This window comes from Herpailurus yagouaroundi, unplaced genomic scaffold (genome assembly GCF_014898765.1).
Source record: "Herpailurus yagouaroundi ecotype Mexico unplaced genomic scaffold, PumYag 28, whole genome shotgun sequence".
NCBI lineage: Eukaryota > Metazoa > Chordata > Mammalia > Carnivora > Felidae > Herpailurus > Herpailurus yagouaroundi.
Window position 1 is genome coordinate 94,010,004 of NW_024412376.1, and position 72,089 is coordinate 94,082,092.

Consider the following 72,089-nt stretch of genomic DNA (forward strand, 5'->3'; position numbering starts at 1 on the left):
ATTCAACACCCTCTCATGATAAAAGCAATCAACAAACTAGGAATAAAAGGGAACTTCCTCAACATGAAAAAGTCTCCAGTGCCTGGGATGAGCCAGGGCCCACAGTAGCCTCAGGATGGAATGCTTAATTTAGCCCAGGATTCCTGTAGGTCCATTGCTCTTCAGGCTATTGTCAGGGTATTGTCCAACTCTACCACCACCACCATAATGTATGAGGTTGACCATATAGTCATCCAAGGACCCTGGGGCCTAATTTTGGAAGGGTGACCTGGTGATAAGATAACTCTCACTAGTCAGCATTGGATTTCTTTCATGCTGTCACAAAAGATTAGGCTGTGGGAATAGCACTAAATTGCCTATATTGAGTGAATCTCACTCACAGCACACATTGAACTAGGGCTCACAGCTACTAAAGGACCACTATGATCTTTGCACTTGAGCCATATATGTAGGCCCAAGGGTTAGCTCTCACTATTCTACTTCAACTGATGTTGACCGCAGCCTCCTTCTCCAGTTTACAGCACCCAAGGACAGTGGTGGTAGCAGTAGATTTCCTTTACCAAGAGCTCCCTAATTCTGGTACCCAGGGCAGATGTCTCATCCTCTTTGCAGGCTTCTTGCCACATATCAGGCTATCCTTCAAGTTTGCCTGCCCCCATCTTTCAAGACAATTACCCTACAAGGCCAATCAACCTTCAGATTGATATCATTTCTTGCTTATAATCAATGTGGTGATATGTGCTCTCCCCAGTCAGCTTTAAGCTATACCAGAGAAAGGAAAAACATTTCTCGAGTGACAGTTCTTGTTCAATCCATAGGCCCTTTTCCTGTGTTCCCCCATTGGTGGCATAATGTGTAAGGCAGGATTGCAATCAATATTTGGAGCTATTACATTCTAGGATTGATGTGATTATTGTTCTAGAGAAGACCTGGTTCTGCATTTATGCTATAAAATTATAAACAGTAATTTTAATATGACAAGGAAACAAGTTTTTATTTACATTTTCCTTGACACCTGGGTAAGATTTGCATGTGTGCAATGAATCAATGAAGTGCAGTAACAACCTTTGAGTTGTTGAAAGCCAGTATTCACTATCAGTTCCACAGTGAGAGAAAACTTCCCTGAATTTCTCAATATTCTCGTAAAGAAACCTAGCCTCTTGATAGTTTTCGTAGGATATGAGAATTATATCTCTAGCCATCTGTCTGGTTAAATGCTCTGATACAGCCTAGAGGAGGTCCCTATATTAAGCCCCAGGGTACAAGGAAAACTGAAGGCTATCTCTCTAAGTATTTAGATTTCAAGGAGGAATGAGGCCCTGAAATATGAAAATATCCTTACATTGGAAAAGCAGAGACATAAGGACTGACTCTTGGAGAGATTTTTATTTATACACCAAAGGTTGGAGTTAGGATTCAATCCCATTTATTTTTGGAGGAATAGTAGAAGGGGGAGAGGGAGGGGAGACGGGGGGAGGAAATTTTCTTACCTCATAAGCAGAGAAATATTTTTTCCTGATTTCTCACCTATGGAGTATCCAGCTCCTCATGCAGGACAGGGTGATCTAGCTCTCATGTCACCCCAGGGGTCAGCCCTGGGACAGAGGACCAAGAGGCTTGCTAAGTGAATGGTTAAGAGAAAAGTATGCAGTAACCATAAACAGAATAAGCAATGTCGTGGGTAGATTAGAATTTTAAGTGAAATATGCAGGAAAGGACTCGCTGAGGTTGCATTTGAGTGAAGACCTGAAGGGGGTGAGAGAGCCATGCATTCTGATATCCGGAGGGAAAACATTCTCAACATAGGGAAAAATGAAAGCAAATCCTCTGAAGCTTGAGTGTATCTGGCATTTTTTTGAGGAAAAACAAGACCAATGTTGTTGGAAAAGAAAAGAAGGAGCAGGAAGTAGTAGGAGAAGGGACCAGAAAGGTATCTGGGGCTAGAACTTCCAGGGCCTGTAGGCCATGCTGTTAAGATACAGAAGAACTGGGGCGCCTGGGTGGTGCAGTCGGTTAAGCGTCCGACTTCAGCCAGGTCATGATCTCGCGGTCCGTGAGTTCGAGTCCCGCGTCGGGCTGTGGGCTGATGGCTCGGAGCCTGGAGCCTGTTTCCGATTCTGTGTCTCCCTCTCTCTCTGCCCCTCCCCCGTTCATGCTCTGTCTCTCTCTGTCCCAAAAATAAATAAACGTTGAAAAAAAAATTAAAAAAAAAAAGATACAGAAGAACTAGTATTCACCATTTATGGAAGCCATGAATAATACTGACAATTACCTTGGTAAAATTATTGCAGCCAAACACAGTAATTATATTATTACGGTGGTAATGGATTATTACAAATTAATTCATAATAAAAGTAACAGCTTAGGAAGAAATATTGAAGAGCTATTGTAGCTTTTATAAAATCTCTTAGTTATGGATATTAAATGATTCTGCTATTGATGATCATATGATATGGGGACATGCCACACACAGCCATAAAAATGACTTGCACTTTGTGAACAGAAAAAAGTACTTTCTAAAATTATCTAAAAATCATACAAAAATCATGCCAAAAATAGGGGTAAAGATCATCATGCATAAGCTATGTGCTCTATTTTCTCATGATATGAAAGAGAGAGAGGGAGAGAGATTCTAAGAATTATCTTTCCCAGAATAGTAACTACGTATGGGGGGAAAAGACGTGTTGAGAGGGGAATAGCTGTCATAGTGTGTTTTGTATCTCTCTGTACAACTTAAAAATTCTATTTCTATACTTTTGTAGCTTTTTAACAACAGCAAGTGTTATCTAATGGGAAAATGATATCTTCCTATTTCGTTTTATTCTTTGTACCTACTGTATTTTTAAGTGAATAAGTGTTAACATTATAAAAAAATTCTGCAGTCTTAGTATGAGTATTTTATGAGCAATAACACTATAAAACTTTTCAGAACGTTTTAAATAAAGGCAGACATTTCAACAAACTAGTCTTTAGGCAACCCTTCCTGATTCCCAAGAGATGGCAGAACTGACAGAGCAGATGAGGATGGATGTAGAATTAGAGTGCTATGTATGGGGCACTTGGGTGGCTTAGTGGGTTAAGTATCCAACTCTTGATTTTGGCTCAAGTCATGATTTCAGGGCTGGTGAGATCAAGCCCTGTGTTGGGTTCTGCACTACCAGCATAGAGCTTGCTTGGGAGTCTGTCTCTCCCTCTCTCTCTCTCTCTCTCTCTGTCTGCCCCCTCCCTCTCAAAATAAATAAAAAGTGCTATGTACATTTTAAAAATGAATATCTTTCCTAAAACAAATCTTCTAATAGCTCAAATTGCTGGAACATAGCATGGGCATTTTAATTTGTTATAACAATATAATAGTATTTCAAGTTCCATAGTGGTTCGTATTGCTTGTACTCATTATTGCATCAGGAAAGAAATCACTTAATGTCTGTTAGCTTCAGTTTCTCAACTGAAAAATGGGCATAATCATGCCTACCTTTCAGAACTGTACAGAGTCTCCAAAACATGTCTCTAAAGTAGCTGACATACCACCTAGCACAAGGTGCTCAACAGATTGTAAGCAAATTAATGTCAGAGTGTAGGTGATCACCTGAGTTCACAGCTTTTTAGTGACCATGCCAGAAGTGGAATTGCTAACTGAGTGTTTTCTGTTATGTCATGAGTATGAGTCTAGGCACTGAGTTCTGGACCTCTTACCTGCTCAAAATGTCTCATGCTGGTTCATGAGGGCCAACTGTGAGCAATACTTCTCAACTCTTCATTTGGTGACATTATATTGAAAATTTAAAATTGACCAAGATGGGTATATTTATGCCACAAAAACCAACAAATGCTACAAATCAAGGATTTTGTTTATAAGAGAGCCAGTTATTAAATATTCACCAGCATACCACTAGTCTAGGCTTGTAGATCTGGCACTAAGGGCACAGATAGCATCTATTGTTTGGCTCACTATGATAAATGTGATGTAGACATCTCTTTGAGAGGCTACTAAGATTTTCAAGATTTTCAGTGTGTATTTAATTACCTTGGGGCAACTTCTAAACTAGGTGATTCTTACTCTATAAGTCATTAGACATCTTTTTTAAGAATCTTAGAGTATTTGTTTTCTGAATGTTGCCTTTCCCCACATTTCCTGAAGACAGAATAAAAGGCTTAAATCAGGGCACTCATTTGTTTTCTTCCATCTCTTTTCTGTTGCCAGTTCAGTGAAGCTTCCTCCCCAGGCAGAATTAATCGTTCAGGCTTCTGTGCTCCCTAGCATTTTGCTCAAACTGTTAATATTGCACTTATCACATTGTATTACTGTCAGATTTTTCCTGCTTCTTTTCTTGGCACGATCGTGAGCTGCTCAAAGATCTCTCATTCATGTTATTACCACTAGCACCTAAAATGCTACCTGGCTCACAGTAGGGCACTCAGTAACAGCATATTGAGTTCAGTTGAGCTGGCTTACAAGAAAATAGAAGGAGCCACCTTATTTTGATAGGAATCCGTCAATTAAAAGAGGGCTACAATTTTGAAAGCTAATGACAAATTATTTTTCTAGGTCACAAAATATTTAAATAGTTCCTTCTACAATGAAATTAAAATGACACAACAGATGTAATAGAGAAGGAAACGATAGAACAGTGAGATTTTTATCAAAAAGGTACAGAGGCAGTGCGCCCGAGCTCTTTATGTGTTACCAAGAGCCTTAGTGTTTTAAAACTACTGGCCTGAAGAGACTCTAGCTTTTTTGTAAAATGAGGATAATCATACCAACCATACCTAAAACCCAAGGCTTTTGTGAGAATTAAATCAGAAAAATGTTTCTGAAAGTTCCTTAAAAACCATAACACCCCAAACAAATACAAGGTATTATTCTATCTGCAGAGACTTACTTTGTAGAAAATCTGGAAATTTCTATAACTCTGGGCTCTTCTCAGTTTCAGTATTGCCTTTAGAAGCTTGTCTCCCCATGCCAAGATAAACACTCACCCAGAGTTACCACTGAATGAACCTAGTTTCCTAACTTCCTTTTGGGTTTTGCTATTTAAAAAGCATCTGAATCTGATCTGTAGTATCATACTAACTAGTTGGGACTGCCATCTAGTGACTTCCATAAACCAATCAGCTAACTCCAAAGAAATTTAGCTATCCAGATATTTAAACAAATCAATGCATAAATATCCCATTTTTCCAAAAGTGACATTTGTCTCTCATTTACATGAATTTTGTGTGTGTGAGAGAAAGTTACTATTGAAAATAGTTTTAAAAATAACATACTACTAATACCTTGTTGCCTAGCTGCTTTGCAGCATTATAGCATTATTTTATTATTAATATTATTATTAATTTTGCACTGTCTTAACTATTTCTGGCAGGTACTTAAATCTTGATATCCATATTAGTAGCATTTCTTTTTCTGCCTCAAGAGAGAAATTATTGTGGATCACGGGTAGAATTATTCTGGATTTATTCACACATTGCCAGTATCTCTTGACCCCCAATGACAGTGATCAAGCAGCTGGAATCTGAACAAACAGCGCTGCATCCTGATTTCTCTGACACGTCCTCCTCTTGCCTGAGGAGCCCTGACCTAAGAAATGGAGTGGGGCTTTGTACCATGTCATGTGAAGTGCCATCTAAGGTCAATGTGTCATCAATGGCTTATATAATTATACCAGGATTCAGCCTGTGATGTGGGGCTTGCAGCCTACATGTTACTTAAGGCATGTGGCTTAGGAAAAGATTCCTGAGAGAGCTACTAATGAGAAAAGCAAACATCTGTTTGCCTCATCTGGAGTCTACTTTTTTTTTTTTCAATATATGAAGTTTATTGTCAAATTGGTTTCCATACAACACCCAGTGCTCATCCCAAAAGGTGCCCTCCTCAATACCCATCATCCAACCCCCCCTCCCTCCCACCCCCTATCAAACCTCAGTTTATTCTCAGTTTTTAAGAGTCTCTTATGCTTTGGCTCTCTTCCACTCTAACCTCTTTTTTTATTTTCCTTCCCCTCCCCCATGGGTTTCTGTTAAGTTTCTCAGGATCCACATAAGAGTGAAACCATATGGTATCTGTCTTTCTCTATATGGCTTATTTCACTTAGCATTACACTCTCCAGTTCCATCCATGTTGCTACAAAGGGCCATATTTCATTCTTTCTCATTGCCATGTAGTACTTCATTGTGTATATAAACCACAATTTCTTTATCCATTCATCAGTTGATGGACATTTCGGCTCTTTCCATAATTTGGCTATTGTTGAGAGTGCTGCTATAAACATTGGGGTACAAGTGCCCCTATGCATCAGTACTCCTGTATCCCTTGGGTAAATTCCTAGCAGTGCTATTGCTGGGTCATAGGGTAGGTCTATTTTTAATTTTTTGAGGAACCTCCACACTGTTTTCCAGAGTGGCTGCACCAATTTGCATTCCCACCAACAGTGCCAAGAGGGTTCCCGTTTCTCCACATCCTCTCTAGCATCTATAGTCTCCTGATTTGTTCATTTTGGCCACTCTGACTGGCGTGAGGTGATATCTGAGTGTGGTTTTGATTTGTATTTCCCTGATAAGGAGCGACGCTGAGCATCTTTTCATGTGCCTGTTGGCCATCCAGATGTCTTCTTTAGAGAAGTGTCTATTCATGTTTTCTGCCCATTTCTTCACTGGGTTATTTGTTTTTCGGGTGTGGAGTTTGGTGAGGAGTCTACTTTTTTTTCAAATGTTTATTTATTTTTGAGAGAAAGAGAGAGAGAGAGAGAGAGAGGCAGAGAGACAGAGAGAGAGAGAGACAGAGACAGAGAGCATGAATGGGGGTTTGGGGACAGAGAGAGTTGGAGACACAGAATACCCAAACAAGCTTCAGGCTCTGAGCTGTCAGCACAGAGTCTGACATGGGGCTCAAACTAATGAGTCATGAGATCATGACCTGAGCTGAAGTTGGATACTTAAACAACTGAGCCACCCAGGTGCCCCAATCTGGACTTTTAATCTCACTTTTCTTATATCATGTTTTTACCCAGTGATCACTTTATTGCATGATTTTTTCATTACCACCAATGTTTCTAAATGTAGCATTGTATCATTTCCTATGTTTTAAAAGAATAAGTTAAAAAAATTAAAAAGAAAACCTGGATTACCAAAATGCTTAAGGGATTGTGCTTTGGTTTTTTTTTTTTTGTTTTGTTTTTTGTTTTTTCTACTCTGATTTGCCCAAGAAAATCAGATCCCTCTCTCTTGTGGGCTAGTAGCACTGTGTCTTACTGTCTGGAAGTATTTATTACAATAGTAATTAATTTTGGCCAAACATTTGAAACATCTGCAACCCTGCTAGAATGAAGGCAATTTACGAACAGGGATGCATGGCATCTGCCTTGGCCGCAGTGTCTCCCTGTGTAAGTAGGCACTCTCAGAGAAATTTATTGAATGTAAAATAAATGACCCCATGTCTAAAGATTAGTCTTAAAATTATGTCTTCTGCACCTTATCTCTGTAGATTATAAACCATGCACAAAAAGTCTATCTCTACCACTTTTCTAAACCTTAGCTCTATTATCTTAGCTTTTTCATTAATGAGCTATTAAACCTTGGTCTTGTCAATTGATCCCTTTGTGCTCAATTCCCTCATTTGTGAAATCAGAACGTTTCAGAAAACAGTGATAATTTTTTTAATTTCTTTCTTCATTTAATTATGTTTTATTTCCTTTTTAGAGCATATTTCCTTGGCCAGAACTAAAAGAACAATGTTAAACAACAGTGAGGGTGGAAGGAGGAGACGCTGGATTTTTAAAGGCCTATGTGAAAGGCCATTTGAAGTACACCAGTGTTTCCGAAGATGTGTTGTTCGAGTTCTTTTTGAGGAGTGTCTTCCAGAATACTCCAAACTCTTAAAGTCTAAGATCAAAATGAACAAAACTGGGTAGAGAAAAAGCATAGCTCCTTTTAAACAAGTTGCTATTTTAATACTTTAAAATTGAATCTTGAATTATAATGCAGCAATAAAATCATCTGAGTGCAGGCAATTAGTTGAAAAGGAGAGATGATCACATAGCCTTCTGAGGTAATAATTTGCAGGAAAGCCCATAGATTCAATGTTTTAAGTACTCTTTTCATATTTGATCAATGTAATCTTCTTGTTCATTTTAATGATGATGTTAACATTAGGCTGTCTGAATCCTTTGATTTACTGCTAATTGTCAATTTCCAAGCCGTGCTCAGCAGATGCTCATGCCTGCATTCATAGATATAATTATGTGAACCATCTTTTTAGCAGTCAAGGCCATAGATTTAAAATGTAGGTAAAATAGTAGCTTTGGGAAATAATTATTTTCAAATTCCAGGGTTTCTTTTTATGATTAACAAAAATCTATCTAACAATGTATAGATGAATGCTTTGCCTTTCTAGAACCACTCTTAATTTGTTTCTTCCATATGCTTTTTGGTATTTTCCAAATGTTCTACAAAGGGCTCATAAACTTTAAAGAATGTTCTCTTTGTAAACTGCTTCACAAGGGAGGCCATTTCTCCTCAGCAACCCCTCCAATCACTCACCACTTCCAGGAAATTAATGAGACTCAAATTCCTTCATAGAACAACCACCCTGGTCATTGCTTAATGGGCACATATACAAAGTGGCTATGGCTCAAAGGGAGAAGCCAAACTGCCAACAGCAAAGATTAAAATTGAGCCTCTGATGTAGAACCTTTACCAAGGTTACCAGAAGGGTGAGATTGGCTCTTTCAATCAGGGAGGAAGCAACCATTTTTGTCACAGGAATGGAAATATATTCCTCATACAAATTTATTTTCTGTGCTCAAAATGTCTCTGCTACAACTGGAATTTGTGGCATTCCTTATTCATCATTACAGCTTCTCATATAATAGAACTTCTGACCAAGGAAATAATTTTATGGTGAAGGATGTACAGCAATGTGTCTTGCCCGTAGGATTACCGGCTATAGACAAAAAAGAGGCAGAGCAAGATAGCCAACTAGGAGGTCCCAGACCTTGTTCTCCACTAAAAACTATGACCTAACCACTTCTAGAATAAAAAGAACTCTGGAAAAGTTTCACAGTCCAGGTTAGAAATTGCAACAAACCAGTGGGGCAAAAGAACTAAGGATAACTGTATACAAGAGAGTGGGAAAAAATAGTTTCACGTTATCCCCTCCCCCAGGCACAGCTCAGTAGTAAGAAGAATGCTTTCAGCTTTGATTTCCCCCTTGGGGAAAAGCAGTATAGGAAGACACCAACAGTCCTCCCACTGCCAGGGACCAGATTCTTTGCTGCTAAGGAACCCCACAGTCTTCACCAGTAAGAGCCCCAGCTTCTGGAGCCACTAGGAGCTCAAACTGCCACGTCTCTCCAGAGCTGCAGATATTGCATGCCCTCCCTAACTGCCACCACCGGGCACCACCTCTCAGCTGACACTGCTAAGTACCCTTAGTACCACCACATACCCCTGGACTTGGAAGCCCCAAATCCAATTGCCCACGTGCCCACATATGCTTCTGGAACCAGGTGTTACCATGCCCCACCTCCCAGAACTGGTACCCATACATTCTCCTAAATCCAGCACTCACTGGGCCTGGGTGCCTCCTGGATGGGTGCCACTGCACACCCCATCCTAGACGGCAGCCTCATGCCCACCCACAGATAAAACTCCTTCCCTACTGAATCCGGTATGTAAAGGCTATGAGGAAGTCACTGCTTCTTCTAGTGAGCAGACACCAATCAAGGCTACAAAGAACACAAAAAGTTGGGAAGAAAGACAACCCAGAAGGAAAACAATAAAATTTCACTAGCAAACTCCTGAATGTGGAAATCTATGAATTGCCTGACAAATAATTCAAAAATAATTATTTTAAAGAAGTTTAGTGAGCTTCCAAAGAATACAGACAACTCACTGAAACCTGAAAAATAATACACAAAGTTCAACATAAAGATAGAAATCCTAAAAAAAAAATATTTTCTGATAAGCGCTCTCTTTCTGACTTGAAGATAGTCACCTTCTTGTTATGTCTTAACATGGCCCTTCTTCTGTGTATGTGCTGAGAGAAAAAGAAACTCTCCCATGCCTCTTCCTCCTCTTATAAAAACATCAATCCTATAGATTAGGGCCCTACCCTTATGACCTCCTTAACATTAATGACCTCCTTAAAGGCCCTCTTTCCAAATAGAGTCAGACAGGAGGTTAAAACTTTAACGTATAAATTTTAGGGGAACATAATTTCATGCCATAACATTTTTCCCCCAACCCTCCCACCACCAACAAATTCATGTACTTCTCACATGCAGAATACATTCACCATGAACCAATAGCTCCAAAAAGTCTTCATAAAACCCGGCATCAATACTAACTCAAAACATCATCTACATCTCCTCTAAATCATGTATGGGTAAGACTTAAATTGTGCTTTATCCTGAGACACAATACCTCTCCAACTGTGAACTCATGAAACCAGACATATTAGGTACTTCCAAAACACAGTGCTGGGACAAGCACAGGATAGACATCCTCATTGCAAATAAGAGAAATAGGAAATTAAAAAGGGGGGATGTGTCTCAAGAAAGCCCATAACCCAGCAAGACAAATTCCAGTAGATTTTTTTTTTCCCCAATAGATCTTAAGACTCGAGAATAATCATCTTTGGCTCAGTGGTTTGTCCTCCAGGCCCATTGGGGTGGCAGTCTCACCCACGTGGCTTTGAGACAGTGGCCCCACCTCACCTCATCTCTGCAGCACAGCCTGGCTACTGACACCAAGGAAGTGGGCCCACCCTATGAAACTAAGAAGAAAGAAGCCTTGTACACATGGGCTTGTGGATGTGAGTGTCAGCCTTGATTATCTCTGAAATGTCTTTATATACGTCATTTTCTCCCTTTCCTACAGGATATGGCATGCTCACAGCTGGATAACTCTATTGTTCCATGTGTGAAACCCCTGAAGTCTAAAAGCCTTCCTTTATTTCAACTGATCTCTGTCCCTTTCAATGCAAACTAGTAGCGTCTGTATTGGTGTAATCACATCTTTATTTCTGGCTTCTGCTGAGATTGTTGATTAAAATTATGTGGCTCAGTCAGTTAGGCATCCGACTGGCTCAGGTCATGATCTCACACTTTGTGGGTTCAAGCCCCGCGTCAGGCTCTTTGCTGACAGCTCAGAGCCTGGAGCCTGCTTTGGATTCTGTGCCTCCCTCTCTCTCTGCTTTTACCCCACTCATGTTCTGTCTCTCTCTGTCCCTCAAAAATAAAGAAATGTTAAAAAAATTTTTTTTAATTATGCATAATCTCTTTATGAGGTGATTGCCCAGGCACACTGGACAGTGATGTTCTCTCCAGAACATACTTTCTCATTTTTTGCCATATGCATAGACTGAGAATTTTCCAAATCTTCAATTCTGGTTACTTTTTACTTAGCAGTTCTTTCCATTTCTTGCTCTCCTCTCACACTTTACTATAAGCATTAAAGAGAAACCAGGCGATAAGTTCAGCAATTTGCTTACAAACCTTTTCAACTAAATATTTATCACTCATAGGGCTAAAGACAAAGGAATTGTACCCAAGCACTGTACTTGAGTTCAAATTATGTTAATAATTCTGAAATCACAGTACACATATAATGGAAATGAACACTTAAGAAAATGAATGGCAATAGTGGGAGCCAGGTTTCTCATGGCTGGAGTAGGAGGAGGCAATGGGAGAAGACTATATTGATTCACATGGTAATGAATTAAAGTTCTCAACATCAATATGAATTCATGGTTAGCTCGCTATAGATACACATTCTTACATATAACAATATTTATGAACATGTCTCCTTAAAAAGAAACAACAGGTCTAAAATGGAGTCACTTTTGCTAAGCCCCACCAAGACTTATTACCTAACCTAACTTCACTTTCAGCCTTTCTCAATAATAAAATTTTAAAACAATTAGTCTGGAATTTCTTGACCAGTACTAGTGAGGAAATCTACATGATAAAACCCCCTGCCTTTCCTTAAAGGAAGGTAACTTTCCCTGAAATAATCCACTCTTTTAACTTCCTTGTCCTATCCTCCTGCCTATAAACCTTTCCTTTTGTGCAACTCGTCTGAGCTCCTTCTATTTGCTAGATAGGATGCTGCTCAATTCATCAATTGCTGAATAAAACCAATTAGATCCTCAAACTTACTCAGTTGATTTTTTTTTAATAGTATACACACAGGTTAGTATATGCACACATATTCTGCCCTGTCAGCTAAGAGGACCTAAAAGAAATGACATCTCACTAGCAATAAGCAAATCTAGTATCCACATCTTGGTTTCTGATACTATTTTCAAATAAAGAAAATTCAAAGAAAAATTCTCCTTGGAGAAATGGCTGATTTTAAGACTGGGGCAGAAAATACACTGGGTGAGCCTTTAAGCAACTGGTAAGTAAAATTGTATTGGAATATAACCCAAAGTATAAAATAAATATCCATAAGTCCATATAGGTATAAATGATTGGCTACGTAAATGGGTGGAAACAGACAAATCACCGTGCAGAGTAATTAAAAATAATTTATATAGGTACTTTACCAGATGCTTCACTCTCAAGAAGGGGAGGAAAATTATCCACTCTTGACATTTGTGCTGTATACTTCCTTCCAAAGGCTGCAGTCTGAAAAGAGTAGAAAAGAATAACTTTACATTGGAGAAGCCTAACAAGCACTACTTCAGCCAGGTGATCAAAGTTGACATCAATCGTGATAAGTCATGTGAGTATGAGTTATCCTTGATAAGATATGATGAGAATCGTACTTGATCTGTTGTCTTCCTCACGAAAGCCTCAATACCAGTCTAGTAGTAAAAGACAAATTCCATCTGAAGAACATTCTGCAAAATATCAGACCAGTACTCCTGACAACTGTCAAGGTCATCAAAAACAAGGCAAATCACTAAAACTGTCATAGCCAAGAGGAGTCTAAGGGGACATGATGATGAAATGTAATGTGGTATCCTGGATGGGATTCTGGAATAGACAAAAAGTCAGTAAGTAAAAACTAATGAAATCTGAATAAAGTATGGACTTTAGTTAATGATAATGTATCAGTAGTGCTTTTTAATTATGACTAATGATCCAGACTAATATAAAATATTAATAATATAATTATTATGTTCTTATATTTATATTCAAATATAATATTTAAATAATATAAAATAATAATAATAGAGGAAACAGAGTATGAGGTATGCGGGAACTCTGTAGTATCTTTGAAATGTTTTTGTAACTCTAAAACAATTCCAAAATTTAAAAAGTTCATTTAAAATAATCAATTAAATCCCTTCTCTCAAAATGAAAATATGTCTACCACAGACAGTTCAGTTAAAAAAAAGCAGACTTAAAAAGATATTACAATAAACAATAATGATAGTAATAATTAAAATTTTCCATCAAATCCTTTTCAGATATTTATGAATAACCAGAAATTCCCAGAAATACCTTTGTCAGAGGCTTCCAATTCTGCAGCTGCCTTGCTGCATAAACTCAAACCTCTGTCAAGCTGGATAAGTTTTTACTCTAGATTAACATTTTACTCTAGATTAATTCACTAATGTATCCATCTTTAAGCGACTTTGTGTATCTCATTATCTATACTAATTGTAAGATTTAGGACATTTTAAAAATTTATGCTCAAAGATCATCCATAATGTGCTATAATTCACTACTTATCATTATAAATGGTGAAAATAAAAACCTGTGTGGCTTGAATTGGTGCCCATCCTCCTTTGTCATAGGAGTCATGTCTGTCTTGTTAACACATCTGTACACACATCTGTGCACCTCTTGTAAATTTTGGTTAGTACTTTGAATGTTAGCCACATGGAATGTTAACTCCACAATGAATAAGAGATCCCTAACTCCATCAGGTCAAAATTCAATGTCCCTCCAAATGCTAAATTTTTGCTAGGTGGAGGTAGACTTCCCAGTAGGACATAAAGCACTAAGTCATTTATAAAGCCATATGGTCACTTAAATCTTTTGGGAGACAGAGTAGGAAGATGAATAAATAAATTAAACATAAAAATTTCAATACTAGGCCTCCCCGAGACTGGAATAACTTGAAGACATAAAAATTTTTCCTACTCAAATTTTTACTTTTCGAATTCCAGTTTTCTCAGAAAACTATAATTTGATGAAAACGTGTTATTTGGTGACATAGCTATACATAGCATTTCATCAAATAGCAAAAGTAATCATAAATAGAAGTATAAAATTATGAAGAGATAACAATTTTTTTTTGTGATTACCAAGAAGGAAGCAAAGATTATGCACAATAAAAGAAATAATATAAGACATGTGTACAGTATAACAAACAGAATGGAGCTTACTCAACTGTAGTAATAATTTAGAAATGATATAAAAATGAACATGAACTTAATAATTACATACATTAAGATGACAATTTAAAAAACGGGCTTACATATACTTATGAGGGGCTTTTCTCATAATGCTTAGAGATGATTGATCAGCCTGCTCATTTGGGAAGGGGAAGAAGATAATTCAAAAGTGAGATAACCTATCCTCCATAGAGTCAAAGATCACAATTATGAACAAACCAGAGGGTTTTTTTCATAGGGAACAATTAGCACAGCTCTCTGAGACTTAGTCTTCACATTCAGGAATTTTAAGAATTGTTGCAATATTCAACAAGTAAACCAGAAGCTTATCTTGCGCTCAAACAATTGTTTCATTTGACAGTTTTTATTTTATTTCTGTTACTCTAAACTGGTTGTATATAAATTCATGAAAGCTAAATTTCTCAATTATGTCAAAACCATTTGGCATTATATTAGGCAATTCCTTGAGTGTTAATTTCTGCCTTTCTCAGACATTCCTTCTCCAGGTGCTGCCCTGACTGTTTTTCAACTAAGGCCAGTTAGATGAGCCATGCATAGAAGGCTTAGCTCCACTGGCTGGTGGGGTCTTGGTTAATTTTTGTTGCACTTAAACCAGTTTAAACTACCAATGGTTAGTGCCTCATTTTTAACTAAACCTCAGGGTTTCTGTTAAACCCTTTCTTCTTATGCTCAGGATTCAACTTTTGTTGATGTTTTCTGATCTGTACTCCGGTCTCCACCATTGGGATTTGATTGGTATCTCTGTCATAAGTTAATTAGAAAGCTTTATCCTGCACGTAAGAGATGCTTCCTCAGACTTGTACTACGCGTAATAACCTGTAAGAACTTGGTTATGCAGTACGTTAAAACTGCTGTGACCAGTAGAAAAGAAAACTATGGTACTAACTTAGTTTGTCTCCTAAAATAGCAGTCTGCAATCCAAGTCTTAAATGGCGTGGATGGGTCAGGTTTGGAGTATATCAGTGTCAACATCTGAAACTCTGGCAACGTGGGAAGAAAACTGGGAGTGGCCTGATTTAAAAGAGAAGAGCAAAAGAAGCAATGCTATTTGAGTCATGGCAGTGTAGCTCTACCTTATTTGAAGCAAAACCCTAGCGAGTAATAGGGATTAGAGCTACTTTGCACTTTGTTCAGAAGTGTTCCTTTGACTTCAATACCATTCTGAGACTGGACTGCATGGTTCATGACTTTAGAAGTATTGTAGTTTATTTGACAGTCAAACTTTATTTTCCCAAAGAAATTATCCTTATTTGATTCTTCAGCAATGCTACTTTAGTTCACATGGCAGACATTAAATGGTGAAGATACTTTCTGTGCACCAAAAGTTATGTTCTTTCCATAATATAGAGTTCTTGCCAGGATGCAGTGGCTAGGGATAGGGACTACAGTCTCCAACCAATCTTGTGTCCAGATATGTCCATGTGACCTATTCTTAACTAGGATAATGTCATTTTACACCCGAGACTTGATTTAAAATTCATTATATATAGCAGCCTGTGGGAACCAGACTAGGTTCACAACAGAAGAATAGAGAGGCATTTAAGCTGAACTCTCCACAACATACTCTAGGTTACCAATGAAAACAGGCCACAATAAAAATCTCTTCCAGGCAATTATTCAAGATACTCTCTCACATTTGATTCCCAAATCAGTAATCATTTTCATAGCATCAGCCTCCTAGTTCCATCTTGCTATATCTAGTTACTCTGTGGCTATTCACTCCTACTGGCTTCTTTGGTACCCCAAGATAGCATTCTCCTTTTAGGACTCAGATATTGCCCTGTTCTGAATTCTCTGTCCTATGAAAGAATGAAACCAGTATCTGTATCTTTTTCTAAGAACAGAGTAAATGTGGAGGACAGAGAATTTAAAAGCTTTGATACAAGAAAATGATATTCTAGAATATACTGGCATTACTCCCAGAGAAAAAGATCAGCATAATTTTACAAGTTAACAATTGGAATCTAGGCTTTTGAAGAAATTAGTAATTAACATCAGAAAGCCACTTCCTTTCCTAGATTGGAGAAACAAAGGGATGAGTTTGTTGATCAGATACCAAAGTGTAGGGTCAAATGACAGTAGCTGTAACCACAGCAGGCCCAAACAGTGGGAGCAGGAAACAATGAGGAGATACAGCCGCTGCTAGAGAAGCTCCTCTAGGTAGGGAGGGAAGAAAAAAATAGCCTAGTTGGTTCTTCCTTAGTTGCCCTCCAATCTCCATCAGTACTTCCCATTGGCCAAATCCAGCAGGAAGGCATCTGCTAGCATGGAGATCACTTAGTTTCCCTTCAAGTCTTTCTTCTTAATAAGCTGGAGTCATTTAACACAAGAGATTGCAGTTCTCTTTAAACCATCAAGATAATAAAATTAGTCTGTTCATATAAAGGACTAGCTGCCTGTATTGGAAAGATATCAAATTATTTTTAGTTTGAATATCAGAAATTATTGGGTAAACAGATATACAGTGAGAGTAATTGAGGAGTAGACTTCAAGGAGTCTAGAAGTTCTTTTGTTTTATTCTAAAAATTTCATGAAGGAAAAAATTATATTTTTCTTTCCTAAAGTACAGTAAGAAATAGTACTTATGCAGCACTTATAAATGCATTCTTTAAAATTTTTCTTAAGTTACTGTACCTCATCTAAAACTAGCTATGTGACATTTAAATTGTATTTATTCTGATGAAAAGATTTGCAATAATTTAGTTAAAGATCATTATTATGTAGAAAAAACAATAATCATACTGAATTTCATTTAAAGTGATCTTTCAATAATCCCCTTAATTCTGAGAGGTGAGGACACAACTCTGTAGGAAGACGCTAATGAGTAGAGCCCTTAGGCAATTGGTAGAAAGAGGAAACCACGGCCCTTTAAAATTCCGCCTCAAATGCCAGTCTTAAGGAATAGAGATAGAGTTGCAACATACAAGAGGTCAGAGTTGAAAAAAGAAAATCACAGAACATAAAGGAAACAAGCCACCATATATAAGAGTCAGCAGAAAATTATAAACAACAAACCTAAAACCACAAAGACATCTGATATTGTTATGTTTCGATACTGAATACAAAATAAGTGTGTTTACTATGTGAGAAGCAAGTTTAAAAAAACTGAAATCATTAGAAGAAAGAAAATTAGATATTGAATCTACACTCCATCTTAACCTAGAAGCTTTGACGTTATCGGTTGAAAGCTTAGAAATAATTCCATCTGCACTGCAAAAAACTCAAAAAGTTCAGAACTAATAATATCAGGAAATAAAGTCACAGAGAAACAAAGAGATGGGAAATAATAAGAGATTATGAGACACAGAGAATTATAGTAGAAGGTCCAATCAACCTTTAAGTGGAATTTTAAAAGAACATATTGGAAACAATGTAAAAGGATAAATATGGAAGAAATAATGCTAAAAAATTATTATTAAAAAATCTTCATATAGAGGTATAAAATCCCAAGCAGGATAAGAAAAATCTAAATCTTGATACACTGTTCTGCAGCCATATAAAATGTAAAAAATAAAATATTAAAACCATTGAGAGGAAAAGTTACATTACCTACAGGGAAACAGCAGTTAATCAAAACTGATTCCTCAACATCAGCAAAACAATCAGAGAACAAATAAATCCATATATCAACAATCATAACAGACATAGGTACGATGACTTTCCAGTTAAAAGACTAGATATAAGTTAAATAAATAAACAAACATAAATTCAGCTATGTGTTTATAAAAAATATGTACAACATAAGAACACAGGTAGTTTGAAATTAAAACTACAAGTGAAAATAGTTGATATGCCTATATTACTGTATTAGGGTTCTCCATAGAAACAGAACCAATAGGATATATAGAGAAGTAGATAGATATATGAAATCCATTATAGGAATGATTTGTGCAGTTATGGAGGTCAAGAAGTCCTACAATCTGCTGTCTGCAAGCCAGAGAACCAGGAAAACTCATAGCATAATTCAGTCTGAGTACAAAGGCCTGAGAAGCAGGAGTAGATGGGTTTCCCAGCTCAAGAAGAAAGAATAAGAATTTATCTTTCCTTTGCCATTTGGTTCCATTCTAGCTTCCCATGGATTGAATGATGCCCATTTACATTATGAGGGTAGAACTTGTTACTGGTCTATTGAATCAAATGCTAATCTCTTCCAGAAACACCCATACAGACATAGCCAGAAATAGAGAAACACTCATACAGACATAGCCAGAAATAATGTTTTAGCAGCTATCTGAACCTCCTTTATCCTAGTCTAGTTGATATATAAAGTTAACCATCATAATTACTATTAAAACACTCACAAAGATATAAGAGAAAATAGACATTAATATTGAAAGCAGTGCCAAAGAATGAATCACTGTAACAGAATTTCCAGTTCATCAGGCAAAAATAAAAAAAAAGAAAGAAAGAAAAACTAAAGTCATTATGTACCTAATAACCTAGATTCAAAAACTGAAAAATCAACCAATCCATTGTCATATTTGTACATTTTACCATCCTCATTCTTGACATATACAGATATAGAACTCTGTACACAATAACTATGGATTCCCACAGTATCTTCAAATTTACTTTTGAAACATTTATAAAAACCAAGCAGATATGAGAATAACAACAGCAACAAAAAAGGCTTAAAATTTTTCAAATAACATATATAATATAAAACATGGGGGGAGAGGATTTTTATAATCTGTATGTTATAATCTATACAAATCATATGAGAGAGTGGTAGAAATATAACTTTGTAAAAGTACTTTGAAAGTAATTTGATCAATTTGAAGATAAACATGTTTCATGACCCAACAATTCCTCTCCTAGGTATACTTTTATTTATATGTAGCAGAAAACTTGTATAGAAATGTTTATAGTATTATCTGTAATATCAAGAAAACTAGAAAGAACCCAAATATCAATTGGCAAATGAATGGAGTGCAGTATAGTTACACAATGGGATACTATATAGCAGTGAAATAAATAACTCATAATCATAAAAATCCAAATGTATGAATATCAGAAACATGTTGAGTGAATAAAGAAATATCAGAAAAATACATAGAGTATGACAGAGTTCATAAGAAGCAAAATAAAGCATTAAATTATTTTAGGAGATACATATATGGAATAGAGATAGAAAAAGTTAGAATAATAAATATAAATTCCAGGTAAGAAATTTCTGGACTGGGGTTCACGGGGGTTGTGATCTAGGAAGTAAGTACAAGGACCTAGATCAGTATGGTGAATGCTCTATTTCTTAAGTTGAGTGTTGGCTTTTCTAGGGTTTAATTATTAATCTTTAAATTTCATACTTGTCAAACATAAATTTTTATATACAAAATATTTCATAATTTTGACCAGAATGCAATATATGCAACTGCCACTTAGCACATAAAAAGATGCTCAATATCCTTAGTCCTCAAGGAAATGCCAGCCCAAACCACAATGGGATACCACTTCATAACTATTTAGATGACTATGATTAAAAAAAGAAAGAAAGAAAAGAGAAAAAAAGGAAAGAAAGGAAGGGGAAACAGCTAGTGTTGGTGAGGATGTGGAGACATTGGTACTTTCATGTATAGCTGGTGGGAATGTAAAATGTTGCAGTCCCTATGGAAAATAGTTTGGCAGTTCTTTAAAAAGTTAAACATAGAATTACCATATAATTTAGCAATTTTACTCCTAGGTATAGGTATACCTAAAAGAATTGAAAGCAGAGACTCAAACATAAAGTTGTATACCAATGTTCATAGCAGCTTTATTTACAATAGCCCAAAGGTGGAAACAACCTAAGTGTTCATGAACAGAAGTATGAATAAACAAAATGTGATATATACAATGGGATATTATTCAGTCCTAAAAAGGAATAAACTTCCAATATATGTTATAACATAGATGAACTTGGAAACATGGTAAGTGAAACAAGCCAGACAAAGAAGGACAAATATTACATGGATTCAACTTATATGAGTACCTAGAATAGGCAAATTCACAGAGACAGAAAGTAAATAAGTAAACAGGAACTAAGGGAAGGAGGAAATGGGGCATTATTGTTTAATGGGTACAGAGTTTCTGGGTTAATGAAAAAGTTGTCGACATGGATGGCACTTATGGTTGCACGACATAGTAAATGTACTAAACACCACTGAATTGTACACTTAAAATTAGTTTAAATGGTAAATTTTAGGGGTGTCTGGGTGGCTCAGTTGGTTGAATGTCCAACTTCAGCTCAGGTCATGATCTCACAGTCTGTGAGTTCGAGCCCCGCGTCGGGCTCTGTGCTGACAGCTCAGAGCCCGGGCCTGTTTCAGATTCTGTGTCTCCCTCTCTCTCTGACCCTCCCCCATTCATGCTCTGTCTCTCTCTGTCTCAAAAATAAATAAACGTTAAAAAAATTTTTTAAAAAATGGTAAATTTTATGTTATATATATTTAAACACAATGAAAGATTCTTCATTAAAAAAAAGAATTATTCAGATCCAAAATATTGACAAGGAACAATCTCTCAGACATATTAAGTTAAAAAAAAAGCAACATGTGGAATGGTGTATATAGACAATTGTACCACTCTTAGAGAAAAAATTGGGAGCTTCCTACACACATCTGCACATACATGCACACAAAGATATGTATACAGAGAGATTTTCTGGAAAGACACCCAAGAAACTGATAACTATGGTTTTCTATGAAGTGACAGATAGGGTGGAAGAATGATTTACATTAGATTTTTAATTTACTTACCACATATGCATCATCCTTTTAAAAATAAAATAGATTTGAAAATAGAGACTTTTAGTCAATAGAATAGTAGGTATTTTGGAAAAATTAAACTTTTAGAAATGCACATGATTGATTGGATAGGTAAAAACCAGAGTTACAATACTATTTCATTATTTTACTATTGTAAACATGTGACAGTTGGCATCTAAACAAAAACTCTGTCATTGGAAAGGAAATTGAGAAATGTCGTAAATATTGATTTAATAGGTATAAAGGATAAAGAATAAATGAAAATACAGAGATAAATTTCGGGGTCTGGTTGACTAAGAAATTGATTGACAATCCCTTAATTATGATGAATAAATAATAAAGAAAATTCTCTGCATGTATAGATAACATTCCTCAAACATTTATCAAGCACCTATGTTGTGCTTCCAGACATCGGGCCAGCACTGGAACACAGAGTTGAGCAAACACATCTCCTACTATGGAGACACAGTTTTGTAGGGAAGACAAATGTAACTAGAAAATTACAGTGTAATAAAATAAATGCTGTGATGTCTTACCAATCAATGTAGAGAGAACACAGAGTAAGGGGGAATGATAAGAGCTTTCAAAGAGGGGTTACAATCTGAACACCAATCTGAGGGAGGATCTAGAACCACCCTAGACAAGGACAGAACTATCAAGTATACGAAATGGGTTTGGCATTTTTCAGAAGTGATGAGAACTTCACGGGTCTGGAGAGCAGAGTGTCATGTGGATAAGAGTGTAGGGAAGTGTTAAGTCTCCCAGATCCCCAAAACCAACACATGCAAAATGATAGTCCATGAGTTATCCACAAAAACCTGCTGCTCTTGCTGACTCAATAATTTGGTTTTAGGCATCACAGTCCTAAGCATATTCACTTGTGATTTATAGTTTTGATTATTTTGTGTTCTATGCCTTGCCAGCTTCCTCCCTAAGTTTTATATATATATATATATATATTTATATATATATATATATATATATATATATATATATATATATATATATATATATATATATATACATACATTTTCTTCCCTGAGGCCTTAAAGTCCTACTTGTTAAGTTTGGGGAAAGGAGGAGGTGATGAGTAAGAATAATCATGATTCTGTCTTTATGCTTCCAAGCAGGCTGAGGAAGAGGGAGGTTTTAGAGAAGATGGTGGGGACTTTTCAAAAATACACCCTTGAAGACCTCAGTCTTTCATAAGTTCTTATTAAGAGCTGTTGGGGGTGCTTGTCCAGGCACCCAACTACAGTGGTGAGAATGTCTGTGGAGTTCTCAGTCTGCTACCTCGGTGACAAGGCTGCAAAATGACATTACTCAAGTAATGAAATCAATACTCAGGTGAGGCATCAGTACGTGATTGAGAGAATTAACAGAGACATAGGAAAATACACTCGGTAGATGATCGCTTTGTGCAGCAAAAGTATTTTATTGTATCTGACATGAAAATGTTAATTTCCACAATTTTCAGCCTTCTTTTTTCCCCCTCTCACCCTCTTCTTTTCTTTCTCTGTAGGGCAAACAGCATGCACTGACACACAATAGAAATCAGCAAACATATTTATGACAAAGACTTAGTTGTTATAAGTACTGTCTTATGGGTGACAACAATAAAAATAATATTGATAATGGATAATATTTGAGAATGTACGGTGTTCTAAGTGTTTATTATAGTTTGTTTGGTTTTGCTTCACTACAAACCTTCAAGGTAGGTATCATTGTTACACCTATTTTTAGAGATGAGAAAACTGAGACATGAAAAGGTTGAATAAATTGCCCACGGTCACACAGCTAATAATGACAGAGCTGGGATTTGAACTAGAACAGTCGGCTCCTGAACTGTTAAATGTGACACTATGAAACTCTTGAGTGACATCTGTTACTCTGAGCTAGCAAAGGAAACATGGATATAGCCTCAAGAACCTTATTACAGAGAATTGTAACTGGTAAACAAATTTGTAGCGATGGGATCATACAGAGTCTATTACAATGGCCAAGATATTTATCTCCTAGATTGACCATTGAGATACTAGCTTTCAATATTCTTTCATAACTTTATAAATTAATTGCCTATACACATAAAATCTCTGAAGTTAAGACTTTTTTATGAGGATCTTGGATATGCTACATTTTTATAATTAGAATTGAAATACACTAAGTATTTTTATAAAGAAACAGAAAATAAAATTTGGAAACAAATAATTCCCATGTTTTTGCTTATAAGACTCTATAAGTTACATTATGTCTTATCAAACCATAATACCATAAAACCATAGAAACCAAAATTGAAAAATCTTAGCTCTCCTTTTGCTTATCCTTTCTGCAATTGCTGTCATTATTTTGGTTAATGGTCGAAAAGCAGCAGTAATCTCAGACTTTTAAATTTGTGGAAATCTGGGAAATAACTGCATACATTTACAAATGATACATTTTAATCTTTTTACACTTTTCTTCTCAGTATTTTTTTTCTTTTCAAAAGGCCTTTATCCCTTTATGTTCGCTTGTTAGACACGAAGGTCTTTCAGTGTTTCAAAAATGCCACATGTCATGACGACATTTTATAAATGGCACATTTGCTCCCGTGACTGCATTTAGCAAAATACCCTCTTAGTGCAGTTCATGATTCTCACCAACGCTGACTGAGAAAGGGATGCTGTCATCAAAAGGTATTCATTATATTTCAAGAAGGCAATATTAAGTCAAAGGAAGGAGACCCATTTCATGACAATTTACACAAAGGAGAATGTCCTTGGAGATGGATGGCAGAGATTTGTAAAATGTATGCTATAATTAAAATTGTAACCACGGGTTCATGATTTTCTACAGATACCACAAGCTACATTAATTGGCTAGGTGGAATTTCAAATTAGCAAAGTACTATAATCAAGATGAGGAGGGTTATAATTAAATGTGCTTGCTGGTAAGGGTCACCAAGTGAGACAAAAGTAGATTCTATTGGCTGCTGCTGTCCTTCAAATGATTTAGAGCAAAAAATGATGTAGCAACTTAAGCTAAAATATTGTCTTTAGTGATTTATTAGTTCAGAATCATAAAGGCATAAGGTGTGATGAACATAGGTAAGTGTGTAACATATGAAATTTAAACCACTCTTAAAAGGAGAAACACAGTGGAGAATTTTTTATATATGTAAACACATAAAATCTAACACATAATTCCCTATATATGATATATATTTTATAAAATATGTTTGTCGTTAGTATACATATTTATATTAAAATATATATAATATTAAAAGAAAATTTTTGTTCTATATATACTTAAATCCTAACCCACTGCTCCATTGGGAATATCGATGAATGAAAAATGTCAGTGTTCATGAGGATAAGTACTCTTCCTTCTGTCACTTCATTTGTTTTTTTTTTTTCTTCCCTTTTAGTAAGAGGAGAGTATGTTGGAGAAAAGCCAAAATGTTCAGAGCTATTCTCCCTATTTAATAGCTTTAAAGCTCCAAGTTTCAAGCAAATCTTTTCAAGAGCCCTCGGCTGAACTCATAATAGATGTTGATTCAAAGGAAGTGACAAAAGCTTGCCTAGTTGCCAAAAGTGTTTTTGTGGAAAACACAAAGAAGGCAAAGGAGGTGGAGAGTAAAATAGTATTCTCTATTCCAAGGCTAAATACAGGTAACCTTTGAACAGCATGGGGGTTAGAGGCACCACGCCCCTTCCCCAGTAAAAAACCCACGTATAATTTTTGACTCTCCAAAAACTTAAAAACTAATACCCTACTGTTAACTTGAAGTCTCACCAATAGCATAAACAGTCAATTAACATATTTTGTGTGTTAGATGTATCATACACTGTGTTCTTACAATAAAGTAAGCTAGAGAAAAGAAAATGTTATTAAGAAAAGTGTAAGGAAGAGAAAATACATTTAGAGTACTGGACTATATTTATCAAAAATATCTGCATATAAGTGGACCTTCACGATTCAAACCCACATTGTTGGGTGACTGTAGTCACAATTTTAAGTCCAAGAGAAAAGACTTATGAAATGTTTTTCTTTTTTATAGCTTCCTCCTTTCCTCAAAACAACTTAAATGCATTTTAAATGTTGTCTTCGTCTTAACTCAGCACTTTTTGCAATTCCTTTATATTTTCTGCCTCTCTCATCTACTAGAAAGTAAACTACATGAAGGTTTGGATGATCTTACCTTGCTCACTGTGGAACTGGATGTAGATAGCAAGTGCTTGTATTAGAATACTGTTCCCCTTCATGTCTGTTCAGCCTCAACCTGTATTCCAGCCACAGGGGTCAATCAGCTTTCCCATCTGCAATTTGACAAGGCCTCACATTGGCCAGTACCACACACCCTCCTGACTCAGGACTTCCCTGCACCAAGAATGCAGCTGGAGGCGCTGGCCTCCATCTTGGAGGAAACTCTTGGATGAATTAGAAGAACTCTCACAAGAGGGAGGACTTGAGGTCTGCAAGGAGTGGACCTTACCCAAAACTTTTCTGTACCACTTTTTATCCATTTATCTACCTCTTGTTCCAGCCCCTGTTCCATTCAAGAACCAAAATGATGAAGGTTTAACTTGCCAGTACTCACCTAGATCAGTACTACCTATTTTGCCATTCCTACATGAAGGCCCTTCTAATGCTACAGTGTGACTTCCCCAGGTGAACCCACTCAACCTAGCAGAAGCTACTGATGCACAAGCTAGAAGTGTGAGTTATTTAAATTTTTTTTAATTTATAAATTTTTATTTATTTTTGAGAGAGAGACAGAATGAGTGGGGGAGGGGGCAGAGAGAGAGAGGGAGACACAGAAGTAGGCTCCAAAGTAGGCTCCAGGCTGTGAGCGGTCAGCACAGAGCCCAGTGTGGGGCTCGAACTCATGAGCTGTGAGATCATGACCTGAGCTGAAATCGGATGCTTAACTGATTGAGCCACCCAGGCACCCCAGAAGTGTGAGTTATTTAAACCTGTGGGGTAACCGCTGGCCAATGGAAGGCAGAATTCCATAGATAAATGTGTCTTCCTTTCATCCCTGGAGTGTAGAGTCCTGAGAAATATACATAAGTTTCCTCAAATTATCCCAGAGGGTTAAGCATTGGTTACCAGCAATGAGAGCCACCTTGATAATGCTCTCTTATTTTACTCCACTAATTCCTCATTTCTGCCTTCTAGCTGGGCTCACTTCTAAATAAATTACTGAATGCATACTTTCATCTCAAGATTCTGACTTGGGGCCAACCCAGGTTAGGAAAGAGATCAACATATATTCTTTGAATGAACAAACAAATAAGTAAATATTGGTAATTCGGCACCTTCCCCATTCAGTTCTTTTTCTTTCTTTTTTTTTTTTTTACTTTCTCTTCTCAACCTTAAATGTTGGTACTATCCAGACATTGAACTTTCATTCTCTTTCCTTTTATGCAAATAAAATTCCCCTGAGCAGTCCCAATACACATCAAGGCTATGGCTAATCTCCATTCTGACAATTAGCTCTTGCCAGGTTCAGAAACTCCAGAACTGTGCATGTGTCAGTGCGCACATCAGCATATAGTGAATGCTGTAACTCTGTAGAGTATTCCCTACTGTTTTTCCACTTGAATACCCCATAACCATTTTAAACTCAATATATCCAAAGAAGAAATCATTGTCTTTCTCGTAAAATCTACCCCTTTTCTGGGTTTCCATACACTCAAACCCACAAGTCAGAAGTTGGAATCTTTTTTTGATTCTGATCCATCACTACAATAATCAATTAGATACAAAATCCTATATACTAAGATATTTAAGAAGTCCATTCTATCTCTTAAATATAATGTAAATTTCTCCCCAATTAACATTTCACTACTTCCTTAAATTGAATGCTTATACTGCTACAACAACATCATAACCAGTTTCTCCAATTTCATTCTCACACCTGTATTTTGAAGATGTAGTGATTTTCCTAAAATTCTTATGATTTCCTTGTTTTAACTTCTTAGCAGTATCTCATGGCCTTTAGCTTAAAGGTGAAATTTCTTAACAAAGGTCCTTTATCATATAGGTCTTCCCTATTTCTCTCATTCTTTATCTTGTCCCTACACATACATTTTGTATCAATCATACAGAGCTCCCGAACAAGGCATGTTCTTTTCTACCTCTGTGTCTTTATACATCAGGGGTGCTTTTTCTAGAACAACTTTTTTTCTCTTGTCCACCCATCTTATTATCTGTCATCATTCAAAAAGCAACTCCAGTCTTACTTCCTCTTAAAAATAAAATAAAATCTTTAAAAATAAAATCTTTCACCAATTTACCTCACATCTTCTCAATACCAAGGCTTAATTAAATATTATTCCTTTAAAAAAATTTTTGTTTATTTATTTATTTTTAGAGAGAGAGAGAAACAGTGCAAGTGGGCAAGGGGCAGAGAGATTGGGAGAGAAAAAGACTCCCAAGCGGGCTCCTCACTGCCAGCGCAGAGCCCAATGCAGGGCTCAAATTCATGAAGCTGCGAGGTCATGACCTGAGTGGAAACCAAGAGTTGGATGCTTAACCAACTGAGCCACCCAGGCACCCCTGGATATTACTCCTTATCACACTCTTTTTTTAGTTCTTTACCATTCAATGTCTTCTTCTCTGATAGCATTATTTTAAGTATATTAGCTATTGGTTTTCTTAATTTTCTTTTACACAATATGCATCTTTAGGTTAGGAACTTAACAACTTTATATTTTTGAGATACATTGGAGTGTCTGAATATAACTTCTCAATTAATGCTGCCAAATAATATAATCAATATCAATAGAGACTATTCATTGTGTAATAATATTTTCAAAAGTATACTCTAAGAAAGGCATTCTTTCCCACCATTTTTTGGAAAAGAAAAATGAAATTTAGAGAAAGTGAGTGACTCCTTCAAGGACACAGCTAGGCAATAGAAAATAGCAAAATTTTGCAAACCTTTGTCCCTATCATTATAAGGCCCATATCCTTACTCTATGCCACATCATCCTCCAAGGCCCAAATCAATTGTGTATGGAGAAGAAAGAGTCAGTATTATGAGAGGTAACTGAAGAAAAAACAAAATCCAAGTCAAGCTACCACAAATATCTTTTTATTTCTACTCATATTTTTGTTGTTACTTCCCTGCTAGTTTATATTCTTTAGACGAGAAAATAGATTCCTACTTCTTTTAACAAGCCACCTTAAGAGCAGAATCTTCTACTGACAAAACCAAAAATTCATCAAGTCCTACTTTGCCTTAGTTATTTTCTTCCAAACTTTGGATGATCAATAAATGACTTGACTTGAAAACCAACTATTTCCTTTTCATATCCACTAGTCTTCATATTTGACAAATCAAAAAGAAATGAATCAAACAATTTGTTAAACATCAAAGAAAACAGGATCTTATACAAATAAAAACAAAGACACATTTTTAACATTAGAATAGATCTTCTTTGTCAAACTGGTTAATGTAAGAAGAATAGCTATTTTTTTCCTATTATTTTATTTTAGAGCAAGAGTTTTGTTTTAGGCCAGAAGTGCTATTTGTTTTTGACACTCTTTTGTCTCCTCTTGTTTTCCAGATATATAGACATTTAAAGCCCTTTATCAGGCAATGCAAACAGTGGAGACATTCACCAAAACAAAATGAAAAGGAATAATGTGACATTTATTTCCCTACTCTATAGATTTGCTTAGAATTATACTGTGGGAGGGGCGCCTGGGTGGCGCAGTCGGTTGAGCGTCCGACTTCGGCCAGGTCACGATCTCACGGTCCGTGAGTTCGAGCCCCGCGTCGGGCTCTGGGCTGATGGCTCAGAGCCTGGAGCCTGTTTCCGATTCTGTGTCTCCCTCTCTCTCTCTGCCCCTCCCCCGTTCATGCTCTGTCTCTCTCTGTCCCCCCAAAAATAAATAAACGTTGAAAAAAAAAAAAAAGAATTATACTGTGGGGAAAAAATTCTTCACATATATATTATATTCTAGATGAAGATATGAATTCTGAAATGTTTAAGGATGAAGTGTACTGATAAAGTGAATTGCCTTAAAAGCATAAAAAATTATTTAATATATTTATGGAAGATGAATAAGATGACTGGATATTTGATAAATAATTATAGCAAACTGAATAATCCTTTCAGTTTTTTTTCTGTATTTTGGATAAAATTTATTTAAAAATGTGAAAAAAATCAATGGAAAAATATAATTGATCCTATGCACAATCTCTGGACTTAAAGTCAGTTTTCAGAGCCAGAACTCATTGGCTGAAAGAAAATTCTGGGATTCTGTGAGAAAATATCATATTTAAAAACATTTAAAACATTTTTAACATATTTAAAAACATTTTTTTTTAATGTTTATTTTTGAGAGAGAGTGAAAGCAGGGGAAAGGAAGGCAGGGAGGGAGACACAGAATCCAAAGCAGGCTCCGGGCTCTGAGCTGTCAGCACAGAGCCTGATGTGGAGCTAGAACCCACAAACTGTGAGATCATGACCTGAGCCCAAGTCAGACGCCAAACCAACTGAGCCACCCAGGCACCCCAGGAAACATCATATTAAACTACGACAAGTATGTTCACTAGTAATTTCCCCATCCTTCTCTAAATGGAACTACGGTCATTTTCTTCATTAACCACCTATTGGTAGAAGAGAATTTCTCCAAATGTTGAAAGTTAGGTATATATCGATATATTGTCATTGATATATGGAGGTCTAGGGTGCCATCTTCATCTCTCTAATAGAATATGTAAAGATGCTATCTAGGTAATAAATGTTCTCTTAGAGTAGGTTCAACTCACAGTTGTGGTCACACCCAATAGTTATTTCTCATTCTCTAAATGTGTAATTGTATTAGACATAGTTGGTAATTGGTAGAAGCCCCATATTAGTTCCTTGAACTGTGGTATAAGAGAAATAATAAGGAAAAGACCAAGTGGAAGCTACCGAAACTGCCCCTTTACCTCTGGCCAAGATAGTAAATATAATAAATCACGAGCAATAACATATTATCAAATGAATCAAAGAGAGTAGTGCCACACTAAAGGCATAAACTATGATGGGGTATTGGTCTTCATCATATTCAACTCAATTCAAAAGTCTGGCCCCTACAAAAATTAAATAAATACAGAAAACTAGCTGACTAGGAGCCCACATTTCAGCTTCTGTGTCAGATATGGCATCTATGCTAGAGCAAATTAACACAGCTCCAGTATGTATTATGTAGCCACTGATCTGCTGAATGCCTTCTTGTCCATCCTTACCAGTAAGGAGGATCAGAAACAGTTTATACTTATATAAGATAGACAACAGTATGCATGTATTATCTTACCCTTAAATTTTCCTGTTCTTCCCCAAAGTATAGTCCACAGTGACTTGAGCCATATCAACATTCCACAGCTACTATATCTATGACATTATGTTAATTTGGTTAAAATGTAAATTGGCAGCTTAGGTAAGATAAATGTGCTCCAAAGGTTGAATAGCACAACCTACAAAGACTCAAGGTCATGCCTCATCAGTGAAGTTTTCAATCATCCAGTAGTCTGTGACATGCTGTGTTATTCCTCCAAGGTAAAGGAGGAATTTTTGTAAGTATTTTTTAAATGTTTATTTATTTATTTTGAGGGGGGGGGAGAAAGGGGAAAGGTGGAGAGAGAGAGAGAGAGAGAGAGAGAGAGAGAGAGAGAATCCAAAGTAGGCCCCACACTGTCAGAGCACAACACAGCACTGGGCTTGAACTAACAAACCATGAGATCATGACCTGAACAGAAATCAAGAGTCAGATGCTTAACTGACTGAGTCACCCAGGTGCCCCGGGAGGAATTTTTTTGTATCTCAGATTTTCCAGCACAAAGAGAGACATATAATATCTGGTTTACATTTTCAGACTTTGAAAATAGCAGCTTCTGAAAACAGAGGAACAGTACTCTGACCTATTTATTGAATGACAAAGAAGCCTAGCTTCGACTGGAGCCCAGAAGAGGTAAGATCCCTCAGTAGTTTCAGGGTGTGATTCAAGTAGGTCTGTCCCTTGAAATAACCAGGATAAGAAAAGAATACATGTGGTGTTTATAGTAAGACCAAGTATCAGAAGATTTGAGGGTTCTGAAGAAGTACTATGTTATCTAGAGCACAGAAAGGATAGAGTCTTCAAAAAAAATGGTATTGGAAAAACTGGATAGTTGTAAAATAATGAAATTGGGCCTCTGACCCACACCATAGATAAAAATCAATTCAAAATAAACTAAAGACTTAAAATGTACAACATGAAATCATGAAACTACTATAAGAAACATGAGCAAAAAGCTTCATGACATAGGTCCCAGTCATGGTTTCATGGATGTGACATGAAAAGCACTGGCAAAAAGAGCAAAAGTAGATGAGCTGGACCAACTCAAACTAAAAATATTCTGCTCAGTAAAGGAAACAATTGACAAAATGAAAAAGCAACCTGTAGATTGGGAGAAAATATCTTCAAACTACATATCTGATAAAAGAGTAGTATCTATAATATATAAAGAATTTCTACAACCCAACAGCAAAAAGGAACCCAATTTAAAAATGGGCAAAGGATTTTAATAGACATTTCTTCAAAGAAGACATACAAATGGCCAACATGTATATGAAAGGATGCTCAACATCACTAATTATCACAGAAATACAAATCAAAACGACAATGAACTATTACTTCACACCTGTGAGGATGACTATTATAAACACACACACACACACACACACACACACACACACACACACACACACAATCAATTTTGAGAGGATGTGGAGAAATTGGAACCATTGTACACTGTTGGTAGTCATTCAGGCATTATGGAAAAAACTAGCGATGTTTCTCAAAAAATTAAAAATAGAACTACCAGATGATCCTGCAATCCCACTTTGGAGTATTTGTCCAAAAGAATTGAAATCAGGACCTCAAAGCTATATTAGCATTCATATGTTCGTTGCTGCAACATAATAGCCAAGATATGAAAACTTAAATGTCGTTCAACAGATGAATGGATAAAAAAAATTGTGGTATATACGTACAATGGCATACTATACTACTCAGGCTTTAAAAAAGAAGGAAATTCTGCAATATCTGACAATATGGATGAACCTTAAGGACATTATGCTAAGTGATATAAGTCACAGAAAGACAAATACTGCACAATATCACTTAATACCAAGTATCTAAAATAGTCAAATTCATAGAATCACGAGTAGAATGGTGGCTGTGAGGGGCTGGGAGGGAAGCGGAGGAGAAATTAGTAGTTCTAATCAATGAGCACTACTTTCAGTTAAGCAAGATGAACAAGATCTAGAGATCTACTTTACAACAGTATACTTATAGTCAACAATAATGTATACTGAAAAATTTGTAAAGAGGTTAGATTCATGTTGTGTTTTTATTATAGTAAAATAAAATTTAAAAAAAAATATCCGATAGGGGTGCCTGGGTGGCTCAGTCAGTTGAGCATCTGACTTCAGCTCAGGCCATGATCTCACTGCTTGTGAGTTCGAGCCCTGTGTCAGGCTCTGGGCTGACAGCTCAGAGCCTGGAGCCTGTTTCCAATTCTGTGTCTCCTCTCTTTCTGACCCTCTCCTGTTCATGCTCTATCTCTTTCTCTCAAAAATAAACTTTAAAAAAATTTTTTAAAAATTATCAGATAAATGGCTGTTAAATGGGTTTAATCCCACATTTGCCTAATTTTAAATTCTATGCCCTTTCCATTAAAAATACTCCTCCCCTGAAAATTATTTTGATTGCAGAAGAGTCTTACCAAAATCTGATCTGCATGGGGATATGTGAATTGTAGAAAATGTTGAAAGAGATAACATGAGTTTGGCCATGTATTTATCTCACTATCTTCAACATATGAAAATATATCCAGTGTACAAGAGCTTCACATTCCCTAGGGAAGATTTATTGTTGTTACTGTTTTGCTTTGTGTTTTAATTTTATGATATAGAAGTATTTTGTCAAGTCTTAATTCCTGGACATTTTTTTCCTTTAAAACTACCAAATTTCATAATTTTTTATTTGCTATGAAATCATTAAGGCCTATAATTTTGTTTACTCAGCAGGAAGGGGTACCCTAGACAAAGGAAATGCATGCTTTAGTCATTAATCATTACATATTTTACTATAAATGAAGAATTAGGATTCTATGTTAGTCATTGTTGTCTCATAAATTTATTTTATGAATGAGATTTTGAAGGCCTTTTTAATAATTTCTCAACCTATAACACAGAGGACCAGCAACTGAGTGACAGAGGTACCATATAAACCAAACCTCCCTGCAGGTGTTTGCTATGAATTCTTTAACTTTCACTAATTCAAGTTGAATCTTATTTCATTGATGATCCACTTAATTACCGCAATTGATAGGCATATAATTCTTCCCCCCAAGAATCAGTGTTTGGTAACTGGAGGTAATCAAGTATAATTCATGACTCTATTAAAGTGGGAGTGACTAAAATGAGACAAATCAGAAACATTAATCAATAAGGCTAATGTATTTCAGACCACCAACTAAGACTTTCAATATGTATCCAAATCAATGGAAAAGTAGTATAAAGAGTTTTGTTATAAAATTCTTTACTATTGAAATACTGTGATTAGTAAAATCAAAGAAGATAGAGTGAATGGGACTGAAAAGTCACAGTCTGTTGGCAAACCCACTAAAAAAAATTCAAGTTTAAGGCTAATATTTACTCTTAATTGATGTGAAAGCACAGATAAAATCATGGGCAGGGTCAGACTCATCAAAATGACTGGTGTTCTGAAATTTCCAGTACCCCAAATGACAGGGAAAATCACAGGACATCTGGAGTGCCACATAATCATTAGCTTTATGATCTTGGTTGTAGCTCTACCTCTCTGAGGGTCAGTTTTTAAATCTCTAAATGGGGATAGAGTACTTATCTCTCAGGGATTTTTAAGGATTAAAGACGATCATCCGTATGTCTATTGTGACAGAGTTACATTTCGCCCTAGCACACAGCTAAATTCTATTTTCCAGCCTCCCCTACAGTTAGGTAGGGCCAAAGGATTAAATTCGGAGCAATGGGGTGTTGGTGGAAATGATGTGTGCCATTTCCAATAGCAGCTCCTAAAATGTCCTCTACAATTCAAATTCTGTCTCCCATGTGCTGGCTAGATGACCTCAGGACATTAAAGAGAATGGAGTATTTATCAGACTTGACCCCTAAATTAATGGACTTCCAGAAGACCCTCATTAGACAATGAAGTGAACATAAATTAAATATGATTATGGCTATGGTTGTACAGAAATTAGTTAAGACTGACAAATACTACAGAGATGCTGCATTGTTGTTTTTTCTTTTTCCATTATTAACTAGTCACATAAAGTTAAAGGGAAATCTATCTGATAAGACAAATGCCATTTGATCTGGTTTAATTAATTTATCTATTTAGCAAGATTAATTGAATCCATATGTGCCCAAAACGGCTCTAGAAATTAGGAAAAGAATGGTAAATTCAACATAGTCCACACTCTTATATAGCAAATATTCTATTGAGTGAAACAATAAACAGGCAAATTTACACACACACACACACACACACACACACACACACACACATTATATACATAATATGTATTATTTAGAAGTTATATGAAGAAAAATATAATTGTATAAGAGAATATAGTATGATAGGGGACTATTTTAACAAGGCATTCTGGAGTTTCTTTGGGATATGAACTGAAGTATGAATGTAGAGAATAAACCACTCCAAAAAGAAGAAATTGCAGACGCAAAGGCCTGGATGGAAATATGCTTGGCAAGTTTGAAAATCTCAGGGAAGTAAAACTAGAGGCCAGAGGGTAAGAGCTAGAGTGGTAGGAAGTGAAGTCACAGACTTATCATTTATATGTATCATAACATGTATATTGATAATATATATAATGTATATATTTATACCATATAATATATATAGTTATAATATATACAGATAATAATATATACAGATAGATCCATTTGTAATATATATGTCCAATATCCTATATATGTACGTATGTATGTGTGTGTGTATCCAGATCACGTAACAACAAGGTCATAACAGGGGTTTGGGTTTTTTTTATTTTTATTTGTTTTGAGAGAGAGAGCACAAGCATGGGAGAGACAGAGAGAGAGGGAGAAAGAGAGAATCCCAAGCAGACTCCACATTGTCAGCCCAGAGCCTAATGCGGGGCTCGAACTCACAAACTGTGAGGTCATGACCTGAGCCGAAACCAAGAATCAGACGCTTAACCAACTGAGCCACTCAGGTACCCCGGGTTTTTGTGTGAAACCTGATGGAACTATGTAAGAGTTAAGACAGGAGATAATATGGCTTACCATTTTAAAAAGTAACTAGCAACTTTGACTACTGTGCAGAGAACAGACTGCAGAGTGCAATAGTGGAACCATGAAGAACTGGCAGGAGGCCACTGAGACAATGCACATGAGAAGGGATGCTGCCCGTGAATAGTGTGTTGGTGGTATAGGTGGTGTGAAGTGAAGGGCTTGTAATTCATTGCAAAGGTGCAGATTGCTGGGGTGTTGAAAAGATGTCAAGTGTGGCTCCAAGGTGCGATGCGTGAAACGGAGTCAAAACTGGTGCCATTTGTTGAGAAGGAATATACCATGAAAAAGATGATTTTGGAGTGGTCACAGGGAAGAATCAAGGGTTTGGTACATATTAAGTTTTACCAGTAAAATGTCTATTGTTTACTCTTATACCCCAATTGTCTTAAGAAAATAAAGGAAGTTTGAAAAAATTAGGCTGCTCCAAAGATCTTTCCCCAGTGGCACTATGGGCATCCAGGAGAAGGCCTACTTTTATCACTATAGCAGCTTTGAAGGAGGCCAGGATGTGAGTTCCTGTATTGGATACCTCCTATACCTTACCTCACCTCCTCTCAGCCCAATTTATATTCCAACCTTTGCTTCTGCAACTAGCTTTGTGTACTGTGACCTGATGGTTATCAGCACCTCTCTCATGCCCAGCTGTATTGCTCTGGGTTTCCCTGAGGTTTCAGTGAGGGACTGATAAGAATGGATCTGGATGTATAAAGAAGCTAACACTCCATGGGACAACGCAAAAACAAAAAAGGATGAGAACTGGTAGATAAATGTTTCCTCCTTCATCCAGGTGGGAAATTCTGAGGCTCTTTCCAGCAGTTCCCTAGAACTTTGTGGCAGGACCAAACTCCAAGAACCAGTATCAGTAACCTATTTATACACGTGGCCTTTTTTCTTTCTCTATTGTACTATCTCCAGTCCCTTAGTCGATCTCCCTGGGATCATTTTCCAAATAAACCATCTCATGTGGAAAAAAAAAAAAAAAGCATATCTTCTGTATGGGATGCTGGAATGAGATCACTCACTCATCACATAAAAGAGCAAGGTTTCAGGATGTAACAATTTGTTTCATTAACTGCCTGCTATTGTGTCTTTTTCAGGAATTGTTGTCAGATACCACCCTAAAAGCTTTGTGATGGACTGAACTCAAGTGTAACCTCGTGGTGCTAACTATGAACAGAATCAAGAGACTCTTATACCTTCCCTCACATCTTTCTGGCTGCCCTGCTTTCATTCCAGCCATTCTGGGGCAACCAGCACAGAGCAGATACAACCTGACAGCGCCTTGACCCAGCTACACCTCCTGCCTCTTGCTTTCTCACTCAGACCTCTCTAAGTAAACCTTGAAGGACTCCATGCAGTAGTGGTCTGAGACTTCAGATGATCAGATCTGCCAGATTCTGTATAAAATAGAATCAGGAAGAGCTAAATGGTGTCCTGAGGCTCGTTCCTGGTTAATTGAGTAATTGATTTTGAAATGCAATTTGATGTTGGTACACAATAATTTCAGCACCCAGGTGCTTTTTCAGCAACAATTTTAGCTAATCAGAAACTATTTTAGTTAAAACTAATGTTTTCCATATTTTGAGCCAACGATGGAGTGGGAAGTGTTAAAGGAATATAGCTTAACTAAAGACCATTATGCTTTGCATATATAGATGCTACTAGTTTAAAAAATTTTTTTAAATGTTTATTTATTTTTGAGAGACACAGAGCACAAGTGGGGGAGGGGGAGAGAGAGAGGGAGACACAGAATCCAAAGTAGGCTCGAGGTTCCAAGCTTTCAGCACAGAGCCTGACGCGGGGTTCAACCCCACAAACTGCGAGATCATGACCTGCACCATAGTTGGATGCTTAATCAACCAACCCCCAAAAGCCCCAATACTATGAGTTTTAAATAGATATAGATGTCTAGAGTAATGAAATGCAAACTGATCTAAAAGAGTATCTGAATTCATAGTAGTGTTTGATTAGTATATATTTTCTCAATAAATGGGTACTAAATATACAACTACTATCACGGAGAAATGGTGCATAATTTTTTCTTAATGTTAAGAATGACTCATAATGCTCAGAAATATCAAGAGCTATTGTGCCAGAGGATGGAGTTTGCCAGAAATGTTACTCATGAATAATGTAAGGAGAAGTACAAATTGAAGATAACAGGCTAATTCTCCCTATTAAAAATAATGTAACAGACTTATCTTCACTTCTTAGAGCATTTACTTTAGATAACTTGTAATTGTATTTACTTCCCCCTCTCTTAAATTGTGTAAGTCTCTTTGAAAAATAGGACTTTTGACTGCTTTAGGACACAAGGCTGTGTTACTCAAGGATCTGAGAACAGTCTCTTTGAAATATAAACATCAAAGGAGATAATACTCCCATCTCCCAGTTTCTGTGGGAGGGTAGGAGTGTAATTTCAGTGCCCTTGCTTCGAGTTGCAAAACTAACTCCTACCATAAAGACATGAGAAGTTTATTTTTCTTCTGGATAAAGTCAATTTGTTACCATAAGATGGTCACCCCAATTATGAGATGAATCTAGAATTAACTGTGTGACAAATGGTGCTGTTCATGTCCTCTTACCTGAGCATTAGGTGTCATTTATCTTGAGAATGTAATGGGTCCTATCTGCTTAACTCTATAAAAGGGAGAGATTTCTGTCTTTGTAATATCTCAGTGAGTTGTTGCCTGTGATGTGCATCATATTCTCATGTTTATTCAATCATAAAACTGTTTTCTTGGCTGCCTTTGTGGAAAGGTTTTAAAGGTTGGGAGATCTTGTTTTTAATTATATTTTCCCAATAGTAAAGAAGAAAATTACTCTTTCAATGGACCCAACATTTATCAGGCCAACACGGAAATGAGCAATACAGCAGATTCCATTACAGAATATCTACCCTTTCTCCCTCATCCCTGAGGTATCTTAAACAAACCTGAACCCTATAATCACTGCTCACATGTGTAATGGTAGCTCTGTGTTACCCATGGACCTTCCACCTCCTTTTCTGAATATAATGAGGCTGCTAAAAACATTTCCTCACATGATTACTCTTTAATTTTTCCTTCTTCAGACCTTTTTTGGTCATTGTCAGTTCTTCAGATTTCCCCCACTGAAAGCTGGCTTCAATCTGAGCATTCATCCTAAGCAGCTATGCTCAGCACCTGCTTGTCCCTTCTCATTATCTTTTACTGCAGTCCCAAATTACAGCCACTGTTCAGAAATTCTCACCCTCATGCTTCAGAAATAACATCATTTCAGAGTTTTTCCTTTACTCCATTTTCAGATTAAGAATAATTTATACATTGAAAGAGATGCTATATGCTTGTAGTAGCATTTTTCTTTCAAGGATGGTAGAAGGTCCAAGGTAATTCCACTATGCCTGGGGCAATCTTTTTGTATCAACAAGCCAGGACTACATTTCAGTTGGCAATTATCAGTGTGCCTACTGACTTAGTCTCTTGAGTTCTAGCCACCCTGTTTCCAAACTGTCACCAGTACTGTGGTATCCCAGGCGCAAAATGTCAGTAACACTGATAGAAGGATCTTACACAGCACACAATATGGTAGGTGATGTTCATTAGCGATGACCCTGTACTTATTTCCCAAATGTGATTCTCAGACTAAAGTAACACCCAGAACATCAGCTTGTTTAATTGGACTGTTCTGTTAGGCAGTGACTCAATCACAAAAGGAAGAAATAACATGTGCTCTTTCAGAATTCACTGACATCTCAGTCACACCATTCCACAGTGATTTAAATGGAGCTTACAGCTGTTTTGTGCTCAAAAAATATCTCTTAATTTTGATGGAAGTCCCTGTTGACAGTCTCAGCAGGAACACTGCATACCCTTTTCTGCTATTAGCAACAATTTTAACAGACTTACCCATCACATATGTCTTTTCACTTTGAGACAATACATCTAAAGTTATGGTTCCTCTTTTGCCTTTCCATAATACAGGAAAAAAATCCATACACAGATTACTACAACATTTTGAACTTTTTTATCAGTGATTCTTTGACTAGTGATAACAACTCCATGGCTCCTTATAATATACTCTGGTACAGAGCAAAGGAAAGCCATCATTTTCTTTACCTGGAGATTTTTAGGGCAGCCATACACCAGGATAGATGGTCAGGCTCTTAGCAATGATGCTACCCAATAAATATCTGGATTCACTGAACCGATTTGAAGTCAACACAACAAAACAAAACTGTTGTAAGAAATCATCCCTTGTGGAGAAATCAGAACTCTTGTGCAGTGTTGGTGGGAATGTAAAATGGTACAGCTGCCATGGAAAACATTATAGAAGTTGCTCAAAATATTAAAAACAGAACCACCACGTGATCCAACAATTCCACTTCTTGTTATTTATACAGAAAAACTGAAGAAAAAATATTGGGATCTGCACTGCCATGTTTATTGCAGTGTTGTTCACAATAGCCAAGTTGTGGAAGTAACCTAAGTGTCCAGCTATAAATGAATGGATAAACAACATGTGGTGTATACATACAATGGGATATTGTTCAGCCATAAAGTAGGGAAATCCTGTCATATGCTATAAGATGAATGAATCTTGAGGATGTTTTGTTAAGTGAAATAAGCCAGTTATAGCGGGACAAGTACTCTGTGATTGTACTTATATGAGGTGTCTAAAGGGGTCAAATTCATTGAAGCAGAAGGTAGAATGGTGTTGCCAAGAGCTGAGATGGAGGAGAAATGGGGGGTTGCTATTCAATGTGTATAAAGTTTCAGTTATGGAAGATGAAAAAGTTCTAGAGATCTGTTTTGCAACATTGTTATTATAATTAACAATACGGTGATGTACACTTTAAATTTTTGGTAAGAGCGTAGAGCTCAAGTCATGTGTTTTTTACCACAATAGAAAGAGAGGGAGGGGTGAAAAAGGAAGGGAGGGAGGAAGGAAAGAGAGGGATAGAGAGAGAAAGGAAGGAACAAATGAATGAACAAAGGGAAAGACAGACTGGCTCATCTTTGTGGCCACTATAGTCAAAGCATAATTGTCAAAATGATGAGGTCTGAGTTATGACCCCTAATCTCACACACAATACTGTAGCTACCAATGATAGCATATTTCTCACCACTGTTCATGTTCTATGACCATCAGAGTGGTCATAAATGGCAACTCTCACACTAAATAAATATATTTAATGGTATACTTTAGTTGGTAAGTTTGTATGATCAACCCTGATATGTCTACATTTAATTGGACTTTGGTGTAACGTGATGACTCAATCATAAAGGGAAAAATAACATGGGGATTTTCATAGTGAACATAGACAGCAGTTTCTATTAGCTGTTCCCAAGTCAGTTAAAATACATTCCTGTTAACTGGTACTAAGTTGGGGGTTTTTGTTTGTTTGTTTTTAATTTATAGGTTGATTTTTTGGGAAAAAAATCACTGATCTTTTCAAATGCTGTTGTGCATAGGTTGTACCAAAGTTTGGATTCTGGAATGGGTACTAGCCAGATATGGTGTTACTGTGGCTTCAGCTGAATATGAACTCATGTATGATCAACGGATATGTGATTATGTAGGAAACCTTCATTCACAGTCATTTTAATGTCATTAATGATATGAATAAGATGCAATGGACACTGTGGTACATCACTGAGGCATTCATTCTTCCTGAAGCCAGGAGAACGGACTGATGAGGTTCATCACTGAGTCCTTCCCCATGAGTTGGCCTCCCACTGAAGGAAACTGCCTTATCCAAGCTTTTACCCCCTCCCTGATCCTTCCCCAGAGATCCTGGTCTATGATGTGCGTTATGTTGTTTTAGAATTATTATTTTTCCTATTTATGAACATTTTTAAACATGTAGAAAGATTTAAAAAAACATTACAGTAACACTGTATGTAACACTATGTACCTATCACCTAGCTTCTACCATTTACATTTTACTATACTTCTTTATTGGATATGTATCTATCCATCTTGGATTTATTATGAAAATCTGAATATTTAATTTAAAATATTGGTAATCAACGTGAAGTGTAAGGTTGCAATGAAAACCTACCTCACCAAAACCAGGCTACATGTTATTAAGATATTTTAAACTACCTTATCTTGCACTTATTTAAGATGTTCAACTTAGATAGAATTAAAACCATCACATGTTCAAAGGCTACTTGAGCAAAGAAAGCAAGTTCATTACATACTTTGCAGATATAGCAAAAACTAATGGTTGCTTGCAAAGTTCTCTTCTGCTGAAACCTGGGGAAGAAATCAAACCAATACATCATGAGATGTATTTCTTACATGCTACCTGATGGACAGACCCTCCTATCACTCCAGCATTCCTCTCCAGGAGTACTTGTCAGTGAGAGACAGAAACTTGAGTGGCAGATAGAAATTCAAGAACAATTTCACTATCCTGAAAGCCAGTCATATTTTTCTATTGCCAAAATTTTCATCCCAGGTTTAAGGACACATTTTTCTCAAGAGGTTTTGTGAAGCAGACAATGACTGTAAAAATATTAGATATAAAAATATAAGTGAGATTCACAATTGCAAGACTGTTTCTGAAAATATTCAGGAAGTATCTTGTTCAGTGTTGATACAGAGCTTCAGTTTGTGGGGTCACATCATCAACATCGCTTTATCATCACCCTCCAGTCCAGAAGCCAAAGAGGTGGGAAACTTAGTTACAGTTTGGCAGGGGCATTGGGGGGTGGGTATTAATAACTTGGTCACATTATTACATCAGCTGTACCCTAGATTGTAGGAGTTAAACAAAGGAAGTTGCTCCTCCACTAATCTCAGCTGAAAATGAAAGTCTATTTAGTCTAACATGCAATATAATTACCGTAGGAGAAAATATACCAGCCACCAATGCTGAAAAATACTTCTGTGCTATAATGTCAAGCTTCCAAATGCAATTACTAAAATTATAAAGAAAATCTCAAGATCTAAACTTTATTTAGTAACATTTCAGATTTGTTTTGCATTTGACATGTTTTTCTATATTATGATACCCATCTTGGCCAACTGTTGATTTTAACATTTGAACATTCAACATTCAGTCAAAATGTGTATTCACTACATCTCCAGTGAACTTGATAGACTGTTTTTCCTTTGTTAAGGGGCCAGATTTTTATGTTGTTGAAAAAAAAATATGTCCTATACTTTTATATTTTAAAATTATATAATGCTCCTAGAGAATTCTTTCCATTTCAGAATCTTCAAGTACCTTTAAAAAGCAGTATTAAATTCATTCTCACAATTATCTCCTTTGGAATTAGTGTAAGCTCCCATAAAATTAGAAAGAAAAAACCCAGATTTTGTTTTATTATTTAGAATATATACATGGATTTCAGAGCTTGTATAGAGTGATTTTTGGTTTCAAAATTTTTACTAAAATAATGTGGTTCTACTTTTTGTGGACTGCATTATCTTATATAAAGTTCCATTTTTGTATTTTCTTAGTACGACAAAAAGTCAAAAGTTAAATTTTGAATGTATGGCTTTACTAATTAAATATCTGATACTCATTAAGGGTGGTCAGAAGACAAGGAGTGAAATGCAGAGCCTGTGTGAAAGAAATGGAGCATCTATGCAGTGGGAAGGATGATGTGAGAGCTGGGTGCACAATGAGCCCAGACTCACTCCCATATTAGGAGCAGGTGCACATTTGAGCAGTAGCTTATGTCCATTTTTAAGGCTGTTATTAGAAACAGCTGGACAAATATTTCACGAATCTCAGGAAATAAACTGCAAGAGAATGGTTGATAGGAATAAATAATACAGAGGGCAAAGGGTATTTGACTCAAGTATGGACATAAGGAAATTTGCCAGTTTAAACAGGAAACAGAAAGGAAAGGTCAAGCTTCCTGACATGAAGCAAGACTCTGTTTAACAAAATGAGGCTCATCTTCCAAGCGAAAATGGGATTAGTAGGTAAAGAGCTAGCAGATCTTAAGTGTAACTATTTTATTGACCCAGGGGGAGGTCACAACTTTTAACTACATTTGATAGCTGACTTTCAAAGGAGTTGTTCATACTGAAGTTTGTAAAAATGGCTTAAAGAAGCTCATACTGAACTTAAAGAAGTTCATACTGAAGCTTGTAAAAAATGGCTTAAAAATGGCTAAAGTGTTTGCAGGGTGCCTGGGTGGCTCAGTCGGTTGAGCGTTCGACTTTGGCTCAGGTCATGATCTCGCGGTTGACAAGTTGGAGCCCTGCGTCGGGCTCTGTGATGACAGCTCAGAGCCTGGAGCCTGCTTCAGATCCTCTGTCTCCCTCTCTCTCTGCCCTTCCCCCACTCATGCTCTGTCTCTCACTGTCTCAAAAATAAATATAAAACATTAAAAAAATTAAAAAATTAAAGTGTTTCATTTCATTATAATGTGGGTGCCCACACAGAGGATTCAGTATACAAAATGTTCTTTAGTTTTTAGTAGTTAATGAAAGGGAGACTACTCTTACCCTTGTGATAATGTAGATGTAACCTCTTCTCTAAGTATATTGGCTCTTTAAAAATAATAATAATATGGACTTCTTTCTACTCTGTATAAAAGAAAACTGAACTTTTAATTTCTTTTTTTTTTATTTTTTTTAACATGTATTCATTTTTGAAAGACAGAGAGAGACAGAGTGAGAATGGGGGAGGAGCAGTGAGAGGGGGAGACACGGAATTCCAAGCAGGCTCCAGGCTCCAAGCTGTCAGCACAGAGCCCGATGTGGGGCTTGAACGCACAGACCACAAGATCATGACTTGAGCTGACATCTGCCGCTTAACTGACTGAGCCACCCAGGTGCCCCACTTTTAATTTCTTATTAGGAACCAAACAAGCAAGTGGAATTCTTTGAGTTCTGTATTGTGGTACAATTACACTTTCTCTTAGTAGCTTTCTTGTAGTGAATCTTGGCTCACAATTTGTTTTAGGAGAGGTAATGATTTCAGCTGAAGTTTCACCAATAACCTTGCTTAGCTACATGACTGGAGTGTGAAAAGACAGGAGAATTTCTAAGAGCCCAGATATCAAATGTGGGTGTCACCTTGGTAGCACAAATCTCAAGGCATTGCTAAGACCCCAAGAGGAAAATCCTTCTCTGTGGGGAGTATTCACCATTGTCAGAGCAGATGTAATTAGGAATGCTAAGAGTATTTAGTCCCAGAGATTTTGGCTTGCCTGAACAAAACACGTGTTAGCTTTTGTTGGTTCCACATTTTGCCAATTTTCTCACTTCGTTACAGCTATTTTAATCTGTTCACTTTTCAAATGCTATGCCTGCCTCTGCCACCACAAGTGAAGAAAAAAAATAAATACAATTCTCTTAAACGCTGATAGATCCAAGAACTGATGCACAGTTTAGACATTGCCTGCCCAAGAGGTATAATTTTGAAGATAGTGGCAAAACCTCTCCCAAAGCCCAACTTAGATCACTGCCGTATTGTTTGAAATTATACCCATTTAAGGCTTCATTGGATGGAAGAATTCAAACAGATCTTGTAGTATATGTCTGTCTTTCAGAAAGGAAATTGTGTGAACCTTTAATGTTCAATGACAAAACCTGTTCCAAGAAAGGTCAACATTTTTGTTTCAGATAAGCTGTTTATTTCCATGTTTGGAAAGAACTGAGCCAAAAAACAGAATGGAAAATGGAATGAATCCCTAGTCCTTCTTGTGATTTGGGTTTATTCCAAGTATTTTCTTATATTGCAAAATATCGGACATAGTAATATTCAAGTATGATCACATAAACACAGCATTCAGCAAAAATATTAGAAAATTATATGCCATTACAAAGAACCTTAATCTACTTCTTCAGTTCATTAATGAAGACCTGTGAAAGCTTTTAAATTCCTTTTATATGAATGCGACATAGAAATATAGGAATAGCAGTATTTATTACCCAGTGTCTACCTCTCCTCGGATATCTGTAGGCAAACACAGAACTTACAATTAGATTTACTTGCCAGTAAATTTATTCTATATATACCGGCCCAAAGACTGTGTGCCCTCAGTGCGTCTATACGTGTGTATGTTCACATGTTCCTATGTGTACATTTGCATGCCTGTGGAAAATTCTGCATCGAGAGTGGTATATATATCTACATTTCGTTATTTACTGAGTTACGCTGATAACTCTAGATGATCTATCAGAAGTAACTTTTGCTACTTCACAATCACACTTCACATCTTCTCTGTCATCCATCTGTGAAAAACCCAAAATGACTTAACATCAACCTTGAGAAAAATTAAGAAATCATGTCATGATTAAACCAAGGATTTAAAATCTAGTTGGCATGCTCTGTTCAAACTTTTTTTTTTCTTTTTTCCTATTTAATTCACATGGGATTCTTCCCCTTAATGTGAAGTACTGTCTATGTATCTGCTGCTCAGCATAAAATAATTTGTTCTCTTACTCTGGGAATATGAGACTATGAGCAGTAAAGGAAGCCTGGATGAATGCTAGTTTGAATGTAAGCCTTGCCTCTATCAGCCATGGGAGCTTGGCCAATAACTTCTCTGTGTTTCAGTTTCCCTATCTCCAAAATGTGGAAAATAATATCTACCTCATAGTGTCGTATAAAGATGAAACGACAGAATATATGCATCTTGCTTAGCATAGTACCTGGGACACACTGGGAGGCAATATTAGCGTGGAGTGGCTAAGGGTACTCCCTTGGGAGCCAGACTCTGCCACTCCTAGCTCAGTGATTCAGGGCAAGTTACCTGATACTCTGGGCCACACTTTCTTCATCTGTAGTAGTGAGGGTATGATAATAACACCCAATATGCTGCTTGGATTAAACAAGACACTTAAAATACTTTTATAATAGTAGCTGTTAATACCATATCAGTGGTTAATATTAATATATGTTATAAAAAGTGCAATTTTATTTTTATGAGGAAAAAGTATTTTATTTTATTTATTTTTATTATTTTTTTTAACATTTATTTAGTATTGAGAGACAGACAGACAGACCATGAACATGGCAGGGGCTGAGAGAGGGGGAGACACAGAATCTGAAGCAAGCTCCAGGCTCTGAGCTGTCAGCTGACAGAGCCGGACATGGGCCTCCAACTCACGAACTGAGAGATCATGACCTGAGCTGAAGTCAGTCGATTAACCGACTGAGCTACCCAGGCCCCCCGGAAAAAGTATTTTATTTTTTTATTATTTTTTAAATTTTTTTAATGCTTATTTTTGAGAGACAGAGAGAGACAGAGTGCAAGCAGGGGAGGGGCAGAGAGAGACACACACACACAGACTCCGAAGCAGTCTCCAGGCTCCAAGCTGTCAGCACAGAGCCCGACGCGGGGCTCGAACTCACAAACTGCGAGATCATAACCTGAGCCGAAGTCAGACGCCCAACTGACTGAGCCACCCAGACGCCCCACCAGAAAAAGTATTTTAAAAAAATAGAAGCAAAAAAGCAAAATATCCATTGGAAATGGCATACGCTCCACGACTTTCACCTCACCGCCAGCCTTGCCTTCACAGATGGGGGACTGACCAAAGTTTAACCACCGTGGGAGAAAACAAGAGCTGCTGTGTGGCAGGCCCTGCTTCTCTCCCTGGTAGCTGCCTCCTAGAGATGCCTCTTTCAGAGCTTCTTCGAAGAAACAATAATGCAGACAAAAGGACTAGATTAGTTCTGCCCTGTGGGAAGGAGGGTCTTTCCTGCGTCTCAGTTTTCATCTTCGTTGTGGACCCATGTCAGCCTTTGCAGATCATTTTTAATCCAGTTCCAGGCTCGTCCTTTCTCCTGGTCTATGCCCCAAATTCCCCCAACCCAAGGCTGGCCGCCAGAATGCCTCACCTTATAGTTGTTGCTCAGCCAAAGGTTTTCTGCCAAAATGAGAAACAACTAACTGCTACAGCCAGTGAGAATGTTCCTGACCACGTAACACCCTGCAGTCGGACAACGGAGGTCAGGCAATTCAGGTTTGGAAACTAAAGTTGCAACATGAGTACAAGTGAGTAATTTACACACAAAGGCAGGAGTCCCATTTGTAGACAAAAATAAAAAATTATATAATGAAACAATTGTCTGTAATGGAAGAATTAATTTGAGATTTTTAATTCAGAAAAACCAGTTTTCTATGTACCATGTGATCAACATATGCACAGAAAATCTCCAGAAGGACATGCATATATCAACATGGTAACAGTAACTGTCTCTGGGTAGTAAAGTCATAAACTATTTCCTCTAAATCTCTGTTTCTATATTTGCGAAAATGTGTGATTCTTTTATAATATAACATTAAAATTAAATTAGTATTAGAGATAGCCAGCCTCGAAGATGGTCCCCAATGATCCCCACCTCCTGGTATTGACACCCTTGTGCTATTCCTTCCTACATTGTGCCATTGTTGGTCTGTGTGACCAATAGGATATGACAGAGGTGACGGTACATCACTCTCAAGATGAGGTTATAACAGATGCTGGCTTCTGTCTTGGGTTTTCTCTGCCCCCCTCCCCCCACCATCACTTGCTCTGAGGAAAGCCATTGCCATGTCATAAATACATGACCTACTTGGCAAGGAATGCCAACCTCCAGCTAACAGCCAGTAAGGAACTGAGGCCTGTTAACAACCCATGAATAAGCTTAGAAGTGGATCTTCCAGCCTCAGCAGAGCCAAGAGACATCTGCTGCTCCTATGGAAAGTTCCATACAACTATGGAAAGCTGTAATCTCACAAGAGACCCTGAACCAGAACCAGCCAGGTTCTTCACACTCTCAGATTCTTGAGCCTCAGAAACTAGGTGATAATGAATATTTGTTATTTTAAGCAGTTATATTTAGGGGTAATTTATTACTCAGAAACAGTTAACTAATTTTTTCTATAATATTGAAGATAAAGACAAACTGATGTAAAAAAAATGTATTTTTTCTTTAAGGTGGCTTGCACACTTTTCCAAGGAGGGGACAGGGGGTTTAAGCATTATTAACCTTTATCCATAAAGACTTCCAAAGCGAAATATCTGATTGATATGAGGACTTCAGAACTCCTTCTTCAATTTTGTTCAGATCTGTGAAGAGGGAATATTTCCTAGCACACATTATATCTGGACTGATAGAAAACCTGAGGTAAAGTGAATATAAGTGTGGGAAAGAACCCTTAAGGCTAAAGTAATTTTGTACCAACTTGGGAATTTTATAAAAATAGCCTATGGCTATAATTTTATTAAAAACTAGACTAAAGGAACAAATCCAAATGGAAAGCATTGAGTTATTACTTTCCTGCTCTGACAGCACAAAGATATCATTCTAGATCTGGAAGGGCCCTGGGGCTCTCTGCTCACTAAATTGTACCTATGAAGAGGCTGACTGAACATGGCGCTTTATGCAATACTGACACTTTACCAAAACTTGTCTGCAAGGTGAAGGCTTTGTGTTTTTGTTTTTGTTTTTTAAATGATTCTTATTCCTTGAGGAAATAATAGAAATAATCTGCCAGGTCTTTTTATGTCTCTATCCTGGATACCTTTCCAAATAGGCCCCAGCTTCCTTTTAAAGCATACAACAGATGAGATGATTTGTGTATTTCAATTTGTTCTTACTCATTTGGCTATTTCTAGCTCCTCATCTCTTGGGAAATGTAAAAATAAATAAATAAATAAATAAATAAATAAATAAATAAATAAGAACAGAAATTGAGAATGACCAAATCTTTTCATTCTATATGATTGACCATGCACAGATGTAACAAGGATGCCTGGAAGCTATTCTTGTCAGATGGTTGTATAAGCACATAAACACCCTCACAGTCACTCAGGTAGCAGCATCAGAGCCACAGTGGGCGCCCTGTCAAAATTTCACCTGTCAAGGCATTGCCTTCTTGAATTTTCCTCTTGAATGCTTAATCAAAAATTCTTTTTATTCTTTTTCCCCAATTGCTTCATCAGTATACATTTTTTTTAATTTTTTAAATGTTTAATTTATTTTTGAGGGGGGGGAAGGGCAGAGAGAGACACACACAGAATCCCAAGTAGGCTCCAGGTTCTGAGCTGTCAGCACAGAGCCCTAAGGGGGGCTCAAACTCGTCAACCGCGAGATCATGACCTGAGATGAAGTCAGACGCTCAACTGACTGAGCCACCCAGGCACCCCATCCATCATCAGTACATTTCTTACACCCTGCTTTTATTCTGCCTTTTACTAATGTTGTTTGTATATTTGTCTTTATTACACACAGATGGACTAGCAGTAATTGTTCTAGACACTGGCAATACAATGATAAGGGATGCATGGTTCCTCAGCCAGAGCTAAGAGGACTCAACAGGGATCATCACAATCCTCAAGAAAAACCCTTCTCTTTCCCTATCCCATTTTAAAATACTGCCTGTGTCACCCCATAACAGCCAAAGAGATCAGTATCTAGAAGGAGACTATAAGTAGAACCTATTATTCTTCAACATTATCTTTCCTTGCAAAAAAAAAAAAAATCACACAGACTACCCTCATATTTACAACCTTCCTCCTTAGACACGGGAACTCCTAGTCTTCCAGCCTTTCCTTCCTCATTGTCCCTTAGCCATCCAACCTCTCAGCAGGCTGCCCTTCACCTGCACTGTGTCTTCTGTGTCTTCTAGGATGACATCCACAAAAGAGCTTGCATCGTCAAGTTCTTTGAATGTCCCTGTAGCCTTCTGCGTCTTTGAAATCAGGCTATGCCTCAAGGACACTACCTTCCCTGCAGGCCTTGGATGTGGCGCATTTTGGTTCTCCCTCTTCCCACATCACACTAGGCCTAAGTGGGGCTGGCAGCATCTTTGCTTCCCATCATGGCTTCCAGATCAATGTTCTTGCCATAAAAAGAAAAAAAAAACACCACATACTTGAAGTACATGTCATCATTATACCAACTTTCATTTCCACAGGTGTCTACTACTCTCTGCCTGCTCACTCCCTATTCATTGACGATTTTAGCACTTGGCTTCAAGTGCTTATTCCTACAGAATTCCTGTCATTGCTCCTGGTAGTTTAACATCTATGTAGATGTTTCGTCTGCACTTCTAGCTCTTCAAATCCTCAATTCTTTTCATCTCTTATACCCAATGTCTTATGCTTCACTCTCAGCCACTTATGTCCATGGTTTATGTCCTTAACCAGAGGGCTGGCCTATGGCCTACAGCCATGTCTAGCCCACTAGCTGTTTTTGTCCAGCCTGCAAACTAAGGATGGATTTTATATTTGTAAGTGGAACACACCCATGTTCACTTTTTTTAATTGTCTGTGACTGTTTTCCTATTACAATGGCAGAGTGAGTTGTTGAGACAGAAACCCCACAGCCTGCAAAGCTGAAAATGTTTATCATCCGGCCCTTTGCTTAAGGTTTGCTGACCCTTGCCCTACACTTTCGTATTACTAATAACTGCAACACCTTCAAAATCTCATTTTCAAAAGTCCCCCTCTTTGACAGCTCCCTCAGCTCTTTCTGGTTTGCTTGAACAATCTTTAACCACCCAACCTACTGATGCTGTCATCACTTTTTCTCCACCTCACTTCTCTCATTTCTCGGATTGGATTCCAAATCATCAGCACACTTTCTCCCCTGCACATAGCCTCAGCTTCCATGTCCCTTTTTCTATCATTCCAGCTTCTTATGACTGTAACCAAATCGTTGGTTAAGTTCAACTATCTGCCTATTCTGTGCCTGCCCCCGAACAGGTGAATGTGGCTACAGCCATAGCAGCAGCAATGGGGCCTTGATAAACATACATCGGATATCCCCAGTGGCCATCCAGTCCCCTCTGTACTCCAGAGGAGTATCTATGAAAATAGGCGTCCTTGACACTCCAGTCAAATACCCATGAGGGATTATTCAGAGCTCTCATATATTAATGGGCGGTGCATCACCATGTTAGTCTTGCTTTCCCTTCAACTCTGTTTTATCATGGATTTACCTTGACCTCATCTTTTACAGTGCCAAAGACTTTTTGGTTCCAGCTTGCCTGCAGCTATGTTTTCATGTATGTTTTTTGTGCATATTTACTCCATATCCTTTCGACAGCATCTTCAGTTTACTTCCAAGTGGGTAGTGACCAAAATAATGATTCAAATGTATATCTGGAAATTTCCAGGATATTTGAAAAGGATATTGAAAAAGGTGCCGCCAATTTAAATTGTGAAGGAAACAGGATTATAGAAATTGTGGCATATTTAAATTTGGAGGATGAATATATTTCAATGGTATCACTGTAGCTTGGTGTGTGTTTATGTAAACTGATTTGGAGGTAATATAAAAAGCCCAAATTTGAGTCCTACATTAAATGCACTTCCTGGACCTTTATGGTAAAACTGGCTGTGTACCTGGAAGACATTTAACATTTCAGTTTTCTCCTATGTGCAGTGAGAGCATTTGCTTAGCTACTTCTAAGGGCCCTTCCTATGTTAAAATTCTATTATTCTGAGATCTACTCCTATTCTTCTCATATTCCATTGAAGTAAAAGCCTTTGGTCTGTTAGCCAACTTCATCTCTTATTGAACAAGAGTGGTCCTGTGTTCTCAAGCCTGATCTAAATAGCTCTTAAAGAGAAATCAAAAAATTTTTTGAGACTCTTGAGTCCTGATTGACTGAGACCTTTACATCCTAACAATAGCTATTTGATATAGTCACTGGATAAAGCAATGGCTCTTCCATTGATGTGTCCAAGTGTCTGCGAGTTCAGCCAACCAAAAAATCCATTTGGTTGAGTAGTCTTAGTACTGAACAAGGTTTCATCCCAAAGGAATACATCTTATTGTAAGATAAGAGAAAATGTTGGGTAATCTTTAAAAAAAAAATCTTTGTGGATCCAAATGCTTCTGCTGATAACTTGGCAGGGGGCGGGGAAGTAGTTTAAATAGATCTATGTTTTTTAAAAGTGAATTCTATAAGATCTCAAACAAAAGCAGCAGTTTGAGGGAATAAGCTACACGTCAATGGTGCAGTAAAAATAAATGCTGATATTAGTTCTGTATTTCACAAGAATCCTCATAGTCAAAGAAACATTTTAAGTGAACTTACCTGTACTTAGGCAAAACTTTTTATCTTAATAGCTATGAAAGCATAAGATAAAATCCAAGTCATTATTCTGAACTATTAGTCAAATGCCTTAGGAAAAGTTGAAACTTTATGGCAAAGGGAGTTCTATGTTTCAGGCAGGAAATGTATAAATGAGGCCAAAAAAATCCCAAACAGAATTTTTAAATATCTATATGATGAAGAGTTATATTTATAAGGCTTTTGATGTTTTCAAAGTGTCTGAATATCACTTTTTAATGGTTAGTTGATATTATTAGCATCTAGCCCCATGTCTTGCTCCAAAAGTCCAAAAGGTATATTGAGAAGATCATGAAAATTTAAACTATCCTTAATGAGCTATATAAGATGAGTTTCTACCTTTTTTTTTTTTTTTTTTTTTTTTTAGACAAACTCTTTTTTATTCTTAAACATCTCTCCTCTGAAATTTTTCTAACCCTATTTCCCCTGGCAGGTTAATCACTAGCATTCTGTTTTTATTTTAAACAGAAAACTGGTATACTTTAACATTCATGTTTTAATTATTTGCATATCTGTCTCCTTCACAATGCTCTTTTGTTCATTTCTGTGTCCCTAATACCAAGCATGGAGCCTGGCATACATAAGAACCTAATAAATCATCTTGAACTAGTGAGAAAACTGAGGCCCAGAAAGAGGCTGTTTCCACAGATCATACACCTAGTTAATGACAGTGCTTTTGCTAGAATTCCATGACCTTCACATGATAATCTTTACATGACTCATAAATATTTAAGAATTTGATGAACCAACAGGTTAATAAGGCAATGATTCCTAGGAACTTCCCATTGCACTGTTCTGATAAAAAAAAATCAATAGAGCATGTCTCATTTTTTTTTCTAACCAGTCTTCTGACTACTTGGTTTTAATGAGGAAATAAGATTAAGATACACAACAACAGGGGTGCCTGGGTGACTCAGTTATTTAAGCATCCAACTTCTGATTTCAGACCATCATGATCCAATTATCATGATCATCCAATGATGGGACATGATCATGATCAGGTCATGATTTCATGGTCGTGAGATCGAGCCCCACATCAGGCTCTGTCGTGGGCATGGACCCTGTTTGGGACCCTTCCTCTCTCTCTGCACCCCCTCTCAAAGTAAATAAACTTTAAAATATACATATATATATATACACAACATCAAAGGGACCAGATATTTCACATACATTTATTATTTTGGTTTCATAGATACAAAATCTATATCAATCATATAAACTAATTTTAATCTGTTAATAAATATCTGTTAGAGGGGCACCTGGATGACTCAGTCTGTTAAGCATCCGACCTTGGCTCAGGTCATGATCTTGTGGTTTGTGAGTTTGAGCCCCACATCGGGCTCTGTTCTGACAGCTCAGAGCCTAGAGTCTGCTTCAGATTCTTTGTCTCCTTCTCTCTCTGCCCTTCCCCTCTAAGGCTCTGTCTCTCCCTCTCTCTGTCTCTCAAAAATAAACATTAAAAATTTTTTTTAATCTGTTGGATCACTAATAGTTTAAGCCAATGATCTGAGAGACAGCTTTCTTACCAAGTTGAATATGTATCCTAGCAACACAGTTATCTAAGAGTGTTTGTTTGAAAATTAATCTTGGACATGGGTCAGTCAATGTGTCACAGATGTTTAGGGAAAATTGAATGGTTTTTTCTCTTGTTTTGAAAGCACAGGGGTAAACTTTTTACCCCTGGACAATGCAGAACTTCCCATTTTACCTCAAGAATCATAGTATGCTTTGGATATATCATTTCTCCAAAGCAAAATAAGAAACCTCTGCCCTTAGATAAACACAAGTCTTATTTTCTCATGTCAACCAGATATCTGTACTTATATCACCTTACCAAAGAGGCCTTTTCTGATATGTTTGAAAACAAGACCCCATACAATTTATTTCTGGGCTGCAGGGGTGGTACAATATTTGCAAATCAGTCAATATGATACATCACATCAATAAGAGATTATTTCAATAGATGCAGAAAAAGCATTTGACAAAGTACAACATTCATTCTTGATAAAAATCTTCAACAAAGTAGGCTTTAGAGGAACATTACTCAACATCATAAAGGCCATATATGAAAAACCCATAGCTAACTTCATAGTCAATGGGAAAAAAAAACTGAGAACTTTTCCCCTAAGGTCAGGAAAAAGACAGGGATATCCACTCTCACTCACCCCTTTTATGCAACATAGTACTAGAATACCTAGCTACAGCAATCAGACAACAACAACAACAACAACAGGCATCCAAGTTGGTACGGAAAAAGTAAGACTTTCACTATTTGCAGATGACATGATACTGTACTACATAGAGAAAACCTGAAAGTCTCAACCAAAAAACTGCTAGAACTGACAAACTAATTCAGAAAATTTTCAGGATACATAATCAGTGTACAGAAATTTGTTGCATTTCTATAGACCAATAATGAAGCAACAGAAAGAAAAATGAAGAAAACAATCCTATTTATAATTGTACCAAAAATGATAAGATACCTAGGAATAAGCCTAACCAAAGAGGTGAAAAACCTGTACTCTGAAAACTATAAGACACTGATGAAATAAACTGAAGACGACACAAAAAAATGGAAAGATATCCCATGCTCATGCACTAGAAGAACCAATATTGTTCAAATGTCTATATTACCACAAGCAATCTATACATTTAATGCAATCCCTATCAAAATACCAACAGCATTTTTCAAAGAATTAGAATAATCCTAAAAATTGTATGGAAACCACAGAAGACCCCAAATGGCCAAGGCAATCTTGGGAAAAGAAAAAAAAAAGTCAAGCTAGAGGCACCACAATTCCTGACTTCAAATTATGTTACAGAGCTGTAGTAATCAAAACAATATCATACTGGCAGAAAAATAGGCACATAGATCAATAGAACAGAGTAGAAAACCCAGAAACAAACCCACAATTATTTGTTCAATTAATCTTCGACAGAGGTAAGTATATCCAGTGGCATAAAGACAGTCTTTTCAACAAATGGTGGAGAAAAATGGACAGCAACATGTAAAAGAATGAAACTGGACCATTTTCTTACACCAAACACAAAAATAAATTCAAAATGGATCAAAGACCTAAATGTGAGATCAGAAACCATAAAAATCCTAGAAGAGAACGTAGGCAGTAACTTCTCTGACATTGGCTGTAACAATTTTTTTTTCTAAGCAGGTCTCCTGAGGCAAAGGAAAGAAAAACAAAAATGAACTATTGGGATTACATCAAAATAAAAAGCTTCTGCACAGCAAAGGAAACAATCAACAAAACTCAAAGGCAACCTACTCAATGCAAGAAGATATTTGCAAATGACATATCTGATAAAGGGTTAAGATCCAAAATATGTAAAGAATTTATACAACTCAACATCCAAAAATCAAATAATCCAATTTAAAAATGGGCAGAGGACATGAACAGACATTTCTCCAAAGACATCCAGATGGCCCACAGGCACATGAAAAGATGCTCATCATGACTCACCATCAGGAAAATGCAAATCAAAACTACAATGAGATGTCACCTCATACTTGTCAGAATGGCTAAAATCAACAACACAAACCAAAACAGATGTTAGAGGGGATGTGGAGAAAAAGGAACACTTGTGCACTGTTCATGGGAAGGCAAACTGGTGTAGTCACTATAGAAAACAGTATAGAGCTTCCTCAAAAAGTTAAAAATAAAACTACCCTATGACCTAACAATCACACTACTGGTTATTTAACCAAAGAACACTAATTCAAAGGGATACAACATGCATTTTTATAGCACTATTATTTAACCATAGCCAAGATATGGAAGCAGCCCAAGTGTCCACTTATGGATAAATGGATAAAAAAGCAGTGGTTGTGTATACACACACACACACACACACACACACACCAAAAAATATTATTTAGCCATAAAAAAGGAATGAAATCTTGTCATTTGCAATACATGGATGAAGCTAGAGAGCATAATGCTAAGTGAAATAAGTCAGTCAGAGAAAGACAAATATCATATGATTTCACTCATATGTGGAATTTAAGAAACAAAACAAATAAGCAAAGGGAAAAAAGAGAAAAACCAAGAAACACACTCTTAACTATATAGAGAACAGTCTGATAATTACCAGAAGGGAGGTTGGTGGAGAGATGGGTGAAATAGGTGATGGGGATGAAGGAGTACACTTGTGGAGATGAGCACTGAATGATGTATGAAGTGTTGAATCACTAAATTGTACACCTAAAATATAACACTGTGTATTCACTAGCTGTAATTAAAATAAAAACTTACATGATTTGTTTTGTTTTTTGTTTTTTTTGAGAAAGAGAGTGAGTGAGTGGCAGAGGGGCAGAGAGAGAAGGGGATAGAAAATCCTAAGCGGACTCTTCTTTGACAGCAGTAAGCCCGATGCAGGGTTTGAACTCACACTGTGAGATCATGACCTGCACTGAAGTCAGACACTCAACCAACTGAGCCACCCAAGTGGCTCTTAAATAAAAACTTAAAAAAGAAGAATAAATGGAACGATTTAGAATAAAATAACTAAATTAAATAGGACCCCATTCTGGTTTTCTTCCTTTGTCCCCAACCCTGCTTTTCCTGCACCTATTATCACCTGATATAGTGTATGCTTACTTTTTCCATTTCTTGTTACTTCATGTGTACTATGTATATATAATGTGTATGTGCCATCCACATTTCACACATTTAATACTTTTTTTAGTAACAAGTGATCAATATCATAGATACATCAGAGATCCTACTTTGAGTAAAATTTAAGATTTTAAGATTTAAGATTTAATAAGGCTAAAGATTTAAGATTTAATAAGGATATTGTAGGCCATATGGTATGATTTATTTCATGAGATCAATGACAATAGGTAATTAATTACACACTTCATTCTCAAGGCACTGAGTGAAATAAATACAAGCATAAACTAATGATACTTATAGCAATTCTAGAAAGTGGATCTTACTATATTTTATTGATTTAAAGATATACTTTTTACACATTTCTGCTTTTATTATCTATATGCTATCAAAAGTGAAATCAGAATAACTATCACTTCAAACATTTTAGAAGTTATGTGAGTTTGGAAAATATAAGAAGGAAAGGAATTGAAGAGAATATCTTTGTTTAAATAAAATAAAAAATTACCGTGTTTACCACTGTGTAACTTTTAACAAAAATCTCAAAAATGAAAAACTAAATTTGCCAATAACATAGTTTGTAGCACAGAGGCTGATGTGGGGCTTGACCCCACAAACTGCGGGATCATGACCTGAGCTGAAATCAAGAGTCAAATGCTCAACCAACTGAGCCACACAGGCGTCCCTTCATAGTTTGTAGTTTTTTCTTGTCTTTTCAGGAAAAAAAAGTGTTCATGATTCTCCAAAAAGAAAAACCACATTCCACACCACCTGTATCATGTATAATATGTGAAACATTATTTGTCCAGTGCTCATGTGAGACTCAGCTGTGCAGGAGAGTGACTCGAACAACTAGATCATGGATCCTGAGTGTATCATCCAAGGTGAGAAGGTCAAAACTATGGACATAGACATGGATAATTTCTAAGCAGGAGTCAAAAGTTAAATTTCTGAAATCCAAAGCGAGTAAGGGTAAAAGACAGGGAGTTGCTGTCCAAATAGCTACACAAGGCAGAGAACATGGTTAGAATCAAAGATGGAGTTCAGTGTGGGGAGAACCAGAATGGGCAAGGGGTCAAAGCAGAATCTGCCAATATACATGGTGGCCTGAATTCAGGGTTTAAATCAAACTAAAAACAGAAGAAATTAGTCGTAACTGGAGAGGAGTTTAAATTTGGGCAATAGAGGGGCGCCTGGGTGGCGCAGTCGGTTAAGCGTCCGACTTCAGCCAGGTCACGATCTCGCGGTCCGTGAGTTCGAGCCCTGCGTCAGGCTCTGGGCTGATGGCTCAGAGCCTGGAGCCTGTTTCCGATTCTGTGTCTCCCTCTCTCTCTGCCCCTCCCCCATTCATGCTCTGTCTCTCTCTGTCCCAAAAATAAATAAATGTTGAAAAAAAAAATTTTTTTTAAATAAATAAATTTGGGCAATAGAGCAAAAGCACTAAGCATGAGTAATTTTTAATTGTAGGACACAGCTGTGTGCCCCACAACTTCTGTTCTTTGGAACAGATATGCCTTTGAGATACAGTCCACTGTATGGGGAGGCGATATTGGTGATTTCACTTGGGTGGGTCCTCCTGGAGCACTAATAATTCTAAGAGCCAATATCTGCCTAATTAAACAGATAAAATTCAAGATCCACTGAGACACTCTTATGGATATTGAGCATATCTTTGGTGTGTATCTTTTTATAAAGAAATAGTCATGTTAACACATGTTAGCACAATGCACCCAAATGACAGACTACCATGTGCCCCATAATCCAAGGGGATGACATTCTGTCAAGGCTTTTCTCATAACAGCCCTGCATTTATGACACAGCACTAAAGGAAGGCCATTTGCAGCTACAACCCCCATTGCTTTGTAGGCTAGTCATTCAATTTCCAAATAGAGCTCCCTCAAAAAAAAAAAAAAAAGCCAATTTGTAAGGTTTAAGTGATAAGATTAAAATGATACACCTAGACTTATTAATTCTTGAATATGAGCACTGTCTTCTAACACAAAAATATCTTAATGGACCTAATCTACACTGGGTAACCCCTATCAGACACTTTTATTGAGCATGTACAAATGTTTATGAAAAACTGCTCAAAGTTTTTATGTGTTTTGTATTTTTTAAAAAAGAGAATTTAATGATCAATTCCTATATCTGCACAACAATGATGATTGATGCAGAAAATTCAGCCTCCAACATGAATATTTTAGCCTGACATATCTCTATTCACTAGATAGATATGGCTTATCTGCACTACTTTAAGAGGACAACACTGAGCCAGAATGAAGATTGTTGCTGCAGCATTTGCAATGTTCACTATAGTTTTAAACTGTTGTTTGGGCTATCACTAGTTACTGACTGTAGCTAACCTTTATTAAATGCTTAATATTCATCAGTGTTTTCTTTTTAAGTTTATTTATATGTTTTGAGAGAGAGAGAGAGAGAGAGAGAGAGAGAGCACCGTAATTGAGGGAGGGGCAGACAGAGGGGGAGAGAATCCCAAGCAGTTTCCATGCTATTAGCATGGAGACTGATGCCGGGATTGAACCCATGAACCATGAGATTATGACCTCAGCTGAAACCGAAAGTGGGATGCTTAACCCACTGAGCCACCCAGGTGCCCCCACCAGTGTTTTTTTTTTTTTTTTAAGAGATTGATGTATTTTGTCTTGTTTAACCCATACAACCGCCTTCTGAAGTGGTATTGCTTTTAATCATTTTACAGGTAAGGAAAAAAGGACTTATGGATGTTACATAAGTTATCCAAGGGGACACAATTACACAGGAACAACAGAAAAGTGCCTCTTTTAGGGAAAGGAGTATGGAGGGCTTGGGTAGTGGGTGGGAAGTGGAAATTTGCTTACCATAGCATTTCTTACTGTAAATGAATAAATCAGAATTAATGGCGGTGTATCCATTTCCTCAAACTTGAATAACATAAGCCCACTTGGGAAAGATGGATCAGTCCCTAGTGCACATATCAAACTCCAAATATGATAAATTCATCAAATAAATGTATTTGTATCTATGTAACAGGGCTCTTCAACCCAGTGACCTCTGCTCCATTTAACAGTAATTGTACAACTATGCTGGGAGAAGAATCAATCCAGAGATGAGTTCTTTTAAAAACCAGTTGTTGGGGGAGGGGAAGGGGGCTCCTGGGTGGTTCAGTTGGTGAAGCATGTGACTTCAGCTCCACTCATGATCTTATGGTTCATGGGTTCGAGCTCCACATCTGGCTCTGTGCTGACAGCTTAGAGCCTGGAGCCTGCTTTGAATTTTGTGTCTCCCTCTCTCTCTGCCCTTCCCCTGCTTGTGCTCTCTCTCTGCCTCTCAAATAAATAAAAGCATTTAAAAAATAATTTTAAAAAAGTTGTTTCTTGCTGCCAAGGCATACCTGCCATAATCTAATATTCCATACATCTGTTAAGAATTCAAAAGGAAATAACTGTAAACAGAACTTAAATAATACAAAACAGAAAACGCTGTTAAATATATCTAATGTATGAAATAAAACTCTTCCTTTAGCTAATACTAGGCATACAATGATATATTGGTATATTGGTATATCAGTAGCTACTGAAACTTCAGTAATTGTGCTCTTAAGAAAAGAACTATTACCTGGTGCCATGATCTTGGGTTCTGATACCATTCTCCAATAGAAAGAACCAGGGCTCTTCAGAGAAATGGCGGACTCTAGAGCTGGGGCCAGAAGCACCTTTGGGTGCCAGAAAGTAAGGCAGTGCTCAGAGAACAGAAGGATGGGGTCTGTCAAGGGAACCAAGGTGAAAGAGCTCCTAATGGCCAAAGCTGGAACAATTTAAGCAACAAAATAAATGCCTGGTATTAGATGATAATCTAAAACATAAATAGAGATCCCAAGTCTATACTGATATAAATAAATGATGTAATAAAGTAAGCAAATGAGGAAGAAGAGACAATTCTTTATTTTTTCTAAAGTTTATTTATTTATTTTGAGGGAGAGAGAGAAAATGGGGGAGGGCCAGAGAGACAGGGAGAGAGAAAATTGCAAGCAGGCTCCATGCTGTCAACAGAGAGCCTGATGCAGGGCTTGATCCCATGAACCATGAGCCAAAATCAAGAGGTGGATGCTTAATCCACTGAGTCACCCAGGTGCCCCAAGACCACCCTTTCTTACAGAAGAATCTCTTGTAATTTACATGGATTCTCACTTTTCCAGCAAGTGGAGCTCACATTGCCCCCCTGCCCTGCCCCACATTTGAGTGTGGGCTACAAGAGTGACTTGCTTCCAAAGAAGAGAGCAACTATAGCAGAGACAAGGAGGAACTTCAAAGTAGGGAAAGCTGGCAAGCATTGCCTTGGCCAGGTAACTAAGATTAACACCATATTAATAAATAATGGTGAAGGCATGTAGCCTTGCTCTGATGTGATGAGAATTCAGCTCCCTGGTCTTTTTCCCAAAACCTATAACCCCTGGCTAATCATGACAAAGACATTAGACAAACCCACATCGAGGCAACACTCTACAAAATATTCTCTCCAAACTGCCACATTCATAAAGAACTAGGAAAGATGGAGAACCTGAGGAGACTGACACGTGATGACAAAAGGTAATGCGGTGTCCTGCAGGGACATCCTGGATATAGTGGATATTAGGGGAAAAAATTAGTGAAATCCATATAAGTCTGGAGTTCAGATAATAGTAATATACCAATGTTGTTTCCTTAGTGTGACAAAGGTACCAAAGTAATATAAAACATTAACAATCAGAGAAATTGGTGGAAGGGTATATATACTAGAACTCTCTGTACTATCTTTGCAACTTCTCTGTAATCAAAAGGTATTCTAACATTAGAAGTTTATTTTGTTAATTTTTTTATTACGTTTCTTTATTTTTGAGAGGCAGAGAAAGAGCACGAGTGGGGGACGGGCATAGGGAAAGGGAGACACCAAATCCAAAGCAGGCTCCAGGCTCTGAGCTGCCAGCACAGAGCCTGACGTGGGGCTCAAACCCATGAACGGCGAGATCATGACCTGAGCCAAAGCTGGACACTCAACTGACTGAGCCACCCAGGTGCCCCCAGAAGTTTATTTTTAAAAAGAGAACTATTGCTTTCTTCACACTGTGCCATTCTTAAAAGGTGTACAATGAAAAATCTTGTATCGGATGCATTCTGACATTTCTAATTGTTCTGCCGTGGAAAGTCACCTTGAAAAGGCTGCATTCAGATTGAGCAACTTAACAATTCAATTATATGCCACAAACCATCTGTACTTGGGATGTTGTGAGACACAAGCTCTCTGGCCTCAATTATAATAGCAGGATCCTCTTTTGATCTGACTCCTTTGTTTGTAGTAAAGGCTAAAGCCTGGTAGTAAAAATAAATAAACAGTAAATGAAGAAAAACAAGATCAATAAAACAATCATGTCATTACAGGTACTCAGCTGACTCTGGAAGAAAACGAACAAGGAATGTTTTGAGAAGTTGCCTCATAAGAAGAAGGATTGGGATGGGAAGTTATTTATTCATTAAATAACCTATTCAGTAAAAGTGTATTGCTCGCCTTTGGTGAGCTAGCTAATCTAGAAACAGGGAGAAAGGACAGAGCTCCTGTGCTTCTCATGGAAGTCACAATCTGGGGAAAAGACTGACAAGGAAAGGGAAAATTTAAATGCACTGAGAAGTGCTAAAGCCTTTTCCCTCCAATGTTTGTACTTTATAAAATATGCTGGATGCTGTCTCAACATACCACCTCACTCTGCACCATCAGTGAATACAAATTCAGGGGCCATTCCAGATTGGGAGCAAAAATAATTTTCAGATTAAAAGCTACCTCAAAAAACTGTATCTTTTTTTTTTGAAAGCTATTACTTAATGGTAATTTCTCTGTCTCTTCCAAATATTCCCCTTGCTACCACCATCCAGTCTTTTGTTATTTAACCATTTCATGCCCACTTATGAATAAGTCACCATCGTGAACTACTAGTATAGGCTTATCCTTGAAAGGAGACTTCTGATTCCCAAAGATCTATAAATGCAACCTCTAAGTGTAGAATATGTTTTTACAAGTGCCATGCGGATTTCTTATCTCTTTTGCCTAGCAATCTGTGCAAAACATGTTACCTGATGACTCCTGACCTGACCACTGACCAGTAAACCATGGCACCATTTGGGATTTCTTTTGTAATCAATTTTATTGAGGAATAAAATATGCTCGCCTTAAGTGCACATTTCAACAAGTTTTGACAAATGAATATAACCACCAATGATAAAGATATCATTGAGAAAGATATTAAATTTTCTCATCACTCCAAAATTTCCTTCATCCCCCACCCTCAGCTCAACCCAGCCCAATCATTGTCTTAATTCACATAGTCCCGGACACAGGTGCCAAGATAGGATTAGCCATGAAGGAGATTTAAGGGAAATAATGTGAAGGATATAGGAGAGAGGACTCAGGGTGTGGAGAGCCTGCAGAGCAATGCAGCTCTGACACCTGTAAAAGAAAAGTGGAATGCCGGAAGAGGGGGTAAAAAGAGATTCTTAGACTGTAAAGTGCAATTCCAAGAAAGCTTTGGCCAGCCAGAGGTGTCCTCAGGCAATCTCCCATTGGAGAAGGCCTGTGTCTCTTAGGAATGGACTGAATCCAGATCTCCTCTGTGCTCAGCCATTGACTGGGGATAGTATTTCATGTACGATGTGACACAGTTTGTTTATCTACTCACCTACTCCTATATCCTGTCACTTGATGCATTATTTCTAGTTTGGGGCTATTATAAATAAAGCTGCTATGAAAATTTATGTATAATTGTTTGTGTAAACATATGCTTTCATTTTTTTCTAAATATTTATTTTATTTATTTTGAGAGAAAGAGGGAGAGAGAGAGAGAGCAGGGGAGGGGCAAGAGGGGGAGAGAGAGAATCCCAAGGAGGTTCCATGCTGTTAGCACAGAACACATTGCGGGGCTCGAACTCACGACCATGAGATCATGACCTGAGCCAAAATCGAGTCAGACCCTTAACCAACCAAGTCACCCAGGTGCCCCATATACTTTCATTTCTGTTAGGTAAACACACAAGAATAGGATTGCTGGGTCATATGGTATGTGTAGTTTAACTTTAGAAAAACTGGCCAAACTTTTTTCCCAAGTATCTGAGTCATATATTTCACAAGATTTCCAGTTTCCAGTTGCCCACACCCTCTCCAACACATGGTATTGTCAGTCTTTTCCAGTGTAGCCCTTCTAGTGGGTGTGTAAAGATGTCTCATTGTGGTTTTCATTTGCCTTTCCCTGATGACCAATGATGAGAAGCATCTGTTCATGGGTTTATTGGCCACCCCTAAGTTTCCCCAGAGTTTCATCCCATTAGAGCATCTGCTCAAAAATCATTTCAATCAGGTGCAGGTGTAACTGAGGTTACTGGGCGTAATCTATTAAGTATAGCTCCTGATGTGTCAGTGTTCCCTACTGAGGGAAGAATAGTAAAATAATCTAAAAAATATAATAACCTCAAGAAGGTTGGAAACCATGTAAGCCATTGTTTCAAAATATATATATATACAAAATACTTTTATATGTATTTACATATGTCTATATAAATATACATATATATTTTTCCTTCATTTAACTTCATGTCACCAAGCTAACACACGTTGTCAGTTTATAATTGCATTCAGTGCTAAAAACAATTCCAATAACAGGGACTTAAAATACATATTCTTCTTACAAAACAGAAGTAAACATTTAACGACATTGGTTCAAGAATATTAGTACCTGAAGATTTTTCTCACCTTTTTTTCAAGGTCCCAAGACGGATGCTCTGGCCTCAGCCATTCCATCCCATTTCCGGAAGGCAGAAAGAGGAAGTGAAGAGGAACAACAGTATGGCTCCCAGCTGGGGCAGCCCTTTAAGAGTTGTCCTGGAAGCCCCACCCACTGACTTGTGATTGTATCTTATTAGCCATCTAATTGTAGAGAGGCTTGGAAATGTGAATTTAAACTGGGCATGTTATTGTGACCAAAAATAAACAAAGGTTCTGTTACTCAGTAAGGACAGAGTGGAGACTAAGGAAGCAGCTGGGAACTTGCAGTCTTCTTCCCCTCACACTTGAGGGTCCTAAAAAAATTACCTCCGGGGTGCCTGGGTAGCTCAGTCGGTTGAGCATTGGATTTCAGCTCAGGTCATGATCTCACGGTTCGTGCGTTTGAATCCCACGGGCTCTGTGCTGACAGCTCAGAGCCTGGAGCCTGCTTCGGATTCTGTGTCTCCCTCTCTCTCTGTCCCTCCCTCGCTCATACTCTGTCTCACTTTGTCCCTCAAAAATAAATAAATATTAAAAAAATACCTTAAATTACTGTTCTCTATTTAATCACTTTTAATTCATGCTTAATACATCTAGCTTCTGTCATGTAACTTCTCTTTTTCTATATTTAATTTTTTCAGTCTATTGTATCCTTTCTGGAGTATTTATCTATAATTAAATCCCTTCTTTTAAAAATGTCTTCCTTGCTTTATAGAAAATTATGCTGATGACCCACCCATTGTCAGGCTACTCCTCAGCTTCCTATCTTAACTCTTTGCCCCTCTTCTCTTCTTATTTCTATACATTCTCACTGGCAATTATCATTCACACCTGTGGCATCAATTTTAACATAATCTGTATCCCCCCACCGCCATTGGTTCTTCTTAGCCTCAGATTTGAATTACAAATCACCTACGAGATATCTCCTTGAACTGCTGACAATTTGCTAGATTCTTCTATCTGGATATCTTACAAGAAAATCAGATTCTAGATTTTCAAATTGAACTTGTCCCCTTTCCTTTCTTTCACCCCAAATCTCCCATAGCTTCTATCCCAGCCGATGTTACAGAATGAATAAAGATAAGGAGCAAAAGACACATCCAAAAAATTATAAGTCCCCTATTATGACTCAGAATCAACACTAAAATATTTTTATGCCCCATCTCATTTAATTTTCACCATAACCCTGTAAGAAAGGTACTTTAATATGCATTTTATAGTTGCAGAAACTGAGACTTAGAAAAGAATGATTAAAACCAGAGAGCTAATAAATGATATTCTTTCTTAGTCTTGAGTCCAAAATCATTACACTAGGCTGTTTCTCTCTCTTCCCACCCCCCCCATTAAGATATTTAATATAACTTTCCTATGTATCTAACTGCCTAGGGAAAGTGGCTCCTACCTCAACCTTCACAAAATTCAGCAAAGTGTACCTTATAAATAAGTTTAAATACTCATATCCCACAGCCATTGATTTTAAAGCAGGATCTTAGCATTTCTTGTCCACACTAATACAGATACTTCTAAAAGTCTTCTTACCAGTGTTACCAGATTTTCCTTTCTTCATTCTCACGAAAAAAAAAATACTTGCAAAACTGAATTCTGACCATGTCAGTACTTTGATCATATTCCTCCAGTGACATTTTATTATACATAAAATAAAGGCCAGGTCCTCAATGTGATAAATAGCCTGTCATAGCTGAGCCAATGTCTCCTTCTCCCTGTCACCTCACATTTGTCCTATGCTTCAGCCATGAGGTAATACTTGATGATTCACTATCTTTGCATATCCTTCCCTTCAGTCTGTCTTGACAACTCCTTTTCCTTCTTTGGCATTTGGATCTCACATCATACTCTCTTGGAGACTTCTGGCTCTTCCACACAAATGTACTTCTCTCTCTGTATCTCTGTCTCTCTCTGTCTCTCATAAACCATGGTACTCTACTATATATCCCAATACCTAAACAAGAATGAGACAATCAACTCTGACCTCTCTGAGGTCAACAACTGTGTCTCTCTAAATGTCTATGAATTTAGTGCCTGAAATAGTACCTGTTGCTAGAAGCTCACAGTCAAGTATGAGACATGTTAAAAAATATGTAACAGAGTAAACTATGTCCTACCACAGGATGGACTCAAAATATCATATTAACATAGATATTTTTTATCTATACCTTGTGTTATGCTATTTCTTCTCCTTCCTCACAATAAGCAAGAAGAATGCAATAGGTTAACTTAGGTTTTGTAAGATGTTAGTGACATGAGAAAGAGACTAACTAGTATTACATCCTGTAAACAGCCAGAGAAAAGCAACGGATGTGTTTTACATGTACAGGACTTCCCTCTTTCCTCATTCTACAACACATGGTATACCTGCTCCTGACTCTCATAATATTAGTTCACTTTGCCAAAGCAACAACAGCTCCAAGTTTCAATAAGTTATTACCACAAATGTTTCTTGCTCATGGATGTTAAATTTAACTACATCTCAACTCCAAGCAAGGCACTGCTCAGTTGGTCTTCTCATTCCAGGACCCAGGATAAAACAGTCACCATCTGAGACTTGTTAAAATAGCCCAAGAGCAAGCTGCTCCACATAATTGCGTCCCATGACTCTGCCACCTCTACTCACATGTACCTCAGCAAATCACATGGCCAAGGCTGCTGATGAGGCACTAAGAGTCAAATGGCAATGGCAATGAGATATAAGCCTCTTACAAGACAGGAAATGATTGCTAACAATAAGGCAACCTACCTCACTAAGTTATTTGTTTTTTAATTTTATTTGTTTGTTTTTTGTAAACAGCACACAGCAGTGGAAAGAGGACTCATCAGAAGTCATGAGGCAAAAACATTTGTCTCTGCTCTTGTCCATCTCATTCAACTTCACTAAGATTCAGTTTCCTCATTGATAAAATGAAAAGATTGGGCTAGATCATCTGAAAGGTACCTTCTAGTCTGAATTATGTAACCAAATTATTTTATTTTATTTATCTTAATTTATTTATTGTAGGGAGAGAGCACACATATGAGTGGCAGACAGGAGCCGAGGCAGAGGAGGAGAGAGAAAGAGACAGAGAGAGGAGAGCGAGGGAGAGAGAATCTTAACCATGTTCTACATTCAGCACAGAGCCCAACACGGGTTTGATTCCATGACCCTGAGATCATGACCTGAGTTGAAATCAAGAATTGAATGCTCAACCGACTGAGTCACCCAGGTGTTTTATGTGACTAAATATTTTAGATGGAGTGTAAAGCAAACATAAGAAGATTATGAAGAAACATTGCTTCCCAGTAGGCCACTCAAGTTTTGTGTCACATTATCTCATTCTATCAAGTCACAATTTTTAAGGCCTGGTTCAAACACATTATATCACAGATGTAAATCATTTTATACTTTATTGTGGGATTATTTTTTTTCTGTCACACGTTAGAAGAACCACTTTGCTTATCTCCCATCTGACAAATATGTAAGCCACACGTGCTCATATCTCTTAAGAGTTTTTTCAGTTGCAAATAACAGGTATTATAACTACATTTTTGTACACAACAAAGATGATTTATTAGTTAACATACCTACAAAGTCTAGAGGAGGGCCAGCTTCAGGTATGCCTGATTTGATGACTAAATGATTTTACCAAGAATCTTTATCTCAAGACTGACTCCTCTTGTGGTTACAAGACAGTTGCCAGTTGCAACTGAAATAACGGTTGCTTTTCCTTCTAGTGCAAGAGGAGAGCGCTTACCATCCCAATGATCCACTAAAATTTCTGGGCTATCCTCTGAGTGGATCAACTTTTGTCCAATTCCCTGAACCAATAACCAGTCAGAAAAAGAATATAACTTGCTCTTTAGTTTCTGCCCACGCAGATCCCCATGCCTTTACTCAATGGAGAAGGGGTAGAGGGAATACTGGAGGCGTAACTGATCGAGCCTATAACAAAAGTCAAAAATTTATACGGATATTTTAAATATTGCTTTGTAATTAAAATATTTAGTGAGGATATTTGCTTTGTAAACTTTACCAATATTGAGTAATATATCACTATCTTACAGAGAAGAATAAAAAATCCACCACATTTACATATCCATGAACATATTTTTATGCTCTAATAGGAGATATGATAACTAATTCTAATCTGGATTTTGTAAACTTCCAGTGTTTTTTTTTTTTGTTTTGTTTTTTGGGTTTTTTTTTTTTACTAAAAGTACCTATTTGAGTAAATTTAAATTATCTAATTTGTAGAAGCACCTAAAAGTCTTTCTGGAAAAAAAAAAAGTTTCTGTATAAATGATTAAATATTTGTGAGGGAAAAATATAAATCCACTGTATTACCCCCAGAAATTTCTGTTTATTCTTTTAGCTTGCATTTAAGATCTTAACAATATCATAAACTATTTTGCTAGATTAACTCTTTTATTGACATAAACAGAAGATTCTTGTTTTTGTGTAAATAGGAGACCACTACATTTGAGGAGGAGGAGTCCAAGATTAAAACTACACAGCACACCACAAATGCCAATTCCTTTCTGGTTTATTTTTATCTCATTAAATAACTTCCTCTTACTTCTCAGGAAAGTAGACCATATGGGCGGTGTGTGGAAGAACTAAACAGGAGGGATGTTTTTGGCTTCTGGAGAGTCAGGTCTTACAGATGTGGCTTGAGTCTTTTGTATGAAATATTGGAAATTCCTAGAGCATTGGCCACACTTATTCCAAAGGAAATGCCAAAATGTATTTCACACACAAATGTAAGCGATTTTTGGATTATCTGCTTTTGTTCCTCTCCAATAGCTTGGAAAATTGAGTCAACTGCATGTGAACTTCTTATTCACAGCTAGACAGAATATAGCCTCCTCTGAATTATTCATGCTAATTATGGAGAAGGAAAAAAAAATCATGAATAAATTAAATCCACAGATGAACAAAAATATCTGTATTTCCATGGCATATTGCATTTATCACTGAAATAGGATATTTAACAGTATATTGTGTTTATAATGTTTTGTCTATTAAGACTTGGAATTTGGGGGGCACCCAGTGATTAGCAATGGAAGCACACACTAGAACCACAGAAATCAAAAATCACAGTTGGTCATCTGAAAGAATTTAGTGTTTTATGGAAGACAGATAAGAATATTAAGGTTTACAAAACAGTAAGACAATTGCATAGGGACACAAGGGCCAAGAAAGAAGGAGCTTGCAGGAACCAAGATATTTAAGAATAGATAACATATAAGTTGAATGTTAAAGAATGAGTTATCTAGCTGATAAGGAAGGCATACTGAAATAAGGAAACCTCAGAGCTCGCAAAAAAACAAACATTTCCGTTGAGTTTTGTACAGCTCTGAGTAGCGTGGAAGTCTAGGGGCTTGGCTGTTGCCACAGCCTTAACTGGTATCACAAGAAGTTATGGCAGTTAGAGGACGCCTGGATGTCTCAGTCAGTTAAGTGGCCAACTCTTGATTTCGGCTCAGGTCATGACCTCAGGGTTCATGTTGGATTCTGTGCTGACAGTGCGGAGGCTGCTTGGGATTCTCTCCATTACTCTCTGCACCTCCCCAACTCACCAAATAAATAAATAGATAAATATTTTTAAAAAGTTATGGCAGTTAAGATTAAAGTATTATGCAAAGAACCAAAGCTTCTGAGGACTTACTTTTTTTTTTTTTTTTTTTTTAAGTTTTTATTTATTTTTGGGACAGAGAGAGACAGAGCATGAACGGGGGAGGGGCAGAGAGAGAGGGAGACACAGAATCGGAAACAGGCTCCAGGCTCTGAGCCATCAGCCCAGAGCCCGACGCGGGGCTCGAACTCACGGACCGTGAGATCGTGACCTGGCTGAAGTCGGACGCTTAACCGACTGCGCCACCCAGGCGCCCCAAGAGGACTTACTTTTTAAAGTGTAGATTACTGGATGCCACACCTGATTGATAAATAGGAATACTAGCATTGGTCCCAAGAATCTGCACTGTTAACAAATTAACCAGATATTTCAAGTGTTCACTAAAATTTGACAATTTGTTCTATGACATTTTAATAACGTAGGAAGTCTTAAGAGATGCAAATTCCTGGGCCCATCAAGACATTGACCTCAGTAATCATTATTTTTTTCGTGGTTTCCCAGGTGATTCTAATGTACCAAAAAGTGTGAACATCACTTGTCTGAAGGAATGATCAGTCCATTGTTTTTCTTATCTTTTTGTTGACACATCTCTGCAATGACATTTAAGACCAAAGAGTCATAGTTCTTTCTGTAGGTACTAAAACCCATTTCTACTAGTGCCATTGTAATGACAATCTGGTTTTTGTGTTTGTGTTTGCCAAAACTTTGAAACCAACCTTGCAATCTAGTACAACCACCTAATTACGTCTTTATCTATAACACAATCAGGATAACTGAAAGAATATTTAGGGAAAAAAAAATCTTTAGGAAGAAAGTATCTGGAAATCTCAAGTGCTGTGTATTGAGATGAAGAAATGATCAAAGAGCTCTGTTTCAGGCGGCTCCAGAACGTTAGTTTCATTAATATATTTTGACAGTCTTTCTATACATGTGAATACGCCAACTAATTTGTGGGTTTTCAAGTATAAATCAAGTGGATTTTCAAGCCCACTTTGAGACCACTTTTTATTTGTTATAATTTAGGAAAAACACAGTGTTTTTTTCCAGTTTTATTGAGATATAATTGAAATAACATTGTATGAGTTTAAGGTGTACAACATAATGATTGGACATACGGATATATTCTGAAATGGTTACCAAAATATGTTTAGTCAAAATTCATCACCTCACATAGTTACAATTTGTTTTTCTTGTGACGAGAAATGTTAAGGTCTACTCTCTTAGCAACTTTCAAATACACAATACAGTATTGTTCACTGTAGTTGTCATGCTGGACATTATATCCCCAGGATTTCTTTATTTTATAAGTAGGAATTTGTACTTTTGATTACCTCCACCCCTGGCAACCACCAATCTGTTCTCTTTTTCTATGAATTCATATTTTTAGATTCCACATATACAGTATTCACCTTTTTCTCTCTGACTTATTTCACTTAGCATAATGCTCTCAAGATCACTCCATGTTGTCATAAATAGCAGGATTCCCTTCATTTTTATGACTGAATAATATTTTCTTATTATAAACATACATATTATAAAAATAAATATAATATTTAATAATATTTTTGTGTTTTCCCA

General features: G+C 37.1%; 1 long non-coding RNA gene across 1 annotated transcript; it reads left to right on the forward strand.

Moving 5' to 3' along the window:
- Nucleotides 1-10,611: 10,611 nt before the first annotated feature.
- Nucleotides 10,612-36,784, forward strand: LOC121029794 (uncharacterized). The gene is made up of 4 exons (XR_005789920.1): nt 10,612-10,810; nt 12,619-12,723; nt 30,964-31,059; nt 36,545-36,784. It is a non-coding gene; the product is annotated as an uncharacterized LOC121029794 (long non-coding RNA).
- Nucleotides 36,785-72,089: the final 35,305 nt, after the last annotated feature.